Source organism: Haliotis cracherodii, unplaced genomic scaffold, assembly GCF_022045235.1.
Source record: "Haliotis cracherodii isolate W230 unplaced genomic scaffold, xgHalCrac1.p SCAF_27, whole genome shotgun sequence".
NCBI classification, from domain to species: Eukaryota; Metazoa; Mollusca; class Gastropoda; order Lepetellida; family Haliotidae; genus Haliotis; species Haliotis cracherodii.
Window position 1 is genome coordinate 1,402,933 of NW_027266283.1, and position 64,289 is coordinate 1,467,221.

At 42.2% G+C, this 64,289-nt stretch overlaps 5 protein-coding genes across 6 annotated transcripts in view; 2 read left to right on the plus strand and 3 right to left on the minus strand.

Annotated features, from left to right (window-relative positions):
* Window positions 1–1,786: 1,786 nt before the first annotated feature.
* On the minus strand, window positions 1,787–13,365 carry LOC139473254 (3'-5' ssDNA/RNA exonuclease TatD-like). The gene is made up of 7 exons (XM_071255791.1): window positions 12,966–13,365; window positions 11,002–11,167; window positions 9,230–9,480; window positions 5,484–5,582; window positions 4,286–4,437; window positions 3,302–3,485; window positions 1,787–2,393 (listed from the first exon to the last, which is right to left on the minus strand). The coding sequence occupies exons 1-7, from the start codon at window positions 13,084–13,086 to the stop codon at window positions 1,855–1,857; spliced, it is 1,512 nt and encodes a 503-aa protein (XP_071111892.1). The 5' UTR covers window positions 13,087–13,365; the 3' UTR covers window positions 1,787–1,854.
* A 219-nt stretch (window positions 13,366–13,584) lies between these two features.
* LOC139473240 (3'-5' ssDNA/RNA exonuclease TatD-like) lies at window positions 13,585–25,774 on the plus strand. 2 transcript variants are annotated; one of them, XM_071255771.1, is made up of 7 exons: window positions 13,585–13,766; window positions 16,021–16,204; window positions 17,452–17,678; window positions 18,727–18,825; window positions 20,918–21,084; window positions 24,036–24,219; window positions 25,270–25,774. In XM_071255771.1, exons 1-7 carry the CDS (start codon window positions 13,697–13,699, stop codon window positions 25,641–25,643), a joined length of 1,305 nt encoding a protein of 434 aa, XP_071111872.1. In that variant the 5' UTR covers window positions 13,585–13,696; the 3' UTR covers window positions 25,644–25,774. The 2 variants fall into 2 exon arrangements, with proteins under 2 accessions (XP_071111872.1, XP_071111873.1); XM_071255772.1 differs by having other exon boundaries at window positions 13,585–13,744.
* A 1,679-nt stretch (window positions 25,775–27,453) lies between these two features.
* On the minus strand, window positions 27,454–35,230 carry LOC139473265 (uncharacterized). Its single transcript, XM_071255801.1, has 3 exons — window positions 35,085–35,230; window positions 30,291–30,458; window positions 27,454–28,938 (listed from the first exon to the last, which is right to left on the minus strand). The coding sequence occupies exons 1-3, from the start codon at window positions 35,149–35,151 to the stop codon at window positions 28,670–28,672; spliced, it is 504 nt and encodes a 167-aa protein (XP_071111902.1). The 5' UTR covers window positions 35,152–35,230; the 3' UTR covers window positions 27,454–28,669.
* Window positions 35,231–43,006: 7,776 nt separating this feature from the next.
* On the minus strand, window positions 43,007–50,123 carry LOC139473133 (prostamide/prostaglandin F synthase-like; the record flags this gene model as incomplete). The annotated part of the gene is made up of 6 exons (XM_071255651.1): window positions 43,007–43,218; window positions 43,718–43,986; window positions 44,329–44,404; window positions 48,011–48,074; window positions 49,074–49,125; window positions 49,988–50,123. Coding segments are annotated over 5 exons (588 nt in total), but the record flags the coding sequence as incomplete, so codon positions are not given.
* Window positions 50,124–60,624: 10,501 nt separating this feature from the next.
* Window positions 60,625–64,289, plus strand: part of LOC139473239 (pantetheinase-like) — a 12,751-nt gene continuing 9,086 nt past the window's right edge. The window contains exon 1 of the mRNA XM_071255770.1: window positions 60,625–60,884. Coding sequence (XP_071111871.1) covers window positions 60,645–60,884 — 240 coding nt within the window. The 5' untranslated portion in view covers window positions 60,625–60,644. The remainder of the gene's footprint in view (window positions 60,885–64,289) is intronic.

Sequence of the window (64,289 nt, forward strand, 5' to 3'; positions counted from 1 at the left end):
TTGAAATTTTAACTTAGTTTCTTGAAATTTCAACTTAGTATCTTGAAACTTCAAGATAGTATCGAAAATCTTTTAAAAATACAAATGGCCCTAAAAGGCTTCCTTAAGTAACCACCGTGTTGTGACATTTATTGGACGGGTCTCGAGAGGAGGATCTGAGTGTAGGACCCAAAAATATTTGTTAAAATCTTTCCACACATTTTATACACCTTCTAAGTTGATGTTAAGTGTATGTGTGTGATTCCTAGTTCACACTATCTGTTTTCACCTAGTAAAAACGCCCGGGGGCGTCCGGAAACGTATGGAAGCGTACATACAGGAGCGTCCGGGGGCGTCCGGGCAACGCAAGGGAGCGTCAGGGCAACGTCAGGGAGAATGATAATAAAGTGTATTCTATATAATGGTGTTCTTTTATTAATAATAAAATATAACATATACCTAGAAAAAAACCATACACCACTATTCTTTTTAAATGGCGAATCAGCAAAGCAAATACGATATTAATTTATTCGAACTGACTTGGTGGTCGTAACTTATAGTCTTTGAAGGATACACTGTAAAGTATGGAACAAAAATAATGTACATTTATAGTGCCATATTCTGTATATTATTTCATAAGTAATATTGAAAGACGGACGTTTTCAAAAGTTCATGCGTGGCCCCAGATGGTTCACTGAGTGTAAAACGTTCCGGACGTTAAATAGTAGGACCCTGAACTGAAGCATTTTCTGGAAACAGTCCTATGCTAAGGGAAGCCAACTGATATCTTGACCATCTTGAAGTTACACTTCTGTCAAAAAACATCAAATTTGTATACTGAATAACATTGTATATATTTCAAACATATCTCACAAGTCATCATCACAATTGTCGAAGGACGAGCATCACGTGACTACCAAAAACCATCTGTAACCATATTAATAAATAAACACATGTATGTAAGTTTATATTGATTCTAAATTCGGTTTTGTATCAAATACTCTGTATGTATGCTGATGTTGGACAATGGGTGGTGGGATTGAGCAAAATATGTTGAAATACCTTTCAACCTGGCGACTTCCATTTCAGACTGCTACGCTTGAAAAATATGTTGACACAGTTCTCGATTAAAATTTTGAAAACTTAACAAACATACATTCCGGAAACTCTAATATATGGTTAAGATTGTCTGGCAGTGCCTCCGACGTACTGTGCAACGCCTCCTCCGTTCAAATGTTTATCCCACAGACGAGAGAGATGGACGATAATTTTGACGGAATCAGTCGGCCGTAGCTTTCGTTCGGAATACGCCATGTTAAAGTTTTCGAGGTTTCATGATTAGAAATCACATTCCGACTGTCTGGTAAGCGACGCCTTGATTGGTTGGATGAAAGGTCGTTCTGACGTGACGGTAATTGGATGTCCTCAGATCTTTGTTTAGCGATAGTGAGAACTAAGATCTGATTTTAATGAGATTGCACCTGAGGCTTCCCTGCCACAAGAGTGAGTGAGTATGCCTATTTAGCACCGCTTTTAACAGTATTCCAGTTAGGTCAGGGCGTGTCAGCTTAATGTGTGAGGAAAGCCCGAAGTGATGCAGGTCTCAGACGTTTACCACTTCGGGGAAACCCACGAGCACGGGTATGGTGCTGACAAACCAAAAACATAATCGGGCGAACCAGAATTCGAACCCACAATCATAGGTTTCTGGCGTGTCCAAGGGACGCAACTCTGAACAGCGAATCTGAACAGCGAATCGCGGCGCCTTAGACGACTGGGTTACCAGTGCTCCCCCCTCCCCCCCCCCTGTTACAAGAAGCTGTAAGATATGATATGACTGAAATCCTGTACACAGCAGCTTCAAACTCCACCAACTCACTCACTCATAGAATCAAGTTTCCAAACATGCTGGAAGGTTAACAAGATGACAACCAGTAGGACAGCGAGGGTGAGTGAGAGGCCCGTGGACACGTAGTTCCTCCTCTTGGCTGTCTGGAGGTCAACAACCTCCGAGGTCACTTCCTGTTTGGAACATTCTGACCACTTCCTCTCAGACTTTTCAGCAAAACTGTAAAATCTATATGCATTTTTTCTAACAATGGCTGCAAGTTTATGTGGAGTTCGTTGAACTCCACCGGATGCCAACTCCAGGATGCTGTGCACGCTGAATGGCTCGTTCCGCTTCGAACAGTACTTCACTGTCTGCTGTTGGCAGGCCTCTGTCATGTTCAAACAATCAACTTTGTAGAGTGCTGCGTGGTAAGATCTCGTTGCAGCAGTGAACTTGCTGAGGAAGTTGGGGAACTTTCCCGGAGAGTCACTGGCCAGTAGTAGTCGCGTGTTGTCTACGTCATGTGACACACTGCTCAGCCAATCTCTTGGACCTGCCTTATAAGGGGTCGTCCAGGCATATCCTTAAATACAAAAATATTAGAATTTCAAAATTAGACATTAATACATGAACTCGGTGGGTAGAAAAATGGAATAACATTTTAAATACAATTGCCATGGCAATAACTTCAGTATATGAAGTAGATGGAATAATTCTTTCAAAATTGGGATAAATGTGAGCTGAAAAGGCCTTCTGTAGCTGTTGGGATTATTTTGGCTTCCTTGTTACTTTGTGTGATGAACAGTAAACAAAGAATAAACAGTTATTCTTGTGCAGATCTGTGACGATCTGGGGTAGAATAGGTCTACAGCAACCCATGCTTGCCGTAAAAGACGACAATGCTTGTCGTAAAAAACAGCTTATGGGATCGGTAGACTGGCTCGCTGACTTGGTTTATTGTGCATCGTGATACTTAGTATCACCTTTTGCATCATTGCACTCCGTGGCAGATCATTTACAATACTTGTAAAGATGGTGGCGTAGCTCATGCTGCCGACCGTGATGACCTTCAGTACAGTTAACAGTAATATGTATTGACCAGATTTCTGTATATTGCTGTAAACTTCCACTCACTCACTCACTCACTCACTCACTCACTCACTCACAACGAGATGGGTTACCTGTCATCAAGACAGTAGTACCTGTTACAAGATGCGTTACCATTTCATCAAGACAGTGACACCTGTTAATGAGATATATCACCTGTCATCAAGACAGTGCTACCTGTTAACGAGATGTGTTACCTGTCATCAAGGAAGTGGTACCTGCTAATTAGATATATCACCTGTCATCAAGACAGTGGTACCTGTTACCTAGATGTGTTACCTGTTGACAAGACAGTGGTACCTGTTAACGAGATGTGTTACCTGTCATCAAGGAAGTGGTATCTACTAATGAGATATATATCACATGTCATCAAGACAATGGTACCTGTCAAGGAGATGTAGCACCCCATGTCGTGGAATGTCTGCAATGCTGAGGATGTGAGGCGGTCTCCTTTAACACAAACTGGCGGCAGTTGGTCCTTGAACTCTGTGAGGATGTTGTGTATTGTCTCTGACTTACCCCCATCACACAACACCAGGGGCATATCCATGTCACATGCCAACTTCACCTGCCAACATGACACACAACATCACCATGACACAACACCAGGGGCACATCCATTTCACACAACTCCAGGGGCATAACGATCACACACAACACCAGGGGCATATCCATGACACACTACACCAGGGGCATATCCATAGCACACAAAACCAGGAGCATATCCATGTCACACAACACCAGGGGCATATCCATGACACACAACACCAGGGGCATATCCATAACACACAAAAACCAGGGGCATATCCATCACACACAACACCAGGGGCATATCCATGTCACACAACACCAGGGGCATATCCATCACACACAACACCAGGGGCATATTCATGACACACAACACCAGGGGCATATCCATCACACACAACACCAGGGGCATATCCATCACACACAACACCAGGGGCATATCCATCACACACAACACCAGCGGCATATCCATCACATGCAACACCAGCGGCATATCCATGTCATGCAACACCAGGGGCATATCCATGTCACACAACACTAGGGGCATATCCATGTGACACAACAACAGGGGCATATCCATGACACACAACACCAGGGGCATATCCATGACACACAACACCAGGGGCATATCCATGACACACAACACCAGGGGCATATCCATGACACACAAACACCAGGGGCATATCCATGACACACAACACCAGAGGCATATCCATGTCACACAACACCAGGGGCATATCCATGTCACATGCCAACATCACCTGCAACATGACACACAACATCACCATCACACAACACAACATCACACTCTATCCTCATCACTTATCCCGAGAGTCTCACCTGTGATGAGAACATGTCTCGCTGTGTGACTGTCTCATCCTTGTCCAGCCCGATCTCACCCAGGGCAACACACCCAGGGTGTGCTAGAAGGCCACGCAGTCTCTGTAGAGTTGTCTCCCCCTTCCAGGTAATCTCATTCATTGGATGGACACCTTGTAACCATGTGATTTCAGACATTAGAATTAAACCATCCCCCAAAATCTCTCTCTTGTGTGATAAGTGAGTTACACTATTCATTTGATACAATCCTTTTTTCAAACCCAAAATGTCTGTAGATTTCTTTTAATCTGATTTTCTGAATTATATCATGTTTTGTGTGAATGTTTTCATGTATATAAAATCACAAAAGTAACTGTGATCAATTGAAAAATCATAATAATTTGGGTAATTTTTATCAGTTTCTGAAAGGAAGGTAAAACATATGGGTCTCCCTTTCACACAATTATATCAAAAAACATTTCACCATAACAGTAAATTGTAGGAACACAAAACCAGCTTTGCAAAATTTATTTTTTTTAAATTACAATTTTCAAAATGGTGCTCCAGCAGTATAGCTCACATAGAAATTCATGTCAACAAAGACAGTTGCCGTCAGCATTGATACCCAAACATTTTCTGCAAAAATCCTGAGAACTGGAAACTAATAATGGATTCAATGGATTTAACAAAACATGATGTCATCAAGAGAATAAACATACATCCTGAAGTTCAGCTTCTGTCGTGGCAGTGGGATAGCCTAGTGGCTAAAGCGTTCACCCGTCACCCTGAAGGCCTGAGTTCGATTCCTGACATAGGTACAATGTGTGAAGCCCATTTCTGGTGTCTCCCACCATGATATTGCTGGAATATTGCTAAAAGTGGCCAAACATCCAACTCACTCACTCAGCTTCTCAATGGCAATTTGAGAGCAGAAGATGTTTACAGAGACAAAACTTCATTTTGAGTATTTAAGGGCATGGTCAAAGAGCAAACATCAAATCACGGGCCCAAACTTTATTTTGACTATCAATCAAATGATTTGAGAAATAAACTCTGTAAACCAACCTATTAAAGTGATATTTTAATTTCCTTTTTCCAATTTTTTAAATTGTTTCCTGTTCCTTTCATGTGGCAATGATGATATTATTAGAATATTCCTGTTCAGGGCCTAAGGTGAATGCAGTGTGGCCCTAACTGCAGACAATGTGCCGACACTCACCTGCTGTGAAGTAGATGATCCCAGGGTAGGCGTCGGCCAGTGTCTGGGCCTTCATCGCCTGTCTCACTGTCAGCGCCTTCACCACGATCTTCTCTACCCCTGGAACACAATGTCCATCTGGTCAACACAGCACACAACAGACTCTCTTGGATTGAGTAGACATGTAACTATCTTTGATGGAGTAGACAAACAAGTGACAATCTTTGATGGAGAAGACAAACAAGTGACAATCTTTGATGGAGTAGACAAACAAGTGACAATCTTTGATGATGTAGACAAACAAGTGACAATCTTTGATGGAGTAGACAAACAAGTGACAATCTTTGATGGTGTAGACAAACAAGTGACAATCTTTGATGGAGTAGACAAACAAGTGACAATCTTTGATGGAGTAGACAAACAAGTGACAATCTTTGAAGGAGTAGACAAACAAGTGACGATCTTTGATGGAGTAGACAAACAAGTGACAATCTTTGAAGGAGTAGACAAACAAGCGACAATCTTTGATGGAGTAGACAAACAAGTGACAATCTTTGATGGTGTAGTCAAACAAGCGACAATCTTTGATGGAGTAGACAAACAAGCGACAATCTTTGATGGAGTAGACAAACAAGCGACAATCTTTGATAGTGTAGACAAACAAGTGACAATCTTTGATGGTGTAGACAAACAAGTGACAATCTTTGATGGAGTAGACAAACAAGTGACAATCTTTGAAGGAGTAGACAAACAAGCGACAATCTTTGAAGGAGTAGACAAACAAGCGACAATCTTTGATGGAGTAGACAAACAAGTGACAATCTTTGATGGTGTAGACAAACAAGTGACAATCTTTGATGGAGTAGACAAACAAGTGACAATCTTTGATGGAGTAGACAAACAAGTGACAATCTTTGAAGGAGTAGACAAACAAGTGACGATCTTTGATGGAGTAGACAAACAAGTGACAATCTTTGAAGGAGTAGACAAACAAACGACAATCTTTGATGGAGTAGACAAACAAGTGACAATCTTTGATGGTGTAGTCAAACAAGCGACAATCTTTGATGGAGTAGACAAACAAGCGACAATCTTTGATGGAGTAGACAAACAAGCGACAATCTTTGATAGTGTAGACAAACAAGTGACAATCTTTGATGGTGTAGACAAACAAGTGACAATCTTTGATGGAGTAGACAAACAAGTGACAATCTTTGAAGGAGTAGACAAACAAGCGACAATCTTTGAAGGAGTAGACAAACAAGCGACAATCTTTGATGGAGTAGACAAACAAGTGACAATCTTTGATGGTGTAGTCAAACAAGCGACAATCTTTGATGGAGTAGACAAACAAGCGACAATCTTTGATGGAGTAGACAAACAAGTGATAATCTTTGATGGTGTAGACAAACAAGTGACAATCTTTGATGGTGTAGACAAACAAGTGACAATCTTTGAAGGAGTAGACAAACAAGTGACAATCTTTGATGGTGTAGACAAACAAGTGACAATCTTTGAAGGAGTAGACAAACAAGTGACAATCTTTGATGGAGTAGACAAACAAGTGACAATCTTTGATGGAGTAGACAAATAATAAAACCACAAACATCAAACATCAAAGTTAATTTTGTTAACCTACCCATGGTAATTGGTGAGCAAAACTTCCGTCACCCATCAAAAATACAAACAACTGTGGCCTTATGATTAACCATCAGTACAACATGCTTTTTTTCATTAAACATTGTATTCATTATACCAAAATCATAAATAATTCGATTTCTGATCTTGTTGTTACCATAGTAACAAGATAAATGATAAACATGATAAATGTAAAGCATTGATATTATTTAACATGATAGAGCGTCGATGTTATTTAGCATATAAGAGTGTTCATGTTATTTAACATATCAAAGTGTTCATGTCATTTAACATATAAGAGTGTCCATGTCATTTAACATATAAGTGTGTACATGTTATTCAACATATAAGAGTGTTCATGTCATTTAACATATAAGAGTGTCCATGTCATTTAACATATAAGTGTGTACATGTTATTCAACATATAAGAGTGTTCATGTTATTTAACATATAAGAGTGTTCATGTCATTTAACATATAAGAGTGTCCATGTTATTTAACATATAAGAGATTCCATCTTATTTAACATATAAGAGTGTTCATGTTATTTAACATATAAATGTGTACATGTCATTTAACATATAAGAGTGTTCATGTCATTTAACATATAAGAGTATTCATGTTATTTAACATATCAGAGTGTCCATGTCATTTAACATATCAGAGTGTACATGTTATTTAACATATAAGAGTGTTCATGTTATTCAACATATAAGAGTGTCCATGTTATTTAACATATAAGAGTGTCCATGTTATTTAACATATAAGAGTGTTCATGTCATTTAACATATAAGTGTGTACATGTCATTTAACATATAAGTGTGTCCATGTTATTTAACATATAAGAGTGTCCATGTTATTTAACATATAAGAGTGTTCATGTTATTTAACATATCAGAGTGTTCATGTCATTTAACATATAAGTGTGTACATGTTATTCAACATATAAGAGTGTCCATGTTATTTAACATATAAGAGTGTTCATGTTATTTAACATATCAGAGTGTCCATGTTATTCAACATATAAGAGTGTTCACGTCATTTAACATATAAGAGTGTGCATGTTATTCAACATATAAGAGTGTTCATGTCATTTAACATATAAGAGTATCCATGTTATTTAACATATAAGAGTGTCCATGTTATTTAACATATAAGAGTGTTCATGTTATTTAACATATCAGAGTGTCCATGTTATTCAACATATAAGAGTGTTCATGTTATTCAACATATAAGAGTGTTCATTTTTTTTAACATATAAGAGTGTTCATGTTATTTAACATATAAGTGTGTCCATGTTATTCAACATATAAGAGTGTTCATGTTATTCAACATATCAGAGTGTTCATGTCATTTAACATATAAGTGTGTACATGTTATTTAACATATAAGAGTGTCCATGTTATTTAACATATAAGAGTGTTCATGTCATTTAACATATAAGTGTGTACATGTCATTTAACATATAAGTGTGTACATGTTATTTAACATATAAGAGTGTCCATGTTATTTAACATATAAGAGTGTTCATGTTATTTAACATATCAGAGTGTTCATGTCATTTAACATATAAGTGTGTACATGTTATTCAACATATAAGAGTGTCCATGTTATTTAACATATAAGAGTGTTCATGTTATTTAACATATCAGAGTGTCCATGTTATTCAACATATAAGAGTGTTCACGTCATTTAACATATAAGAGTGTGCATGTTATTCAACATATAAGAGTGTTCATGTCATTTAACATATAAGAGTATCCATGTTATTTAACATATAAGAGTGTCCATGTTATTTAACATATAAGAGTGTTCATGTTATTTAACATATCAGAGTGTCCATGTTATTCAACATATAAGAGTGTTCATGTTATTCAACATATAAGAGTGTTCATTTTTTTTAACATATAAGAGTGTTCATGTTATTTAACATATAAGTGTGTCCATGTTATTCAACATATAAGAGTGTTCATGTTATTCAACATATCAGAGTGTTCATGTCATTTAACATATAAGTGTGTACATGTTATTTAACATATAAGGGTGTCCATGTTATTTAACATATAAGAGTGTTCATGTTATTCAACATATAACATGTATAAGAGTGTTCATGTTATTTAACCTACATACCAGATAGGAAAGCTCGGTTGATGACCTCATCGACATCCTTCTTTGCTGTGAAATTTTGATCTGTGAGATAAGCACCAGCATCAGTCATGTGATACAGCAGCTTCATCTCCGCCTTTGCCATTCTCTCCACAGACTCAGAATACTGGGAGCCACAAAACACGACCCCTTCCTCATTCTTTTTCCATCTTGACAAGATAGCTTTGTGCATCGTCTCTGGCTTCTTGACTGATAACGTCTTTCCTTTCAGAAGCCTGAAGAATTTTGAGATAAGATAGTTCTAGCAACCATTCATGCTTATGTGAAATCACATCCGTCATCAGTTTATCACAAGCCCTAAACAGTTTGTTATAAGAAAATAAAATATGACAAATGAAACATAACAAAAAAATCTTGGTTGAATATTAAATAAATAATTTGTAAATTACTGGAGAATTTTTTTGGTGAGGGAGTGTTGAAAGTCTCAGATTACAGTGTCAGACTGTCAACACTTTGATGAGCATGTAGCCTTAAAGGGGAAGTGTACACGCAAAAATCACTTTCTTTCTTTTTCTAAACAAAACGCAATTTTAGAATTAGTTAGTATCTGTGTTTGAAAATATACACTCATTTTTTTTCACAGTGAAAGTAGGAAGCTCACAATAGTACGAAAGTGATATGCCGTTATGAGGCCTTCGTTTTACGAGCAAAATAGGCCTGAGTTATCCCCCTTAGATTATGACGTAATTGGTGCCAAGTCAACTGGGTCCCTGTCTATTCTCAACGCAAAAGATATCAAGGACCAGTTTGCGGTAAAACAACATGGTCTACGACACACTCCGGGCAAGTGGTGACTCAGCATAACACAATTCTGGCTGGCATCTGAGATGTTAGAATCACAAAACTGTACCTACACCACGTGAAGCGGCTCTAACAAAGCATGATGACGTCATAATGTTTATCAATTGGCACCAATGACGTCATATTGCAAGGGGCATAAGCCATGGTGTTTTTGTTATGGAAATAGAACACTTGGTAAATGTGAAAAATATAAATCGTTTTAGTGCAAAACATATGTTAATTAAATATGATGTTTTCATATTTTTGTCTATGACACTTCTATGTTAACACTTTTAATGTGGAAAAAGTACAAGAAAAAATGGTTCATTTCCGTGTGAACTTGCCCTTTAAGGAGAACCCTTCTTGTTTCTTGGTTTACACAAGTAAGTGGGAAAAACTGAAGTAAAAGTACTGTCCAGAATATCTGAATATGTTGCCATGTAAACAGTCATAGTTCTGCTTGCCTTTATTGTTGCAGCTCAAACAATTACCGTATTCAACGTAATAAGCGCCCAGGGCGCTCTCAAAATTATAAATAGGGGGAATATTATTTTGGTGCAAAAAAAACCAACAGAGTTGAAAGATAAATTTCATGGTTTATGCTGACAGCCTGAAATGTTTATGTTCCAGAATTTAATTGCCCATAATTAAGGGTGCATATAACACACGAGTGCGTATTATATGCAAATAAATGTCCTGTGTACATTGATCAATCAGAAGGGGTGATAATTTGGATTGTTCCCTAGCCAATATCTTAGCAAGTGTCGCCGTGGGCGCTTATTAAGTCGAATATGGTATATACATATTTCATGTTGAACATTTAGAAGAATAAACACCAAAAAAAACTTTTTCAGATTTCCCCCCTACTTTACATTATGTAAGTGTCAGTGGAATATGTAAATTGATGAAAAGAAAGAGAACAACCCTGAGTGGGAAGTGCTGGGACATCCCCTTACATGCCATCCATCTGTAACACCTCTTTTATGAGGGTCTTGGGCACCAGCACCTCTGCACATTCCAAGGACCTGCCCTGCCTGTCCACATGTATGTGCACCTGAAGACTGGGGTCCAGACACATGCAGCCCTTCAGATACTGGGCGCCCACTGACTTGTCAACATTCACTGTGGTCAGAAGAACATACAGTCCCCAACAGTCATTATAAAAGGATTAATCACTAAAGCAGAGCTCCAGATAACTTTTTGAGCAATTGAGTTTTTACTCTAGGGTTTCTATTTTAATTGGGTTATTACATTTTTCATTGGGTAACCAATATTTTTTCAGTCATCTATTCATCACTCTATTGGGTTTTTCCCAAAATTAGTGAACATTTTAAGATTTAAAAAAATGATTAACTGTTCTAAAAAAATAGGCTTGACTTGGAAAGTAAATTAGCTCGTATTTGTGTTACGGAAATTAGCTTCTTTGTACCATACTGAAAAATGCTTCATTGGGTATTTACATGTGCTGTTTTCATACATTTGAGTTTTTCATTTAATGAATGCTTTTCTGTACGCAAGTTAATTGAAAGTAATTGGGTTTTTGAATATTTTGGGGGGGTATTTTACGCAAATACGCTGCTTATCCATAGCTCTGCTAAAGTAATATATCATGTGTAATCACAATGATTCATTGTTCATATGCAGCTTCTGAGTCTGTGATGGGATTCAAACCAGACCTTGTAAAACCAAGGAAGGAAACCTGTCCACATGACCAAAGAATGAGTGAGTAAGTGAGTGAGTTTGGTATAACGCTGCTCTTAACAGTATTACAGTTAGATCACAGCGTGTCAGCTTAATGTGGGAGGAAAGCCAGAAGTGATGCAGGTCTAAGACGTTTACCACTTCGGTGAAACATACGTGCACGGGTATGGTGCTGACACACCTAGAAAAATAATCGGGGCAAACCGGGATTCGAACCCACATATCATAGGTTTCTGGCGTGCACAAGGGACACAATTCTGCACATCGTGGCGCCTTAGACGACGGGGCCACCAGTGCCCCCCATGACCAAAGAAATCGACCCCGTCAGAATGCTGAGAAGGTGAGGACATCATCTGTGGGGCTGCTCCCTTCCCTGCTTCCTATTTTCCTAACCTTCGGTACATATGGTACAGGTGTCAGGTGTTTGATACGTAGGTGATACAATGACAAAAAAAATTTCGTAATGTTATTGTATAGAGCCCTACACATTTGACCATAAAGCAAAAGTGAGTGAGTGTGTTGGGTTTAACGTCGCTTTTAACAGTATTCCAGTTATATCACGGCGTGTCAGCTTAATGTGGGAGGAAAGCCCGAAGTGATGCAGGTCTCAGACGGTGAAAGCCACAAGCCCAGGTATGGTGCTGACAAACCTTTAAACATAATCGGGCGAACTGAGATTCGAACGCCATTGGTTCCTGGCGTGCCCAAGGGACACAACTCTGTACAGCAAACCGTGGCGCCTCAGACAACTGGGCCACCCCTGCCCCCCATAATGCAAAAATGTGAGGTGAAATTGGGTTTAACATTGTGTCCAAGCTTATTGCACTTATATAGTGACGTGCATGCACGTGTGTGCGTGGCTGCTTGTACTAGTCCGGACTGATGCCGATTTATAGTGCTGACACAGTATACTGACTCCGAGCCGACCAGTCCTTGTTTTAGTCCCTTAATGCCGAGCAACAGACAGGGTAACAACAACCATCTTTTAACATCTTTTAGTATGACGTGGCCGGGGATAGAACCCCGGACCTTCCGCTCTCCAGGCGGACGCTCTACCACAAGACCACAGAGGCGGCCCATAATGCAAAGAACATTAATTTACGTGAATAACTTGCTATCACAGATGCCTGATTTTCGTTATTATCAGAGGAGAATGTGTATAGACAGGCATGATGACATTGCTTAATCTGTAAGGCCATTACAAACTTGGATAACTTACTGATAAAAAACTTCTGATGAGAGGTGAAAGCGTCTGCTGTTGAGGACGTCAGTCCATCACTCATGGTGTCCGTCATTATGAGATGAAACAATTTGTTGAGGACAGTCGTGTACTTTGTCATCAGCCAGTGATGCTGGAGTGATCAGTCTGGACTGTCGGTCACATTTCAGTAACACCTGTGGTGAAATATCAATAATCAGCTTCACTTCCGCATTCTTGATCGAGACGACAGTTACCTGAGTAAATTATCCGTAAAAAAACAAAACAATGAAATCTTCCTATTCACGATAACACATCTCTTCAAAATGTGCAATTCCGTACAATCTTTATAACGTGACACGTCACTCAATACTTCAAAACCAAAGCCGCAAACAATATCCAGGTGAGCAATATTTGTTTAGAGAAACCAAGGGCAGGTAACTCTAAAATACATCACATGTACGGCGCTTCTTGTGATGTAATTTTTTTATTTTGAGGTGGTACGTCAATCGAAATTGTTTGATATTACTATGAATATGTCATTCACACTGTTTCATTATTAAAATGTCGACATATTCATATGCTCGGAAGAATCTTCATTTCAGGGGCGACAACTCTGTCAGTACTTGTGGACCCGGAAGCGATCGACGGATTGCACAATTTATTGGAAATCATATATATGTAGTCGTCGAAGCTGGAGCCTCGTGTAATGAATGCACTGATTGAAGATTGAAGAGTTGTTTCAGAAGGCAATGGATAACGAAGAAGGCTCATCATCGTCATCAGCTGTAAAGCAAGTCGTGCGTAAAACACTTATCATTGGTAGGTTAAAAAATTGGTCGTGTATACATCATACGAGGTTTATTGTAAATATAAGAGAAAAATGAAAGTAACAGTAGTAACTAGATAACATTTAAAAGTTACGGTTTGTTAATACCTCACTTCAAACCTGGATTTAGTTTGAATAATTACCCCAGACACAATAAATGCCAAATGGGAACCTTTGTCAGGTATTCTGAGTGGTGCTACCACTAATTATAATTGTAATAATTTCATTAACTGAGCATCAAATGAATGACGACAAATACATAAGTGTAGGATTATACCAGAAAACGTGGATGACAACAAGGGAGTAGTAATCGTGTTATCGACACAATCCGAAATCCGAAAATGCTTTCACTGCATGGATGCTTTTTTATGATTAAACTATAACCATCTGGGGTATTTCCAAATGACGACATCTGATAATCTCTGCCGTTCTTTCGTCTGTTTGTTTAGGCTGAAGAAATTAATTAACATGCGTCCTTTTTTAAAATCTTTATAGATCACGGTTAACCAATCAGTTGCGTAAAACAAATATTGCCTCTAAGTTTATGTTGCTGTCCTTGCAGACGGTAGCCAAGTCTCTTGTCACACTCAGTTGCGTTGCGTATCATCCGGGTACTCACGGGGAAAAAAACAATAACAAAGGCAACAACCAGTCCCTGGGAATTTCTTTAGATAAGTGCCCCTTTAATGAATGTTCACAATTCGATGTTGATGGTGTAGAATATTTCGATCATTAAATTATATAACTATTTTCAGCATGTCGGGACATGTTGGTGTGGTATGATTTAGTCTGGCCATGGCCTGTGAAATTGTGTTAATATGTCCCCACTAAATAATGAGTGAGTGAGTATGTTTTGGTGCCTCGTGAAGCAATAGTCCAGCCAAAGACGTGTATAGACGTGCGTGGTCCAGCCATATCTTGATCGGACACCAATAAGGGGCTTCACATATTTTAGAAACTTCATAATGAAATTGCAAAAGAACAAATTTTATTGAAATAGTACATTTTGAGTTTTTACAATTACAAAACTTATGACATCACTATATATAATTAGGGTTACATGTTATGAAAACCAACATCATACAAACGTCTCAAACGTAACTCAGTGTCACTTGGTTAATTGACATCTCACGAATCAAAGGATTACCACCAGGGGAAGGATTACCACCAGCGGATGTGTATTGTCCGGATAAGTGAGACAATTTTGTGTGCATTTCTGTGTTTTGTGTATGAAAATGACCGTCCGGTTCCGGAAACTGAATTTCCGGATGGACAGGTAAATTTATATAGTAATTATTTCGTTTTGAATGAAAATCATCCGGGAACCGAGGTTTCCGGATATCTGAAGTCCGTATAAGCGGGGCATGACTGTACTGTTATTATCAAATCAGGTTTCACACAAGAGAAGCTAATTTCCCAACTGTTATTGCAATGTTACCATATTGTTACCATATTGCTATTATCACATCACAATATTGTTATAACCATATTACCATATTGTTACCATATTGCTGTTATCATATTACCATATTGCTATTATCATATTTCCATATTGTTATGAAATCATGCCTCTCACAAGAGAAACTTATTTGTAATATTGTCTCATTTATTTTGCTGTTACATGCGAATGATGTTGGTCATTTGAAGGGAATACAATAACATTGATTCAAGTTTGTCCTGGAAATAAAAGAACATACTAAAGAAGGGGTTTGTGTTTTTTCGGATATACTTAGACATTTTGAATGAACATAATGAAGATGGGAAACATTAATCACCTGATATGTTGAAGATTTATACTATGCCCAAGGATATGAACAATGAATTCAGGATTAGAGTGAGTGAGTTGGGTTTAACGCCGCTTTTAACAGTATTCCAGTTATATCGCGGCGTGTCAGCTTAATGTGGGAGGAAAGCCCGAAGTGATGCAGGTCTCAGACGTTTACCACTTCGGTGAAACCCACGAGCACGGGTATGGTGCTGACAAACCTAGAAACATAATCGGGGCGAACCGGGATTCGAAGCCACAATCATAGCAAATCGCGGCGCCTTAGACGACTGGGCTACCCGTGCCCCCATCAGGTTTAGAATTGCTCCCTAGAACCTATACTTTTTCAAACAAACTGAATCAGGTGGTCAGGCCTGGTGACTTAGTTGATAGCTGAAATATTGCTGAGTTCACCAAAGACAAATAAGCCACTTAAGTACTCCCAGGAAAACACAATTCATATGGGCTTATGTTTGTTGTAGAGAACATCGGCATGGGAACAACAGCTGATGATGTGACTCGGTGCTTCGCCCCGGCACTACAGAAGTGTGGTAAGGACCGCCCCGTTATACAACTAGCTATTGACAAGAAGGGGCGGTCCCTGGGGTACGCAACCGTCACAGTCCCCCTCAGCACGGTGGAGCTGTTCCTGGACTTCAACGACAGGTGAGTGAGTGAGTGAGTGAGTAGCTTCATCAGTTGAAGGAGTGGGTAGGTCAGTGAGTGAGTGGATAGGTTGATGGGTGAGCGATTGTGTAGTTTGATGGGTAAGTGAGTGGGTAAAGGTCAGTGGGTGAGTGAGTGAGTGGGTGAGTGGGTGAGTGGGTGAGTGAGTGGGTAGGTCAATGGGTGAGTGAGTGGGTAGGTCAGTGGGTGAGTGAGTGGGTAGGTCAATGGGTAAGTGTGTGGGTAGGTCAATGGGTAAGTGTGTGGTTAGGTCAGTGGGTGAGTGAGTGGGTAGGTCAATGGGTGAGTGTGTGGGTAGGTCAATGGGTAAGTGTGTGGTTAGGTCAGTGGGTGAGTGAGTGGGTAGGTCAATGGGTGAGTGTGTGGGTAGGTCAATGGGTAAGTGTGTGGTTAGGTCAGTGGGGTGAGTGAGTGGGTAGGTCAATGGGTGAGTGAGTGGGTAGGTCAATGGGTAAGTGTGTGGGTAGGTCAATGGGTAAGTGTGTGGGTAGGTCAGTGGGTGAGTGAGTGGGTAGGTCAATGGGTAAGTGTGTGGTTAGGTCAGTGGGTGAGTGAGTGGGTAGGTCAATGGGTAAGTGTGTGGGTAGGTCAATGGGTAAGTGTGTGGTTAGGTCAGTGGGTGAGTGAGTGGGTAGGTCAATGGGTGAGTGAGTGGGTAGGTCAATGGGTAAGTGTGTGGGTAGGTCAATGGGTAAGTGTGTGGGTAGGTCAGTGGGTGAGTGAGTGGGTAGGTCAATGGGTAAGTGTGTGGGTAGGTCAATGGGTAAGTGTGTGGGTAGGTCAGTGGGTGAGTGAGTGGGTAGGTCAATGGGTGAGTGAGTGGGTAGGTCAATGGGTGAGTGAGTGGGTAGGTCAGAAGGTCCGGGGTTCGGAAGGTCCAGGGTTCGATCCCCGGCCGCATCATACCAAAAGACGTTAAAGATGGTACTTGTTGTTACCCTGTCTGGCGCTCGGCATTAAGGGGCTAAAACAACGACTGGTCGGCTCGGAGTCAGTATACTGTGTCTGAGTGGGGTATTCATGTTAAACTGTGGCATGGTATATCAGTGAGCTAGCACTATAAATTGGCATCAGTCCGGACTAGTACAAGCAGCCACACAAACACGCACACATACATGCACATCGCTATATAAGTTCAATAATCTTGGATGCGACGTTAAAACCCCATTTCACCTCACCTCACCTCAAGTACAGTGTTGTAGAACTACAGATCATTATGGCCGTAGGTACATCAACAACAACAAGGTCCGAGTGATGATGGGTGATAAGCGGGTTGGCACTTGGCAGTCACGGGGGAATGGCGTGTTCATGTCATCACCGGCGAGAAGGTCAACAGCCGACACAGTCACCTGCAACACCACCTTCGTCCACAGCCTCATCGATGGTGGAATGTATCTCAGACACAAGAAGTTTAAGGTTCCCGATCATGTTATTGCAGCAGCGCTCACAGATGGTAAGCTGAGTCTACTGGGAGATCTCAAAGTGTTTTATTTGCATGTACCGTATTCAACGTAATAAGGGCCCAGGGCGCTCTCAAAATTAGAAATAGGGGAGTTAAAGGATAAATTTTGTGGTTTATGCTGACAGCCTGAAATGTTTATATATGACAGATGTATTTTTCCAGAATTTAACTGCCCATAATTTAGGGTGCATATAACACAAGTGTGCATATTATACGCGAATAAATAAGTCTTGTGTACATTGATCAATCCGAAGGGGTGCTAATTGGGATTGTTCACTAGCCAATACATTAGCAAATATCGCTGTTGGCGCATATTAGAGCGGGGCGCTTATTACGTCAAATACGGTAATTGAAAATAGCCTAATTAGCATTCAGTTACACAGGTCATAGTGCTAACATGATGTTGAGGAAAGTTGGTTACTATTGTACTACCTTCTACACAGGGTCATTGATGTGTTCCATAAGGTGTGCCAGAAACCTATGGTCATGGGTTCGAATCCTGGGTTTGTCTGCACCATACCTGTGCTTACAGGTTTCACCAAAGTGATCAACATCAGCATCACTTCAGGCTTTCCTCCCACACTAAGCAGACACGCTGTGATATAGAACAACTTAAATGCTGTAAAAAGCTGTGTTGAACCAATTGCATAGTGGTGTATGTTAGATCATTACGTAATTTTTACCACTTTCTAAGCAAAGTGGGGGCATGGGTGGCCCAGTCGTCTAAGGCACCGCGATTCGCTGTGCAGTTTTGCATCCCTTGCGTCCCGCCAGAAACCTATGATTGTGGGTTCGAATCCTGGTTCACCACAATTATGTTTCTAGGTTTGTCAGCACCATACCCGTGCTCGTGGGTTTCACTGAAGTGGTAAATGTCTCAGACCTGCATCACTTCGGGCTTTCCTCCCACATTAAGCTGACACGCCATGATATAACTGGAATACTGTTAAAAGCAGCGTTAAACCCAACTCACTCACTCACTCTAAGCAAAGTCTATGTTGTTCATGGTGTGTTCATATGTTGGCTTCATTCTTGTCAGGTACAGACAAACTGGTGTCCCTTGGAAAGTCTGTCTTCGAGAGCCAGGAGGCCCTTAAACTCAGCCGACTATTCTCTGGGGCAGTCTATTGTACAGCAGGTAGGTCAATTCTAACCAGGAACAGTCTACTGTTCAGCAGGTAGGTCATTTCTAACCAGGAACAGTCTCCTGCACAGCAGGTAGGTCATATCAAACCAAAAACAGTCTACTGTACAGCATGTAGTTCAGTTCTAACCAGGAACAGTCTACTGTAAAGCAGGTAGGTCATATCTAACCAGGAACAGTCTACTGTACAGCAGGTAGGTCAGTTCTAACCAGGAACAGTCTACTGTACAGCAGGTAGGTCAGTTCTAACCAGGAACAGTCTACCGTACAGCAGGTAGTTCAGTTCTAACCAGGAACAGTCTACTGTACAGCAGGTAGGTCAGTTCTAACCAGGAACAGTCTACTGTACAGCAGGGAGGTCAGTTCTAACCAGGAACAGTCTACTGTACAGCAGGTAGGTCATATGTTACCAGGAACAGTCTACTGTACAGCAGGTAGGTCAGTTCTAACCAGGAACAGTCTACTGTACAGCAGGTAGGTCAGTTCTAACCAGGAACAGTCTACTGTACAGCAGGTAGGTCAGTTCTAACCAGGAACAGTCTACTGTACAGCATGCACGTCAGTTCTAACCAGGAACAGTCTACTGTACAGCAGGTAGGTCAGTTCTAACCAGGAACAGTCTACTGCACAGCAGGTAGGTCATATCGAACCAAAAACAGTCTACTGTAAAGCAGGTAGGTCATATCTAACCAGGAACAGTCTACTGTACAGCAGGTAGGTCAGTTCTAACCAGGAACAGTCTACTGTACAGCATGTAGTTCAGTTCTAACCAGGAACAGTCTACTGTAAAGCAGGTAGGTCATATCTAACCAGGAACAGTCTACTGTACAGCAAGTAGGTCAGTTCTAACCAGGAACAGTCTACTGTACAGCAGGTAGGTCAGTTCTAACCAGGAACAGTCTACCGTACAGCAGGTAGGTCAGTTCTAACCAGGAACAGTCTACTGTACAGCAGGTAGGTCAGTTCTAACCAGGAACAGTCTACTGTACAGCAGGGAGGTCAGTTCTAACCAGGAACAGTCTACTGTACAGCAGGTAGGTCATATGTTACCAGGAACAGTCTACTGTACAGCAGGTAGGTCAGTTCCAACCAGGAACAGTCTACTGTACAGCAGGTAGGTCAGTTCTAACCAGGAACAGTCTACTGTACAGCAGGCACGTCAGTTCTAACCAGGAACAGTCTACTCTACAGTAAGTAGGTCAGTTCTAACCAGGAACAGTCTACTGTACAGCAGGTAGGTCAGTTCTAACCAGGAACAGTCTACCGTACAGCAGGTAGGTCAGTTCTAACAAGGAACAGTCTACTCTACAGGAGGTAGGACAGTTCCAACCAGGAACGTCATCAGTGTATGTGGATGACGCCATCGTCCGGATATGATTGGACCGCTGTGATAGGTTTTCGTTGTTATCTGCCCCAAATATACAACATTATATACCGTAGCTACACGATAAATTGCAAAGAACAATGAAGAACGAAGTGTGGTTTATTTCACGATAGGTTGATCTATCATGATGTCATTTCTGGAGATTCAAATATTAGCTTGCAACTTGATGATGTCATGCATTGGACGACAGAGTTTTGGGATGGAAGTGTCTAGGGAGATGTTCTCCATAGATTTAGCTGGGGTACGCAGATATAAACGAGATGGCCGAACAATCGCATACACAAGTGAGAAAGATATGACCATCGGCATTTGGAGAAAAGGTACAGATAATCAACGTGTGGACTTTGAGAATATGCGGGAAATACCAAACCTTATCCATCTGTTTATAGACTGGACAGAGGTTGAATTCTATTCAGGGAGTCATCATTAGAATTAAGGTCACTATTTTGAAAGCTTGTACATTAGATTAACATCCTTAAAGAGGCTGTACATAATGTTGATATCTCATAGAAACAATATATGACTTGTGATCATTGTTTATCGTAATAAAACACAGCAGGGAGAATAAACCCATGTGCCCTTTATTCTCCCTGAAGTGTTTTATTTAAGATAAACAACTCCCACTCGTCGTATATTTCTTAAATATACGATGGAGAGAGACAGGTCACTGATCCAGCCATGCACCTGTACTTGGTGTTGCAGGTGTCAGCCCACGGAATGCTGTGTACTGGACCGATGAAACCTCACGCCAACTGGAGGAGATCGCCAAGAGCCCTGGCTGCGTTGCCATTGGTCAGTGCGGGTATGACCTGAGTACAGACAAGCTGGTGGACACAGCTGTACCCCAGCTGCAGGCATTTGAAGCACAGGTAAACAACTGCAGCATTCAGAGACCACTTTGGATGTCCTGGTCATGTTCATAGACATCTTCCTGAGGCAAGGGAGTTAACTGACAGCATAAGTCCAGTTTCCACCCTTGCCCAACTAGGGGCGGTTGGGTAGCCTAGTGGTTAAAGCGTTCGCTCATCACGCCAAAGACCCAGATTCGATTCCCGACATAGGTACAATGTGTGAAGCCCATTTCTGGTGTCCCCAGCCGTGATATTGCTGGAATATTGCTAAAAGCGGCGTAAAACCATACTCACTCACTCACTCACTCACTTGCCAAACTATGCTGGAAATAAGGAGTTATGTCTTGGCTGGACTAACGAGTCTATGCATAGTCCAATCAAAATGGCAGAACGAAATCGACATCCGGCTTGGAAACTGCCTTGTAGATGTCGGTCGATTGCATGATTGTACTGACAACTTATTTTCCAAATCATTTCATGTTTTCAATTAAGGTGCTAACATGATTTGATGCATTTCATGTTGTAAGACCCGTTTTATTACATTATAGATCTTGATTATCTATTGGATCGTCTTTACTGGGCAATGTCAGAAGTGGAATCTGATTGGTCAATAGGAGGGACATAGAAGGGACATGCTAGGATCGAGCCCAGAAATTCCAGCCTAATTCGGCAAGAGTGGAAACTAGACTGTCACAGTCAGTGAACTCCCTTGCCTCGGGCAGATGGTTCATAGACAGTTGTTGAGAGAGCTGAATTAGAATCGAGAAGCAGCATGTGTGACCTGTCTGATTGCGTCTGTCACACCTTGATAGTGTAGCAGGGTGTGGAGTCATCCCACAGATGACATCCTTACCTTGTCAGCTTGCTGACGGGGTTAACCTCTTTGGTCATGTGGATAAGGCGTCCGACCTCGGTCAGAAGGTCCGTGGTTCGAATCCCATCACGGGACTTGGAAATTTTATGGCGCTCAACTTGGGGCTGAGTAAGTTCATATTAGATTTGAGCAAAATAAGCCTCAGTACCCTACTATGTGGCCCTGGACGTGCCCTCTGTCAACGGGGGAGTATGTAGCACGGCCAGGAGTCATCCCACAGATTGCATAGAATGTTGCTCATACTATCAATCACCAGTTTTCCTCGCCTAGATTCATTGTTCACAGACTGCTTGGACATGGCTGAAATATTGCTAGATGAGGCATTGAACAAGTTTACTCACTGAGAGATGTTCTGTGAATGGCTGCAAGAGCTCATACAATGATGTGTTAGTTTGCATGATACAAAATATTTTTTGATAATACCAGTTCATGTTTTCATGATGGGCATGTCTGGCTGCATGCCACAAGTTGCCTCCCTTGTTTGAATTTGTAAATGTTAGTTACCTCCCTTATGTTACTACTATTTCATATCAAGCATGAGTGAGTGAGTGAGTTTGGCTTAACTCATTATTACAGTCATATCACGACATTTCAGCTTAATGTGGGAGGAAAGCTGAAGTGATGCAGGTCTCAGACGTTTATCACCTTGGTGAAACCCACAAGCACGGGCATGGTACTGACAAACTTAGAAACATAATCGGGGCGAACTGGGATTCGAATCCACAATCATAGGCTTCTGGCATGTGACACAACTCTGCACAGCACATCGCGGGGCCTTAGACGACTGGGCCACCCGTGCCCCCACCAAGCATGACACGAGCTCACCAGTCCAATATTGTATTTGTTATACATTACAAAGTTGCCTTCTCCTACAGGAGATGTCAGCCATTAGTGTAAATTTTGCAGGCATCAGGTATACTGAAAGACTTGAAAACATGCCATGAGATTTAAATTCCAAACGTATGGCTAGCTCGCCATCAACTTTGGGACTGATGGCAGTGTTTGTCAGCGAAATTTACCAGGTGGCAGTGACAGCCTAACTGCTACCATTCCCGTTACAAGCAGGGTGTGAACAACTGGAACATGACTTGAACTGTTGCACTTTGAAGAGAAAAGAAAAGATCTGAAACCTGAAATACATCGGATGACTTAGCAGTATATTGCATCGGCCGATCATGTTACTCACAACCGACAGTCTCTTTCGGAAGGCCAAGGTCAACAAGATGGCGGCACCTGTCCTAGATAAACAAGGCGATTATCTGAACTTTATTTGGATTGACTTGATACACAAAGAGAGTATGTGGAAAAAAGCAAGGGAGTGTTAAAAGACCTTGACAAGAAGAAAAAACCTTTGTCAAAAGTATCTCCAGAGATGTGGGTGTATGCTAACTTAGGGATGTTGTGGGACATGAAGACTGTTGAAGCAAATGTGGGCGTTGCAGACGACTACTTGAATTACATTGTAGATTGTAGATTTTCAGCAAAGTACATTTGGACAAGTCTACTACTGTATGATCAAGAATATCTCAATAAGATGACAGAAGAAGGTTTAAGCTGGAGAACCGCCTTTCAGGACCATAGAGATTACAAGCTAGTGCCATAACCTAATGTCCCGAGATCCTGTGGGATCACCAGCACAGGTACCATTTGAGCGTTCACAAGGTGGATCAGAGCCAAAAAGGTGTTTGCTATACCAACTGTATCCATCATGTACCAGGTGCTATATCGACTGTATCTACCATGTACCAGGTGCTATACCGACTCATGTAACATGTACCAGGTGCTATACTGACTAATGTAATATGTACCAGGTGCTATACCAACTGTATCTACCATGTACCAGGTGCTATACTGACTGTATCTAACATGTACCAGGTGCTATACCAACTGTATCTACCATGTACCAGGTGCCATACTGACTGTATCTAACATGTACCAGATACTATACCAGCTGTATCTAACATGTACCAAGTGCTATACCGACTGTATCTAACATGCACCAGGGGCTATACCAGCTGTATCTAACATGTACCAGGTGCTATACCAACTGTATCTACCATGTACCAGGTACTATACTGACTGTATCTATCCCCAGATTCAGCTGGCTATCCGGCTCAGCATGCCACTTGTTGTGTGTGAGAACAAGGCCAAGTCGGAGGTGATGGCGCTGCTCACTTCCTACAAGGACAAGTTGCCTCGGGTCGCAATCCTCACCACCCCAGCCAGCCAAGACGTCATCACAGAGTATCTGGATCATGGCTTTTACTTCTTCATAACTGGTCAGTTCTCACTTTGTCATCATACTGAATCTCTGATTGGTTAATCAGAGTCAAATATTCTTGTAAGAAAAATATGCATATTTAGATTCAAAGAAATGGAAACAAATTACCATTCACTACGTCCATAGCACATGAACTCAGAGTTGAAGGATATTCTGTTCGATGTGTGTTGAGGATGTATCACATGATCTCACCCATGTGATATATCCTGTGAAAGCCAGTTTCGGGTGATATATAGCCTAAATAATGCACACACTGTATGAAGATCCCAATCTTGTAGGTGACATGTGGAAGCCAGTTTCAGGTGATATATATTGTAAATAATGCACACACTGTATGAAGATCCCAATCTTGTAGGTGACATGTGGAAGCCAGTTTCAGGTGATATATATTGTAAATAATGCACACACTGTATGAAGATCCCAATCTTGTAGGTGACACGTGGAAGCCAGTTTCAGGTGATATATAGCATAAATAATGCACACACTGTATGAAGATCCCAATCTCGTAGGTGACACGTGGAAGCCAGTTTTGGCTGATATATAGTGTAAATAATGCACACACTGTATGAAGATCCCAATCTTGTAGGTGACATGTGGAAGCCAGTTTCGGGTGATATATAATGTAAATAATGCACACACTGTATGAAGATCCCAATCTTGTAGGTGACATGTGGAAGCCAGTTTCGGGTGATATATGGCATAAATAATGCACACATTGTATGAAGATCCCAATCTTGTAGGTGACATGTGGAAGCCAGTTTTGGCTGATATATAGTGTAAATAATGCACACACTGTATGAAGATCCCAATCTTGTAGGTGACATGTGGAAGCCAGTTTCGGGTGATATATGGCATAAATAATGCACACATTGTATGAAGATCCCAATCTTGTAGGTGACATGAGGAAGCCAGTTTTGGCTGATATATGGCATAAATAATGCACACACTGTATGAAGATCCCAATCTTGTAGGTGACATGTGGAAGCCAGTTTTGGGTGATATATAGCATCAATAATGCACACACTGTATGAAGATCCCAATCTTGTAGGTGACATGTGGAAGCCAGGGTCAAGCAGCCCTGTCTGGAGTTGGCTCCTTGACTGTACGGCAGAGCAGCTGACCAGAGTGATATTGTCCAGCCAGATGCCCATGACGGGATGCCAGACAAGCCTGTCCTTCCTGGCTGAGGCCGTCGCTACAAAGACGGGGAAAGAACTGGAAGATGTGCGGAGAATCCTGAGAGACAACACCATGAGGTTTTATGGTCTGTCTGAAGTGGAATCACAGGGAGAAGAGGGTGGCATAAATATCGGGTGTAGCGTTGATCAAACAGTGAATGTGGAAACCAACTGGACCTATAGGATTCTGTTGTGGTTGGCTTTTGTCAGTGGACTGGCAGCGATGTACTTCTATGGCAACTGAGCAGGTCTTGTATACAGGTTCCAAGGCTGGTTCCAGTATAGTGACCACTGAGCAGATCTTGTGTACAGGTTCCAGTATAGTGGCCACTGAGCAGGTCTCGTGTACAGGTTCCCGTATAGTGGCCACTGAGCAGGTCTCGTGTACAGGTTCCAGTATAGTGGCCACTGAGCAGGTCTTGTGTAACAGGTTCCAGTATGGTGTCACTGAGCAGGTCTTGTGTAACAGGTTCCAGTAGGGTGTCACTGAGCAGGTCTTGTGTAACAGGTTCCAGTATAGTGGCCACTGAGCAGGTCTTGTGTACAGGTTCCAGTAGGGTGTCACTGAGCAGGTCTTGTGTACAGGTTCCAGTATGGTGCCACTGAGCAGGTCTTGTGTACAGGTTCCAGTATAGTGGCCACTGAGCAGGTCTTGTGTACAGGTTCCAGTAGGGTGTCACTGAGCAGGTCTTGTGTACAGGTTCCAGTAGGGTGTCACTGAGCAGGTCTTGTGTACAGGTTCCAGTAGGGTGTCACTGAGCAGGTCTCGTGTACAGGTTCCAGTAGGGTGCCACTGAGCAGGTCTTGTGTACAGGTTCCAGTAGGGTGCCACTGAGCAGGTCTCGTGTACAGGTTCCAGTATGATGGCCACTGAGCAGGTCTTGTGTACAGGTTCCAGTATGGTGGCCACTGAGCAGGTCTCGTGTACAGGTTCCAGTAGGGAGCCACTGAGCAGGTCTCGTGTACAGGTTCCAGTAGGGAGCCACTGAGCTGGTCTCGTGTACAGGTTCCAGTATGATGGCCACTGAGCAGGTCTTGTGTACAGGTTCCAGTATGGTGGCCACTGAGCAGGTCTCGTGTACAGGTTCCAGTAGGGAGCCACTGAGCAGGTCTTGTGTACAGGTTCCAGTATGGTGGCCACTGAGCAGGTCTCGTGTACAGGTTCCAGTATGATGGCCACTGAGCAGGTCTTGTGTACAGGTTCCAGTATGGTGCTATGGAGCAGGTCTTGTGTACCAGGTTCAAAGGCTGGTTCCGGTGTGGTGGGCTTGGTGTGTGTGATTCCCGAAATCAGTTGACACTTCACAAAGAGACTTAAATAATTTGAGTACATGATCTTGATTCAATAAAGAAAAATAAACATTAAATCTGGAATGTTTTGCGGCAAGGGGAAAGGTGCTGAGAAAACTGCAAATGACACACATTCACAACAGTTGCATGACACAGTTATTTTTGCAGACCAACAGACTGAGTCGCTGTGTAATGTACACATACATGACAAAAGTCATTTGGGGTCCAATTCTTGCTCCTAGCTCCTCGATGTGGACCGGTCTCCTTCCACATAAATATTAGCCTTTCGACAGTAGTAAAACTCAAGACCTGCACAGCATAGAAGGACAACAGAAATAGTTCCAATAACTTCTCATCAAAATATTTTTTAAAATTCTGTAAATCTACAATCAATGAGGCCCAAATTACCCTTTTCTGTATTATGCACAGTCAGCAATATTCAATCAATGTCACTGCCGTCGTTAATTATCCAGTCTCGACCAGACAAATCAGTTTTTTCATAATTCCTTCTGTGGGGAAATTTAATTCTTCATTTTTCATTGCAGCAAAGATAATTTCCTGTTTTATTTCTGTACTGATGGATCTAACCAAGAAACATGAATATTTTCCATTAGTTGAATAAAGCAGATGAATTGCATGAAGCTACATACAAAAACGTTTCTTTGGCACATTTTCTCAAATAATGATGAGGATGATAACACTTGTTATATTATTTATTGAAAACAAAACCTATGAGAGGGCAACACGTTCTATTTTTCCCCAACAAGAAAACCAACAAACACAAGTGGGACACATAGAACCCTCTCGATAATACAATGTTAGTTGTCAAGCATGTCAGTAAACAGATAACAGTGAGTGAGTGAGTAATTTGGGGTTAACTCCGCTTTTAACAGTATTCCAGTTTTATCACGGCGTGTCAGCTTAATGTGGGAGAAAAGCCCCAAGTTATGCAGGTCTCAGACGTTTACCGCTTCGGTGAAACCCACGAGCACGGGTATGGTGCTGACAAACCTAGAAACATAACCGGAGCAAACCGAAACAGATAACAGAGTATGAATCGTATGATGCCAGTAAAATATAGTTTTTGACGGGATTTTTGGTGACGATCCGATGTTTTCTTTTGTTTTTTTTAACACCGCCCTCAGCAATATTCCAGCCATATAACGGTGGTCTGTAAATTTTGAGTCTGGACCAGAGAATCCAGTGATCGACATTATGAGCATCAATCTACGCAAGTGGGATACCATGACATGCATCAACCAAGTCAGCAAGCCTGACTACCCAATCCCGTTAGTCGTCTCTTACACGCATCGTCGCCTTTTATGACAAGCATGGGTTGCTGAAAACCTATTCTAACGGTGATCTTCACAGGTTGAAGGGCGGTCGGGTAGCCTAGTGGTTAAAGCGTTCGCTCGTCACACCGAAGACCCGGGTTCGATTCCCGACATGGGTACAATGTGTGAAGCCCATTTCTGGTGTCCCCCGCCGTGATATTGCTGGAATATTGCTAAAAGGGGTGTAAACCCATATTCACTCACTCACTCACAGTTTGAAATTATGTACAGGTATAAACAGATTCAATGTCATATGCTTAAACATGGTCACAATTCCAAAACAGGACTTTGGCTAGCACCGATGATCACCAACATCGTGATTTACAGACAGACCCAGGAAAAGATATCTGTAAACACACACTGGGAAACGTTCGTTAGTATGATACACCGAAAATACCCGGACACTAGTTTGTTGGCGAGTTGCCCAGTTTGACTGGCGTCAGAACAATGCGCAGGTGCTGGTCACGTCATGGATCACTTGACGTCTCGCGTCTGCCTCATCAGTGGTCAACATAAACCTGACTCGGATGCTGGTGCTGTGACGTTCCAGATAATACTGACCACCTCCACACGTAATCCCGAGATTTTGGATTCTCCGCCCCTTGGGGTATATATTGTGGATAACATATCGTGAATGTAGCCACACTTAGATAATGTAGATAATGTGAATACACACAATAATCACAACAATCCGCATCACGATGTCAGTAGTAGTTATGTCCGCCGTCGTTGAGGGCTCGAAGTGTTGAGGACCGTTGCAGTAGCTCTGTTGACACAGCGTCAAACACATGATCATCCCCATGTTGACGGCGCACGTAGTCTGGTTGGTGGGACTGAGGTGGGAGAACAACTTGATGTCCGTGAAGGAAAAGATGTAGCCGTTGCTGCATCCGCGGATAATAGTCTTCAATTTACCTGCAAATATACCCACCTTCTTAATATACCCAATTGTCCGAATATACCCCATCATATATTCTATATTCTGTATTAGCCTACTATCATTTCTTATAAAATATACCCCGTTATCTACATATACCCCATCATCTGAATATACATTGTCATCTACATATACCCGTATCATCTAAATATACCCCATCATCTAAATATACCCCATACCTCGTCATCTAAATATACCTCAACATCTTAATATACCCCATACCTCGTCATCTGAATATAAACCGTCATCTACATATACCCGTATCATCTAAACATACCCCATCATCTAAATATACCCCGTACCTCGTCATCTAAATATACCTCAACATCTAAATATACCCCATACCTCGTCATCTAAATATACCCCATCATCTAAATATACCCCATCATCTAAATATACCTCAACATCTAAATATACCCGTATCATCTAAATATACCCCATCATCTAAATATACCCCAACATCTAAATATACCCCATCAACTAAATATAGCCGTATCATCTAAATATACCTCATCATCTGAACATACCCCATCTGAATATACCTCGTCATCTAAATAAACCCCAACATCTAAATATACCCATATCATCTAAATATGCCTCGTCATCCAAATATACCTCAACATCTAAATATACCTCAACATCTAAATATTACTCAACATTTAAATATGCCCGTATCATTTAAATATACCCCATCATCTAAATATACCCCATTATCTAAATATACCCGTATCATCTGAATATACCCCATCATCTAAATATAGCCGTAACATCTGAATATACCCCATCATCTAAATATACCCGTATCATCTAAATATACCCCATCATCCAAATATACCAGTATCATCTAAATATACCCCATCATCGAAATATACCCGTATCATCTAAATATACCCCATAATCTAAATATACCCGTATCATCTAAATATACCCTATCATCCAAATATACCAGTATCATCTAAATATACCCCATCATCTAAATATACCCCGCCATCTCAATATCCCCCGCCATCTCAATATACCCCGCCATCTCAATATCCCCCGCCACCTGAACACCTGACTGGTGTAGGTACCTGACACCTGCACCGTATACACCTTGTCAGATTTATCCACACAGTTGTGGGGCGGTCGGGTAGCCTTGTGGTTAAAGCGTTCGCTCGTCACACTGAAGACCCGGGTTCGATTCCCGACATGGGTACAATGTGTTGACGTCACAGTAATCGTACTTCTTTCTATGTTCATACTTTCTGTGTGACATCTGTCTTCGCCTGAAGCGCCCATTAAATCAGTCAGTCTGCCTGTGACGTCATATTGACGCATGTGCCGAACTTACCATCTGTAGTCGTCGTCTCGAGGACGCACATGGTCTGGTTGATCTCAAGGTCACAGTCCTTGCTGTAGACGCCGCCGTAGTTGACCCTTGACGTCATCATCGCCTTCACATCATGTTCACACGACGTGTTTGGGCCGGAACCGGAACACGAGTAACAGCTGAGGCCGGCTGAAGGAGAAGGCGTTACACGTGATGTTTGTTTGTTTGTTTGTTTATTGTTTAAAGCCGCGCTCGGCAATATTTCAGATTTATAATATATATAATCGAGTCTGGACAAAATAATCCAGTAATTGATAGCATGAGCATCAATCCACGCAATTGGGATACGATGACATGCATCAACCAAGTCAGTAAGCCTGCCCACCCAATCCCGTTAGTCGCTCTTACGAAAAGCACAATCCCCTCTTAGGGCAAGGCTGGATTGCTGAAGACCTTACCTAACCTGGATTTTCTTGGATCTTCATTTACCTTGTCTTCAAGAAACACAAGCATCTGTTTTCATCAAACGAACGATAACAAAACGATAAATTAGGGATAATATATATTATAACTTAAGGCCACAAAAATTCAGCTACTAGATTTATATGCATCGTCTTTGAAAATGTCATTTCATCAAATATGGTGAGTGAGTGAGGTTGGTTTTACGCCGCTATTAACAACATTCCGGCAAAATGACGACGGGGGACACCAGAAATGGGTTTCACAATGTACCCGTGTGGAGAATCGAAACCGGGTCTTCGGCGTGACGTGCGGACGCTTTAAGCATGAGGCTACCCAACTACCCCGAATCATGTTTTATAGCTCACCCCCAGGTGAATGAGGTGAGGGGGGTGGGGGGCTATTTGGTAGTTGGGTGGGTAGTAATCTGGTAATACTTTTATAATGGTGAGGTGAGGTGAAATGGGGTTTAACGTCGCGTCCAAGATTATTGCACTTATATAGCGACGTACATGTGTGTGTGCGTTTGTGTGGCTGCTTGTACTAGTCCGGACTGATGCCGATTTATAGCGCTAGCTCACTGAGATACCATGCTGCAGTTTAACATGAATACCCCACTCAGACACAGTATACTGACACCTAGCCCTTAATGCCGAGCGCCAGACAGGGAAACAACAAGTACCATCTTTTAACGTCTTTTGACGCGGCCGGGGCTCGAACCCCGGACCTTCCGCTCTCCGGGCGGACGCTCTACCACTAGACCACGGAGGCGGTCCTTTTTTAATGGGCTACTCGAAACCTAAGATGTGTTTCCCCAATAAGCCATACATTCAATCAAGAGTTGCATGAGCGACTTTGTGTGTGTGTAAAAGCAAATTTTCTCTTCTTTGACAAAATAAAAAAGGTCTAAATTGAGACTTGGATGAAACCCACGAGCATGGTACAGACAAACCATGAAACACAATCAGGGCGAAACTGGGATTCGAACCAACCACCGTCGACCCGGCACTGACAACGAGTCGTGATTGTATTGGGAAACAGAGTGACGACACTCGGTCACGTCCTCACCGAGCGCGGGCACAGCTGGTGGAAAAAGAAGGGGTGTGTTTTGTGATTTGCCAATTCGTATTCAGTAACCGTGTTGAAACTTTATGAGTTAATCATTGTGCTTTAATACATCTTGTTTTAGAATACCCGATGGCCTGTAAAACTGCCGAATATTTGCTTCGAAAAGGGGGAAGGGCTCAGTCCTCACACCGACCTCGATCCGCTTGTGGGTGCACTCGTTCACACAAACTTTGAGTGACTGTAGCCATACAAAAGGATAATATTTTACTCGCATGTACTCTGCATCTTCCCGGATGCTGATTACCCAACACCCGGGTCTTATCGTCTTTGTGTCAAGTGACATCCGACGTAACTAAGCAGTATATATATAACTGTTTTTTACATACACGCATCTATCTTGAACTTAACGAGACGAATTCTCCATCGCTACGATACCCGAACATCTACAGGCGTCACACACGACACCGACATACGTACAACGGGAAACTTAGTCATATATCCGTGTTTAGCTTGAACTAAAACAAAGATTGAAGGTATTTGGATCTCTGTACCCTGTATTTAGACATGCTGATGACGTTGAAGGTGTGTTTTGGTTGACTGTTGAGTGAGAGACGGTGGAAGTGTGTTGGCGTCGAGCGCTATGATGTGAACCAAGATTCTTCATCTTGACGAATGTGGAATTTTAACATTGTTTTTGTTAAATAGTTGGATGTTTATAAGCAACGTAAGTATGTCGTCACACACTGAATATCGTAACGCCACGTTTGATTCCTCACATAGGCATAGTGTGTGAAGACCATTCTGGCGTCTCCCAGCGTGATATTTGCTAACAGCGGTACAAAATAACTCACTCACTCACTCACCTAGGCCGAATACAGAACTTGAAGGGACTCGTAAAGATTCCGGGGTAGAATAGGTCTTCAGCAACCCAGGCTTGCCGTAAAAGGCGACTAGGCTTGTCGTAAGAGCGGCTAACGGGATCGGGTGGTCAGGTTCGCTGACTTGGTTCATACATGTCATCGATCCCAATTGCGTGGATCGATGAGCATGATGTCAGTCACTGGACTGTCAGGTCCAGACTCGATTAGTTACGGACCGCCGTCATATAGCTGAGATATTTCTCAGTGCGGCGTTAAACAACAAACAAACAAAACAAACAAACAAACAAAAACAGAATACAGAAGGTCCGAACAACTGGACAATATAACTTTGTAAAACAATTTGTCAGGGGATCACGGGTGGCCCAGTCGTCTAAGGCGCCGCGATTCGCTGTGCAGAGTTGCGTCCCTTGGGCACGGCAGAAACCTATGATCGTGGGTTCGAATCCCGGTTCGCCCCGATTATGTTTCTAGGTTTGTCAGCACCATACCCGTGGGTTTCACAGAAGTGGTAAACGTCTGAGACCTGTATCACTTCGGGCTTTCCTCCCACATTAAGCTGACACGCCGTGATATAACTGGAATACTGTTAAAAGCGGCGTTAAACCTCACTCACTCAATTTGTCAGCTGTGACATTATGACTGAAATACCTTTCGTGAGTTTGCATTACCTTGTCATTGAGTGCTACTATTTCAAAGTACACTTCTTTTGTTTAACTAACCATCATAACGTTTTTTTCAGAAAGACAAATATATTTCCATTTATACAAACCCATGGCGACCCATCCCACAAAAACAACACACCACCCACGCCATTGATCAAAGTGTGAAATTAATCTCTATATTTATTGAAAAACCTTTCCTTCATTTGAAACAAGCTCATCATAATATCTTCCTTCCTGGGGACACAGCCACGTCTCCTTCCCCCCTGGCGCGTGTTGCTAGGGGTGGGAACAACGGTCGTGGTTGCTGGCAATCTCATGCGTCAAGTGTATGCTATTCACTTCCATGTCGGTCAACACAGATCTGATAGGAAGTATATTCACAGAGTATTCATAGCTCGGCAAAGGTTTGAGTGAGTAAGTATGGTTTTGCGCCGCTTTTAGCAATATTCCAGCAATATCACGGAGGGGAACACCAGAAATGGCCTTCACACATTGTACCCGTGTGTGGAATCGAACACGGACCTTCAGCGTGACGAGCGAGCGCTTTAATCACTAGGCTGCCCAACCGCCCCTGTAAATGTTCGAGCACGAGCAGCCGGTGTCTAATAATTGAAATGTTTCGTAAAAGGTCCAGATTTAACAAGCCACCGAAGAGTGACTGAGTGTGGTTTTACGCCGCTTTTAGCAATATTCCAGCAACATCACGGCGGAGAGCACCAGAAATGGACTCCACACACTGTACCCCAAACCACCAATATTGACACCTGGGGCCTGTCATATTCTCAACGTGATGCACCTGAAATATATTCTCTGAACCTTCCGCAGGTGCACTCAGGTGATTAAATGCATGTCCAGGGCAAGTACACAATTCATACAGGACCAACTCGAGCACGTTTATCAATTATCTATTCTTTACATATTCATGTTGAACGGCCTGTCATGAGCAAACTCGGTTCTTAACCAGCCTGTCGCTTCTTCCCCAGCGACAAGCTTCACGTCACACGTGCTGTGAATAACATACGGAATAAAACACAAATATTCCTATTCATAAACAGAATAAGCAACAGTATTGATATCAGTAAGTACGTCATTAAATTGTTAATTCCACGGTATTTTTCCGTGGCAGCTTATTACATTCGTCAGCGTTCTGTACGCGTCGAATTCAATGCTATATGGAAGAGTACATGTGCATGAATGACACAAACATTCGACAGCATTGTTTATGGTCAGGAGTATTTGCTGAACAGGTATGTTATGAGTCCTGACTTGAAACAGTCCCGCTCTTCATGCTGAAGACCCGGGTTCGAATCCCCACATGGGTACAATATGTGAAGCCCATTCCTGGTGTCCCCGCCGTGATATTGCTGGAATATTGCTAAAAGCGGCGTAAAACCAAACTCACTCAGTGAAACAGTCCAGTGCAGAGAACTTGAATGAAACGCAAGAGAGTTCTAGACGGCAGTACTTGCATATATATCTCTTGGCTCTGGCCAAAATATTTCAGTTTTGATCTGGGGATTTTTAAGAGCTTCAACAAAATTAGAACTCTTGTATGTCAATATAAGCATCTGCCTTTATCGCGATTGAGCTTTGTTAATAAGCAATGCCGTTGACCATCGATTGTTAGCTGATGAAACTAGAATTAATCGCAAGGCGTGTACAGTCATGCTTAACAGACATGTTCAGGCGCACCTGTAGGAAACGCAAACCCGACAATACATTGTTGAGTTTAATGCAAGACTTACTAGTCCTTCCCAGTCCATACAGCCACAGGAGCAGCAGACCGTATCCTCCGTCCTTCGACCCCCACATCGTTCCCCTGCGTCCGTCAGTGGTCAGCACGGCGATACATTGTCCCACTGAACCGCGTCCTGCATGTTATAGTGCCAGACTCCCACCATCAGACGCAGGGTGAGGTGATGCAGGAGATGCCTCGGTTGCTCACTGAACGTGGGAGTGTTGCCTGGACAGTCATTGATTGCTACACACGACGCTCCTCCTCCTTCTGTGTCATTGGGATGTGATCCACGCCTCCTCAATAGAGGGAAGTAGGGCCCGGGGTACTTGCGTACACCATTTGTTTGTGTCTCATGTTGACTGTCTCAAAATGTTCTTGTGTTCCCCGTGTCTTAAGTTGATTGTCTCTATGTTCTTGTTTTCCCCGTGCCTCCTGTTGATTGTGTCTCTATATGTTCTTGTTTTCCCCGTGTCTCATGTTGATTGTGTCTCTATATGTTCTTGTTTTCCTCGTGTCTCCTACTGATTGTGTCTCTATATGTTCTTGTTTTCCCCGTGTCTCCTGTTGATTGTGTCTCCATATGTTCTTGTGTTCCCCGTGTCTCATGTTGACTGTGTCTCTATATGTTCTTGTGTTCCTGGTGTCTCATGTTGATTGTGTCTCTATATGTTCTTGTGTTGCCCGTGTCTCATGTTGGTTGTCTCTATGTTTTCTTGTGTTTCCCCGTGTCTCATGTTGATTGTCTCTATATGTTCTTGTGTTCCCCGTGTCTCATGTTGATTGTGTTGTCTCTATATGTTCTTGTGTTCCCCGTGTCTCATGTTGATTGTCTCTATATGTTCTTTTGTTCCCCGTGTCTCATGTTGATTGTCTCTATATGTTCTTGTGTTCCCCGTGTCTCCTGTTGATTGTCTCTATATGTTCTTTTGTTCCCCGTGTCTCCTGTTGATTGTCTCTATATGTTCTTGTGTTCCCCGTGTCTCATGTTGATTGTCTCTATATGTTCTTGTGTTCCCCGTGTCTCCTGTTAATTGTCTCTATATGTTCTTGCGTTTCCCCATGTCTCATGTTGATTGTGTCTCTATATGTTCCTGTGTTCCCCGTGTCTCCTGTTGATTGTGTCTCTATATGATCTTTTGTTCCCCGTGTCTCCTGTTGATTGTCTCTATATGTTCTTGTGTTCCCCGTGTCTCATGTTGATTGTGTCTCCATATGTTCTTGTGTTCCCCGTGTCTCCTGTTGATTGTCTCTATATGATCTTTTGTTCCCCGTGTCTCATGTTGATTGTGTCTCTATGTTCTTGTGTTCCCCGTGTCTCATGTTGATTGTGTCTCTATATGTTCTGGTGTTCCCCGTGTCTCATGTTGATTGTGTCTCTGTGTTCTTGTGTTTCCCCGTGTCTCATGTTGATTGTGTCTCTATGTTCTTGTGTTCCCCGTGTCTCATGTTGATTGTGTCTCTATATGTTCTGGTGTTCCCCGTGCCCCGTGTTGATTGTGCCTCTTGTGTTCCTCGTGTGCTTGTGTCTCTTCTGTTCCTCGTGTGCTTGTGTCACGTCTCAGTTTCCTTGTGTGCTTATGTCTCACCTGTTTACCGTGTGCTTGTGTCTTCTGTTCCTTGTGTCTCTTCTGTTATCGGTCCTGTAACGAAAACGTTCCCATAGACGATGAATCACAGATACAGATGGCGACCTCTGAAGGCGTCTTGCGACCTCTGTCATGGCTACACCATACTGAAGCCATGCAATCGCCCGTCCACATTCAACAGCACTTCGGGTTCACCGCACCACGACGTCTCCAAACTGACCATGCACACATTTCTGCTGCCTCCGATGGCTGCACATGAATCATGTCTCGCTTGTGGATGGTTTTGTTTGGGCGGCAGACACCATCGTGTGACAATAGACACGTTTACATTCGATGACATAACCACATGTTTTCTATCATTTTAACTGTCACCAAAACGCAACCAACATGAGTTATCCAAGGGTTTCAACTATATGTCTGCTTACCTTACCCAGAGACCATATACCGGCATATGGTCTCTGCCTTACCTCTGTACCATTAGGGGGCGGTCGGGTAGCCTAGTGGTTAAAGCGTACGCTCGTCACGCCGAAGACACGGGTAATTTTAGTTCGTTATAACCGTAGTTCGTTATAAGTACATATACAGCATAACTACAGCAAGTAGTCGGGGCCAAAAAGTAAGTTCGTTATATCCGTCAGTTCGTTATAGGCGTGTTCGTTATAACCGTAGTTTACTGTACATTCATTTCGCTGACTTAGAGAAATTGTCAACGATGGTTTAATTTGTCGTTACTGTCGAAACTGTCGTAAATTTGCATTTGGCCAAACTTGTGTTGCAGAAGTTAGTAAATAACCGATAGAATTGCTAATTTTGTAATCAGGTTTTAGTATTTCGTTGGATAAATGTACTTCTATTATACGGGTGGACATGACGAAAAGAGACGTATTGTGTTAGGTTACAATATACCAAGTCACATGTCTCTGAACTATCACGTGATCGGACAACAGCGCCAATTTTGCACCAGATTTCGAGATCTCTTTCGTAACATGCGGGACATTTCACAACAATATGCAATATCGTGTTGATGATCTGCTTTCGTTGACAGCAAAATATAGTTTTTACATGTGCACACGACCCGTGAAGATCCAGGGTAGAATTGGTCTTCAGCAACCCATGCTTGTCCTAAGAGGCGACTGAGGGGATAGGGTGGTCAGGCTCTCTGATTTGGTTGATGCATGTCATCGTATCCCAATTGGAGTATTGCCGAGTGCGTCCTTAAACAAGAAACCAACATGTGCTCACACCTTTAGTGAGACAGGGATGAGCAGAAGATCGAAACAGACAGTACCAGGTAATGTTTGTTTGTTTTGTTTGTCTGTTGTTTAATGCCGCACTCAGCAATATTCCAGCTATATGACGGCGGTCTGTAAATAATCGAGTCTGGACCAGACAATCCAGTGATTGCTATCATGAGCATCGATCCACGCAATTGGAATACGATGACATGCATCAACCAAGTCAGCGAGCCTGACTACCCGATCCCGTTAGTCGCCTTTGACGACAAGCATAGTCGCCTTTTACGGCAAGAATGGGTTGCTGAAGACCTATTCTACACAGGAATCTTCACGGGCCACCAGGTAATGAGTAAGCGTGACAGAAGTGTGCTGATGTTACACTTGTGCATGTCATGTACAGAGCATACAGTGTTCAATTACAATATCCTCTGATCAAATAGTATAGATTGATTAGAGCCCAACAGGGAGAGATTTTAGCCTTGAGTGACTGTTTTGGGCCTTGCAGAAGGAAGCGGCCTGAGACGAGGCTCACAGCACTCGAGTGATTGTTCAAGGGATTGATTTGCGCCAGTCACACCGGTTACTTCATCCTCGATGGTCCAGTGTATTACATATCCATGTTATAAAGTTAAATACCCTGGATCCTTTTGACACACCTTAGCCTCGTTTTCATTTCGGTTCGAATGACACGACGATTAAAATAGACGCACGTCTCAGACTTGGAACGCTGGACAGAACATTTCCCTTCCACTAGCCAAAAAACACGAGAGCATCTTGATTCAATTAAAAATATCTGTTTCGTCTTACGAAAAAGTTTAAACTTAGACCTACGCCGAACTCTCGTTAAGAAGAGTTGCTTTGATTGGCTGTTGATTTCAAGTTCAAGGTCAAGTAGGTTGTGTTCAGTGGGTATTCAGAGACGTGGAAATGGTGACGTCACTCCCGAAACGAAGCTATGGTGGCGAATGTGTCCACGTATTTATCAATAGAATAGTACAGCTGTGATGTCCAACGTGGAGGATGCGTTTTGTCAAGTTGAAACCTGGGTACACAGTGATGTTTCGGTTTGTCAAGACACGGTGTTTGATACCTACCAGGACTGCACGCTCTTAACACCCCTCGTTATTTAGCCCATGGTCTTAAAACGGTAAAATAAAATGCCTTTAAGGCCAAGGGTCTGAATTAAATTGACAAACTGATTGATCGCCCTTACCGGGTTTTCTTCAACATGTGCAATAGCACGCTTCCATATGGCCAATTTGCAAAATTATTGCATCTGAAGCGCTGTCAGAGACTTCCAAATTTAAAAGACACATAGGGCCCTAATGTTCGTACTATTATGGATACTCCGTGTGAGATTTTAAACGCATATGACAGGCACGCAAAATTGCGATATTGGTTTACTGTAACTTTTTTGACAGCTGTCGTTTCAATTTTGAACGGACCGCCTCGCCTCCGTGGTCTAGTGGAGAGCGGAAGGTCGGGGGTTCGATGCCCAGCCGCGTCATACTAAAAGATTGTACTTGTTGTTACCCGTCTGGCGCTCGGCATTAAGGGGCTAAAACAAGGACTGGTAGGCTCGGAGTCAGTATACTGTGTCTGAATGGGGTATTCATGTTAAATTGCGGGATGGTATTTCAGTGTGCCAGCACTATAAATCGGTATCAGTCCGGACTGGTACAAGCAAACACACACACACACACACACAAACACACACACACACACACACACACACACACACACACGTCGCTATATAAGTGCAATAATCTTGGACGAGACGTTAAACCCCATTTCACCTCACCTCACCTCAATTTTGAACGGGTTCTTGATTCTCAAGAGTTACTGAAGACCTATTCTAACCCCGATCTTGAAGGGTTTGCTAGAAAGTTGTCTGTTTGTTGTTTAACGTCGCACCCGGCATTAATCGAACTGCATCACGTCGGTCCGTAAATGTCTCAACCAGACAATCCAGTGATAAACATCACGTTACTAACTGAAGGCAATCAATCTTTCCTACACGTCCCCCGTGCGCAGAGACTGCGGGATGGAGACTTAACGCTGACACGCCACGAGCTTCAGGACAATTTGCTCAACACGCCTCAACACACAATGGCGGAAATATATGCAGTTCTGATTCTTTAAATTCTAGGCGGAAAGAAAAATATAATCACGTCAAATGAAATATAAGTATTTGTTGTTACATTATCTTACATCAAAAAGTGGTTTGTTTTTTCCTCCAGCACAACGCTTGTCTGGCAACAAGGAAATGCGTGCCACGTGTCTCTGGCTACTGAGACACGACGCCAGTGACGCAGACCACATATTGTCACGATTTGTTTGTTTACATATTACACATAAGCATACGTCGATTGAGCAGCTCTTTTGAACGACTGTGGGGTAATACATGATCACACACACTCCTGATCCATGTAATCGCCTCGTACGAAAGGCATAGGTTGCTGGGGACCAAGGATCCCTTGGGTTTGTGTCAAATAGTCGTCCCTTGAGTCCAGGCTGAAATGCCCTGTCGCATTCACAGGTTTGCATAGCCATACATTTTGTTTGTTTGTTTGTTTGTTGTTTAACGCCGCACTCAGCAGTATTCCAGCTATATGACGGCGGTCTGTAAATAATCGAGTCTGGACCAGGCAATCCAGTGATTAATATCATGAGCATCGATCCACGCATTTGGGATCGATGACATGTATCAGCCAAGTCAGCGAGCCTGACCACCCGATCCCGTTAGTCGCCTTTTACGACAAGCATAGTCGCCTTTTACGGCAAGTATGGGTTGATGAAGACCTATTCTACTCCGGAATCTTCACGGTCTCAGATGCAGTGAGTGTAAAGCGAGCGAGTTGGATTCAACGCTGCTTTGAACAGCGTTCCAGTTGTATCACGGCGTTTCAGCTTTAATAAAAAAAATATAGCAGGAATGCCCAAAGTAATGCAGTTATCAGACGTTTACCAGTTTGGTTAAATCAACGAACAGGAGTATGGTGCTGAGAAATTTAGAAACATGATCGTGTCACTTAGTAGATGCTTAAATTGGTGAACCGTCAGCGCTATGGCCAACACGTCGACCTGTCACTCAAACGAGTGGCGTGTGGGTGTTGTTTTACACCGCAATCAACACTATTCCATTACGTCATGGCCCGTAAACAAATAGTCTGGTCAAATAGGTTATTAAACACCATTTGTTTCCAACCCCTGATAAACGCAGTGAAGAAAATAGAAGTGTGGTTGGAACATGTTGTTTGCTAATGTCTGCCATCAACATGATCGACAACTGTTTAAACAACTGATAGGGGCAATCGTTTTCTCGTTTTAGAAGTCCGTGAGTGAGTATGGGTTTTCACGCCGCTCTGAAGAATACATAAGGCATATAATTATCATGTGTCATCCTCGTTAACCAGTGTATCATATCCTCACCCAAGGGCGGATCCAGCATTTTCAAAAGGGTAATTTTCTCAGATAAAATGAATCCGGATCCGTCTATGCCATTTTATTACGGCAAATACCCTGATCCCATTTACCGCCTCAGCTTCGTTCCGGAAGTGACGTCACTGTCTCAATCATTCGTCACCACTCGCCCCTTTCCGTAACCTGCAAGAAGACTCGTCCCCCTATCGATGAATGTTATGTGCGAAAATACGACAAACCAATCAGAATGCGCGTATGATTTCAAATTCTTCGTCAAAGAATCCCTCAGAAATAATTTTTGATTTTACATATGTCTTGCATCTAAAAATATACCAAAGACACAGTTAAATGTGTTCAATCATACTGTATAATTCCGCACGTCCCGATGTGCTTTAAATTGCATCTGAAATATATATAATATATTTTCGGAAAACGTGTGAACGATTACGCAACGAGTTGACAGTTGTTTTAGGTATGCCCGTTTGCGCTAAGACGGAACCCGGTCGCAAAAATGGCCACGAAAGGGGCACGAGTCGCTATTCGGCTTGTCCCGGAATAACACGAGTTGGTCACGAATGTGTCTCAATCCCTCCATCACTAACAGCACAGACGCTATGGACTTGATGGCTATTTTCTGTGCAGTGACATTCGATCAGACCAAAACGAAGCTGTGGTAGCCAATGGGTCCTGGGTATTTATCATAATAGAAAGGAGATTTGATACTCTATATAATCTAGGATGCGTAAATCAAAATTTTCACTCAGACATACAATGCTGCAGCGACTGAGGTATATGTTATCCACTTCCCGCCAGAAATAAATACACATAGAAGCGCCTTAAAATCATACCTTCCCGGCCAGCATCATTGAAAAATGAGTGAGTTAAAATTTAATGTCGCATCGGCATTATTCCAGCCATATAGCGACTTGAAAAACACACACACTACACTTCTGGTTAAATTAAATAACTTAAGCAACAATTGCCACACCAGCAGGCTGTGGGATATGTGTCATGGGTCTCTCAGAGTGACACCCAAACTCCCAACTTTTTTTTGTTCTAAATTAACCAAAAATAGAAGCAAATATCTAGGAGAGTGTGTGAATCAGATTGTATGATGCAGTCAGCATTATTGCAGTCATAACATGAAACCTGACTGACAGCACACACAGAAGGCAAACCTGTAACTGATAACACGATCAGCCAGGTGGACGAGTGGTCGATAGCATGAACATCCATGTGAACCAGTCGTTGATCACATGAACAACCATATGAACCAGTGGTTGATAGCATGAACATCCAGGTGAACAAATCAATGGTGGCATGAACACCCTGGTGAACCAGTGATTGATAGCATGAACAGCTATATGAACCAGTTGTTGATAGCATGAACAACCATGTGAACCAGTGGTTGATAGCATGAACAGCCACATGAACCAGTGGTTGATAGCATGGACAACCATGTGAACCAGTGGTTGATAGAATGAACAACCATGTGAACCAGTGGTAGATAGAATGAACAGCCACATGAACCAGTGGTTGATAGAATGAACAGCCAGGCAATGAGAAAGAGACATTTACATATATAAGAATGCCTTTATTACAAAGGTCACCATCTAAATGACACAATGATAAGCTTCTGCAAGAAATAATGAAAACCATAAAAATATAAAAGTTTGAGGTATTATGATAATAATAATAAGCCACCAGCTGAATGCCCTTAAACATACATAGTAGTTCCCAGAAGTGCCACCAGATGGGCGGGTCACATGACCAAGGTCGGTATACTCAGGTCCTGAGATTCATCAAGTACACGTCATGGTGCCCAGTCTGTGGCAGATCTCGGATCACTAACGTGGTTCTGTGGAAACAGTGGCAGTGGCCAGAGTAGCAGCTGCAGCTGAAAGTAGAGGCCTCACTTTGACATCATACTTCATTTTATTTCATGCCTCAAAATAATTTCTGATCAACTAAATTGTTCTTAAGTCTTTGAATGGCATTAAGAAGTGATACACACAAGGAAGAGAATTTCATAGATGTCAGCTTCTTTATTATAAGGAACATTGCGTTGCTCATAATAAAGAAGTTGACATCCATAAATTCTCTTGTAAATTGTTCTTTAATATGAAAAAAGATGAAAAATAAAAAGGCAATACAGATCCATTTTATTAATATAAAGTAAGCATTGATCCATGCAAATGGGATACAATGACATGCATGATCAACCAAGTCAGCAAGCCTTATCAGCAAGGCGATCCATTAGTTGCCTCTTACAACAAGCTTTGTCACCTTTTACGGCAAGCATGAGTTGCTGAAGATCTATTCTACCCCAGATCTTCATGAGTCTTGTAACGTAAGTAGCACAGAACCATTGTTCACTCAGTAACACAGGACCCTACCTGTTACTGTTACTTCATCTGGCAGACATCATCCTCACACTGTACTTGTGGCTTGGGTTTGTCCTTCTTAGGCATCTCACACACATCATCCTTGCATGTCACTCCACTTGCTCCCTCCCCGTCCGCAGTCACCATGGTCCCCTCCCCTTCTGTCGACACCAGTTTCTCTACATCAACCGTGCCCTCGATTCCTAAAGCTTTCAACACTTCGTTGGGGTCTACGTGATCAGCTGGGTTTTCTTGCTTGAAATTGAGCAGAACCTTGCCTCCTGAAATGCATTATCCAAGAAATCCTAAAACATTCCTTCTAATTCCACAAACAATCCTAAAATCAGAAATTCTGAGATTTCAAGCACCTGTCATTGTGGACCTTCATGACGATTCATATCTAGTTTCATTAGAAAAAGTAGAACAAAATATATTTGATTTTTCTTGAAATCTTATTCCCTTAACATTTATTTTCCTCCATCAACCCTGACTTTTACTGCCTTTAGCATCTTGGCCCAATTTATCCCAAACAGGCCTGGCCTTACTTAGGATGGTTAAAATGGTAATATATTTTTAAAACATGGTTATAAGAAAGATAAATTGAGAAGAAACAAACACAATACCTTTAGCAACAACCATGGTGCCACCATTCTGCATGCCATCTCCCTTGAAGTTGCCCTCAATCTTGTCCGTCTTGGCCTAAAATGAGGTGAGTTTTACATCACTAGGAATGGTATTTCAGTTGTATCACTGTTTGTCGGCTTAACCCAAAGAGAGACAAAACCCCACAGTAACATTGCATGGTCACACACTGGTGAAATGTTAGCCCATTGGTACTGTGCTGACAAGAACCATAAAAGGAGCAATTCTGGGACATCAACCAACAATTAGCAGATACTGACAAGTCTAAGGGAAGCAACTGTCCAAAGAGTGAGTGAGTGAGTATGGTTTTACGCCGCTTTAAGCAATATTCCACCAATATCACGGCGGGGGACACCAGAAATGGGCTTCACACATTGTACCCATGTCGGGAATCGAACCTGGGTCTTCAGCGTGGTGTGCGAATGCTTTAACCACTAGGCTACCCGACTGCCCACTGTGCAAAGAAATAGATGCAGTTTCTAGGCTGAAGTCAATATTTTCAAAGTGGTTGTCCTACATGTAAAGGTTGATTTCAATTTTCGATTCCAATTTGTGGTTACACATTCCTCAAATCATCCACGCAAAGTTACGATAGTTACAGGGAAAAAACTTTCCAAACAAATGTCATACATGGAACAAGTTACACTACGGGCAAGAAATGACAGGCAAGATACATTTAGTTCAGGTGAGCTACAGAATTCATCTCTTAAATCCAATATGACAGTCATAACCAGGATAATGCTGACCCACTGCCTGTACTTAACTGCATATACTTTGGTAACACATGCTTTTGTACAGGTTAATATTGGCCACACAATATACCACAGCTGATATATAATACCGACAAAAAATATGGGAACTGATGAATTAAATGCGTCATGACAACAAATGTCTGAAAAATTCATTTAGGGAGCGTAGATCAATATCTGGTGTGTCCACCATGTTAGGCGATGCATGCATGTCAACGGGATGGCATGGTGTTGATTAACTTGTGTATTGTGGCCCTTGATATGGCTCGTCATTCCGCATGAAGAGGTAACCCAAGCTGGGCCACGTTGGCGGTGCTTGGTCTCTGGTGTATACTCTCCGCCCACATCATCCCATAGATGCCTTATTGGGGACATGGAAGGAGACTCAACAGGCCTGTCCAGTTGATGTCTGTATACCTTCTCAATGGAGCAAATAGGTCTACACTCTCCGCCCGCAACATCCCATAGATGCCTTATTGGGGACATGGAAGGAGACATGGAAAGAGACTTAACAGGCCTGTCCAGTTGATGTCTGTATACCTTCTCGATGGAGCAAATAGGTGTACACTCTCCGCCTGCATCATCACATAGATGCCTTATTGTGGACATGGAAGCAGACTCAACAGGCCTGTCCAGTTGATGTCTGTAAAGGGGGCACGGGTGGCCCAATCGTCTAAGGCGCCGCGATTCGCTCTGCAGAGTTGCGTCCCTTGGGCATGCCAGAAACATATGATTGTGGGTTCGAATACCGGTTCGCCCCGATTATGTTTCTAGGTTTGTCAGCACCATTCCCGTGCTCGTGGGTTTCACCGAAGTGGTAAACGTCTGAGACCTGCATCACTTTGGGCTTTCCTCCCACATTAAGCTGACACGCCGCGATATAACTGGAACACTGTTAAAAGCGGCGTTAAACCCAACTCACTCACTCACTCACTGATGTCTGTATACCTTCTTGATGGAGCCAAAAGGTGTACACTCTCCGCCCACATCATCCCATAGATGCCTAATTGGGGACATAGAAGGAGACTCAACACGCCTGTCCAGTTGATGTCTGTATACCTTCTTGATGGAGCCAATAGGTGTACACTCTCCGCCCACATCATCCCATAGATGCCTTATTGGGGACATGGAAGGGGACTCAACAGGCCTGTCCAGTTGACGTCTGTATACCTTCTCGATGGAGCCAATAGGTGTACACTCTCTGCCCGCATCATCCCATAGATGCCTTATTGGGGACATGGAAGGGGACCCAACAGGCCTGTCCAGTTGATGTCTGTATACCTTCTTGATGGAGCCAATAGGTGTACACTCTCTGCCCACATCATCACATAGATGCCTTATTGGGGACATGGAAGGAGTCTCAACAGGCCTTTCCAGTTGACGTCTGTATACCTTCTCGATGGAGCCAATAGGTGTACACTCTCCGCCCACATCATCCCATAGATGCCTTATTGGGGACATGGAAGGGGACTCAACAGGCCTGTCCAGTTGATGTCTGTATAGCTTCTCCATGGAGCCAATAGGTGACAACCTGAGCACCAGGTTGGTTGGTTTATTGTTTACCGCCGCACTCAGCAATATTCCAGCTATATGACGACGGTCTGTAAATAATCGAGTCTGGACCAGACAATCCAGTGATTAATATCATGAGCATCGATCCACGCAATTGGGATTAATGACATGCATCAACCAAGTCAGTGAGTCTGACCACCCGATCCCGTTAGTCGCCTTTTACGACAAGCATAATCACCTTTTACGGCAAGCATGGGTTGCTGAAGACCTATTCTACCCGGAATCTTCACGGGTTCTGAGCACCAGGTCTGGCATTGTTATCTTGCAGTCCCTTGTGATAATGACGTCTCCCCCATCATGCCCATTTATCGAACAGACAATTCACCATTTTGTCTGTTCATTGAGACACTGTCTCAGAGGGATTTTTAAGCATGCGCTTAGCTCAGTTGTACACTGGTGATTGTGAGTTTCCTGTAAGCACGCACACACTTCGGCTTCTGTGTGCAAGAGCATCACATGCTGTTCAACCATGATGTGAAATTTCAGTGCAATTAGATGTTGCATTCAAATGCATCATTGTTAATGTACACCTCAGTGATGGCTATCTTCAAATCATTAGCGCCCATATTTTTTTGTCAGTAGTATTGATCAATCAGCGTATAACAGAGCATACTGTAGGTGAGAGTAGGTGAAATTGGGTTTAACGTCGCGTCCAAGATTATTGCACTTATATAGCGACGTGCATGCACGTGTATGTGTGTGTGTGGCTGCTTGTACTAGTCCGGACTGATGCCGATTTATAGTGCTAGCTCACTGAGATACCATGCCGCAGTTTAACATGAATACCCCACTCAGACACAGTATACTGACTCCGAGCCTACCAGTCCTTGTTTTAGCCCCTTAATGCCGAGCGCCAGACAGGGTAACAACAAGTACAAACTTTTAACATCTTTTTGTATGAGGCGGTTGGGCATCGAACCCCGGACATTCCGCTCTCCGGGCGGGCGCTCTACCAATAGACCACGGAGGCGGTCAGTGCATACTGTAGACACCAGTATTCAGCAGACCAGTTACTGGGATCTACAGCCATCCTCATTGCTCACTGACGAAGCACAGGCCCAGTACTGATAAAACATTTCACCACTGATGATATAGCAGTTAAATTTGTTGTTTAATGCCACACTCAACAAAAGTTGTTAGGGAGCAACTCTGACTCTAGGTTCATCTTCCTTATGACAAACCAAGAATCACAATCAGGGACAAATGAGAACCCATGATCATTCTGACAGCAACTCTGCACAGCTGATTGTGGCGCCGTGACGACTGGGCCACACATGCCAGACACACTGCTCAGAAATGAGGGTTATATCAGGAGCGGCCACTGTCCGAACAATGGACTCACCTGTGACATCGCATCTCTTGCTTTTTTGGCAAAGATGGCAGGAAACAGACTGAAAAAGTTGAGTCTGAAAACACAGAAAGATAAAACTATATTTAGATGATGTTAATGTTCATCAGAAACCAAGTTACATACAAATTCAAATAGATTGATTAAAGCCATGACATTAATAATTTTCATACATAATTGATATACATACATGATAGACATTTAGGATATAGACATACATGTACTATGTTTTCAATGTACGGTAAACTAGGTTACCTGCAGATTTAACTGCACTAAACTTAACTTGGGAGATGATTTGAAACCTCTGATTGACCAATCAGAATCAGGCATTATGGCACCACAAAGAAATACATCAGGGTTCAGTGTATACAAGGTGTATTCCCTTCTCTGCTACATTTGAGGTGGTTTGATACTTATACTTGATTATCCACTTTTAGCAAATTTCTTAAGCATGTCAAGCATGGCTCAAATTAACCTCACCGTCACTTCACTTGTGAACAATAATTCTGTTAATGCTTCCACTCTTAAACTATTTCAATCATTGTCTGTAAATAATTGAGTCTGGACCAGACAATCCAGTGATTGATATCATAAGCATCAATCTACGCAATTGGTATACAATGACATTTATCAACCAAGTCAGAGAGTCTGACCACCCAATCTGATCAGTTGCCTCTTGCTACAATCATAGTCGCCTTATACAGCAAGCATGGAATGCTGAAGACCTATTCTACCCCGGATCTTCACAGGTCACAAAGTGTTTGAGAATGGTAGGTTATCATGATTGATACAACGTTTCCTTTGTGCTCCACCCTGTATTTGGCAAGACACTGGGGGAGCATACAGTTCAAGATCACAGAACCCCTATCAAACAAGGCTGAAGTCACTCTGTGATTTTAGCAACTTGTCCGAAGCCCGAGTCTACTCTGTTTGGTCTTGTGAGATTATGTTCTAATAGTCCAAATGATAACACTAAACTCAACTGAAAATGATACCTAGAGCCATATTCGGGCTGGGAGACTCAAAAGTGTTTTGGCACAGACAGCAAAGTCCCTACCTTCGGAAGCCCAGATCCTTGTAACACTGCTTCTTCAGGTCGATATACAGTTCTGAGAGAAAAACATAAACAACTCATGGTCTCCATTCTACACAAGGTGAAACTGTGGTGTTGACGAAGCTAATGGATGATGTGGGCTGACAAACAGAATAATCACTGTAGTTGCTGTATAACAAACTTACATCTACCTGCTGGAATGAATGAGAGGTATTCAGGCCACCAGGATTATGAAGAGTTAGTTAATTAGTAAGATATTTACGCCACTTTAAGCAATATTACAGCAATATCATGGCAGGGGACACCAGAAATGGGCTTCACACATTGTGCCCATGTCGAGAATCGAACTCGGGTCTTCTGCGTGACGAAGAAGGTGTTGAAACCGTAAAAGTTAACGACAGATGGACAGAAAACGTGCAACGAGTTTCAGTCAGGTGTCCTAAGGAGTGATTTTTTAAGGTTTATTTCTAAATCACTAATATCTTGATGATCAACTGAAATATACTGATGGAAAGAAATAAGGGAACACTAAATATATAGGGAAATAAGCTTTACTGACAGTACAATTGAAATAGCGCGCATACAAATTCAACAAGTCAGAATCAAATGTTGAGATGTGTTTGTGAGCATTGTTTCCAATGTGTATTTGGTAGACAAGGCTGGGAGCCCATGACAGCATATCATTTTACTCTCTCTAAAACTAAATGTCCCCTTATTAATTTCCATCAGTATATTAGCATTTTGAAGAACATGTTACTGAGATGTTCTCCTGTAATCTGTAAAACCCTGAAGCACTTACATCTCACTATCACTTTACAGCCCAGACGAGCAGTCAAAAGTTTCACTATGTGCTTCATGCAATTCAAGAACTGATGTTGATTTTATATAGAGAAAGAAATGAGTAAATAAAACCTCACCCCCATTGAAAAACTTCCCTTCCACAAACTCCTCCACCCCTATCTCCTCCAAGCCGATTGCGATCAACCTGACGTTGTTTGCATCCAGCTGAGGTTTCAGGACGGAGAGCTGCCTCGCTCCGAGGCGACAGAAGGGTCATCCAAACCGCCGCATGAACGTCACCACACAGGAGCCTTTCTGCCAGAATGTCTCCATCGCCACCATCTGACAACAGTAAATCAGGTTTAAACATAAGGCCACACATTTTTTACTTTTTGTTTCACTGGCTCACTGCACTCAGCAATATCCCAGCTATATGACGGCGGTCTGTAAATAATCGAGTCTGGACCAGATAGTCAAGTGATTGACATCATGAGCATTGATCAATGCAATTGGGATAAAATGACATGCATCAACCAAGTCAGTGAACCTGATCACCCATTCATGCCCTTTTAGGACAATCATGGGATGCTGGAGACCTATTATAACCCGGACCTTTACGGGTTGTGTGTGATAATGGAATTGTGTGTGTGTGTGTGTGTGTGTGTGTGTGTGTGTGTGTGTGTGTGTGTGTGTGTGTACAAGGATATACACAGAGGTTATCACACAAGTTTTGGGGGATGGAAATTATCCTGTATTAGGACATGGTATTTTGTGTGATAACTTCTTTATCACATAATGTTTGCTGTAAGAACCAACACAACTATCAGGACTCGATTTAAGGAACTTGATTTAACTTGCACCAGATGCATGGTTGACATGAAAACCCAGTTTGAAACCAAATTTGAAACATTTGTACATAATCTTGAAGCTCCCACATTTCGACAATGTCAACGCCCCTAAAAGTAAGGGTTAGACCCAAATCTGAATTTTTTACATACACTTGGTGCATGTAGACACAAATATAAGGTTGCATTTTCAATAAAACGTTGCACTGGTGCATGTTTTGTATAGCTATATCGAGCCCTTAATATACAGGGACTGATCTAGGATTCTTAATTCAGTGCCTGTGGCAGGCAAATTGGGAAAAATCATTCAATTGTTCAAAATGTGATTTTATAAAAGTACATGTTTTCTTAAATTCAGAGTTACTTTGAGATTGCATTTAATGCAATAATATAACAGAAGCATTAAAACCTGTTCCTATTTTTTTATCTAGTAAAAAGTGAATAAGGTTACTTCTACAAAGTCATAAAATTATTTATGAGTTATATATATTAAATTATTAATACATTTTAACGTGAACTGGGACCCAGATATAATGTATAGTTACCATGGTTACTCTTTTAGTTGCTATTGTGCTAACAAACCAAAGATTGTAATTTGGGAATGTGGTATTCAAACCCACAATTATAGGATCCTGGCGTGCCCAAGGGACACAACTCCTAACATCAGGAACATTCAGGATATCCATGTCTATCATCACGAGAGTGCACAGCAAATCAAATCAAACAGGACAAATAAAGTATTAGATTTTCATCACAGCCCTCTGTACTGCCCTCTATGGTTTTCTAGTTCCCAAGTACCATGCTGACTGAGACGGAGAAAATCCTCAGTGTCTTTCTTGTTGATAAAAGACACCATGAACGTTGTCCTCCCAAACATGTTTCAAACATCCATCAACAGTTATGTACTGCACAGATGCCACAGAAATATTTAATAATGTAATAATTAATTTATTGTGGCCTTAAAGAAGTATTACCGCATACCTCGACCAAGTTGATGTGAAATCAGCACTGTGCACAGAAAATAACAACATCCCAGTGTACAAGATTTTGAGAAACCCATTTCTTGTCCACCTTATCTTTTACTGCCAGACATCTGTGCGACATTGTTGCTTACATATATATGCTGAAATGGGGCACATTTCAAGCTATCTTCTTGCACATTTCTGTCCTTGATCTTTCCTTGCAAACAATTTCTTGAAACCCGATAACCGTGAACATCACTAATGTGGCAGAAAAGGCTGCTAGACTTACTCTCTTATTCTCTACTCAAATCTTCAAGGGGCAGTAAAGTATTATGCCGGCCTGTTGTCACTTGACTACCCAAACATTAACCCTAGTGAGGTCGTGACAGTCATGTCCAACATAGCTAAACGTTGGGAGCTGGGGGCTGTTATGAGTAATGTTTATTTGGTTAGGAGGATTTGTGGTTAACACTCCTGAATGTTAGGAGCAGATTCCCGTAAACTGAACAAAGAGGAAATGTCTGGCATTTCTGAGGGGACTCACACCAAATAATTGGCTGCTGCACCAGGACACTGCATCGTGCAGATAGTGGTGGTTGGTTTGAGGGAGAGGGAAGAGAGGGAAGATGATTCAGGCCGGATCAATGCAATTTCTGTGGCATACACTGTCATTGTTTTAAACATGTCAACTATATGCACATACGTTTAGATCAAATGTAATAAGTCATGTGTACCATGGAATAACAACAAACAAGCTACTACTATTTGTTGTTTACTGCGGTACTCACTACTTGGCAATATTCCAGCTATATGTCAGCAGTCTAAAAATAATTGAGTCTGGACCAGATAATCCAGTGATTGACATCATGAGCACCAATCTATCAATTGGTGGGGAGTGACTGAGTAAAGATTTACGCCATTTTAGCAATATTCCAGCAACATCACGGCAGGGATCACCAGAAATGGGCTCCACACATTGTACCCATGTGGGAATCGAACAAGCCTTCGGCGTGACGGGCGAACGCTTTAACCACTAGGCTACCCCACTGCCCTCAATCAATTGAGATCCCATGACATGCGCCAACCAAGTCAACATGACTGCATAAGCAGTAGCCTCTTACAACACGCATGGTTGCTGAAGAAGAACAATTCGAATTCGCATCTTCACGGGAATAATCACAATATCCACAACACAACCACCCGGACTTGCGGTTCGATTAATATACACCACAAACTAACAATAGACACCTGTTCAATCCAAAGTTATTCATATTAACCTGTATTTGATTATCAACTGCACCACCGTGACAATTAGATTCTAACACCTTACGTAAGATCGTAGTTCTAGTCTTATATTCACCTGTCGTCTGCAAAACTTACCTCCTTCGATTCAACGCTTTTGACAGCGTTCTTTGCAATCTTGGAGACGTCCATGGCGGACACCTCTACTGTTTCAGCGATATTCGAGAGGAAACTGTTTACAAATGTCAAACCCGCCTGTCCAGCTTTCCAGCACACCCACACAGTAACCACACAGATCTCCTTTACTGTGTCAAACATGTCACGTGTGCTCCAACACTTCCGGTAATATGTCAGGTGATGATCTAAATGTCGGAATGCGGAGAATTCTAAAACGGAAACTGACACATCCATTCGCACCTCCTTTATTTTATCCATGGATTTCGAGCCTCGCCCAATCGGCGAATAAATCGTGCTTTACAGTTGAGTACATTTATCAGATAGGGTTGAAAAATCGTGTTGTACAGTCGAGCCTAGACTTGCACAAGTCTCTAAGGCAATAAATATTAGTTTAAATAATATTTTCTAGATTATGTAAATTATAAGAACAAGTTGTCCCTATAAGAGACTGGAGTACTGTCCACATATCTAGACTTGCCTATTGGGAGGATAGAATTACTACACATCCATGGATTTATCTTTCAGTACAGCTTTGGGGCAAGGCTAAGTCGAGCCCATTTATCAGACAGCCGGGAGAGATAGTGCTTAATGGGAGAGAGACTATAAAATATTTATGGTCTCTGCTGTAACGTATTGACAATTTGAAGCTGTTTGTCCTGGTAGACAACGCACGAGATCAAAGCACCACTTTTAGTCCACAACAATTGGACTATTAACAGATAACGCGATAATGCGAATTGTTACAATTCATTGACATCATGTACGATAACTTGAATTGACCACTGAAAACAAAGCCCCAGTTAACCTTTTGTATCTGCAACGATAATGGATCGGGAATATCGGGCCATTGTAAGTGAGATATGATCTACTGGGTAATCAAGGATACCATTGTCACGGTGCTTAATCAACGACTATGTCTGGTACGTAGACGAGAGTACTGCCTCACCTAAAGAGGAGCCGACTTGTTGTTTGTTTGTTTGTTGTTTAAAGCTGCACTCAGCAATATCCCAGCTATATGACAGCGGTCTGTAAAAAATCAAGTCTGGACCAGACAATCCAGTGACTGACATCATGAGCATCGATCTACGCAGTTAGAATACTATGACGATGATCAATCAAGTCAGCGAGCTTGACCACCCAGTTCCGTTGGTCTCTTATATAATGTCCCCCTTTCACTACGACCACGAATATCCCGAATCACCCCGAATCGGAAACTTTCGAAATTCGTGATGATTCGGCCAATAATGCAAACTTTCGTGGAGATCGGGTTGAAAAATATGAAGAATGCCAGGAATGGGCTAAGAAACATGTAGGAAGATTCATGTACGGATCATGCACGAATTGTGAGAATCACTTACGCCAAATGTTGTTCTTACTTAATTCGTACATGATTCGTAGTTGACTTGGGACATTCGTGGCTGTTTCGGGATGTTTTCGGGTTGAGGACAAGAAATTTTGGGAGCCACGAATCGCTAAGAATAGCCAAGAATGCAAAAGAATCGATTACGAAGCTGTTACGGAACATAAGAATTAATTACGAATGGATTACGATACAGCCACGAGATTGCAATTCGGGGACCCTTCCACGAAAGTTTTTGACAAACAAAAACTTTCTCGCCGATTCGACGAACTCCCGCGAACTGTACGAATGTTTGGGAATCAAATAAAGTTCATTTAAGAACTTCAAGAAATGATTGAGATTTATCTACGAACGTGAAACATGTCCTATTCGGGGTGATTCGGATATTCGTAGTCGTAGTGAAATGGGGGCGTAAGGACAAACATAGCCGACTTGAATTTAAGAGCGGGCGTCAATACACTCAAGTGAATGCACTCAAGTGAACACACTCAAGTGAACACACTACGTTAATACACTCACGTGCATACACCCACGTTAATACACTCACGTGCATACACCCACGTTAATACACTCACGTGCATACACCCACGTTAATACACTCACGTGCATACACCCACGTTAATACACTCACGTGCATACACCAACGTTAATACACTCACGTGCATACACCCACGTTAATACACTTACGTGCATACACTCAAGTGAATGCACTCAAGTGAACACACTCAAGTGAACACACTCACGTTAATACACTCACGTGCATACACCCACTTTAATACACTCAAGTGAATACACCCACGTTAATACACTCAAGTGAATACACCCACGTTAATACACTCAAGTGAATACACTCACATGAATACACTCACGTGCATACACCCACGTTAATACACTCAAGTGAATACACTCACGTGAATACACTCAAGTGCATACACCCACGTTAATACACTCAAGTGAATACACTCACGTTAATACACTCAAGTGAATACACTCACGTGCATACACCAACGTTAATACACTCACGTGCATACACCCACGTTAATACACTCACGTGCATACACTCAAGTGAATACACTTACGTGCATACACCAACGTTAATACACTCACGTGCATACACCCACGTTAATACACTCACGTGCATACACTCAAGTGAATGCACTCAAGTGAACACACTCAAGTGAACACACTCACGTTAATACACTCACGTGCATACACCCACGTTAATACACTCAAGTGAATACACCCACGTTAATACACTCAAGTGAATACACTCACATGAATACACTCACGTGCATACACCCACGTTAATACACTCAAGTGAATACACTCACGTGAATACACTCAAGTGCATACACCCACGTTAATACACTCAAGTGAATACACTCACGTTAATACACTCAAGTGAATACACTCACGTGAATACACTCACGTGCATACACCCACGTTAATACACTCAAGTGAATACACCCACGTTAATACACTCAAGTGAATACACTCACGTGCATACACCCACGTTAATACACTCAAGTGAATACACCCACGTTAATACACTCAAGTGAATACACTCAAGTGAATACACTCACGTGAAGACACTCACGTGCAGACACTTACATAAATATGAAAAATAAATAAATAGACAGACCTTATGCAAAAGGACACATTGTCAAAGATAAACAATGGGATAGATAAAGGATTTATTAACACTAGGCAACAACAACCAATGCATTAATTGTTCAAGTATGCAATTCAAGGTAGAACTCACACAGTATGATTACATTTAACAGGCGAATATACACAAGTTAGCATCACTGAGAGTAACTTGTCAGTTCTAGTATACAGCTACCTGATCTTAATACACACAGACCGCTTCCGTGGTCTAATGGTAGAGCGTCCGCCCGGAGAGCGGAAGGTCCGGGGTTCGATCCCTAGCCGCGTCATACCAAAAGACGTTAAAAGATGGTACTTGTTGTTACTCTGTCTGGCGCTCGGCATTAAGGGGCTAAAACAAGGACTGGTCGGCTCGGAGTCAGTATACTGTGTCTGAGTGGGATATTCATGTTAAACTGCGGCATGGTATCTCAGTGGGCTAGCACTATAAATCGGCATCAGTCCGGACTAGTACAAGCATGTTTCATACCCTGCCTGTACACGTCATAAAGTTAACACATTGATTTTTGAAGCACTACTTCTATTTCAGGCAGAAAAACTAACCTCGACCAATACCTACCATATGTGATTCGGATGGACACGAGCCCATGTTAAACTTGGATGTTCTCCTCCCTGTTAAATCTCTCAGAAAAGCCCGAAGTGATACAGGTCTCAGACGTTTACCACTTCGGTGAAACCCACGAGCACGGGTATGGTACTGAAAAACCTAGAAACATAATTGGGACGAACCGGGATTCGAACCCACCACCATAGGTTTCTGGCGTGCCCAAGGGACGCAACTCTGCAGAGCGAATCGCGGCGCCTTAGATGACTGTGCCACCCGTGCCCCCGTTCAGAAGGAAACCAATGACCGCAACCAATGTGCGTATTGCCTATATATGAATCTGACTATATATTATCCAACACTATATTATAGGTAGGTTGAAGTTTGTTGTAATGAGATGGTGGTAGCTGATATGTACTGATACACATTGTAGCTGGTTGTAGGACCGAAATTGTTTCAGATTGGTAAAAAAATAACTTTGCATTAAATCTTATTCAATGTCACAGGAACTTTTGTTGTACAGTATATAATACATCGACCAAAGACGTATATAGATCTTTGAATCGACGATGGGGATACTAGTATATTGATGATGAATGTTTCCTGAAAGTCTTAACCGGATATAAGCAGTTAGCAGGAGATGAAGGTAGATACGTGTTGACTAAAATAGCAGCTTGGAACACGTTGGTTTGAAGACATATGAAGCATGTAAATATCGCTTGAATGCGACTTGCTTCGCGGAGAAAACAGAAACTTGACCTGGCAATCAGAGCCAACGATATGTGGTGTACTTACTAGAATTTGAAATATCCGCTGTCTAAGATTGTCACTATGTATCAGAGAGAGTTTTGGAGACATGATTTCAACCAGGAAGATGGTATAAAACTCTGTGATATCCAAACATAGGAAATACCTGATTCATCCAAACTAGTTTGAATAAAGAAAAACATTGATAAGTCCGTTGATTAACAATTGAGTCTCTATACTATATATCATTTGAAAAGTACAACGGTAACGGGACTTCCACTGCAACACTGCAATCACTATGGTTATTGTGCGGCAATGGGTCGGGTGATTTTATGACACTTCGCTCATTACTGTGGCCTCGGCTTGTCTGTAGCCCTTCTCTTTGTTGCGCCGGACTCTCTATCAGGTCCTCTTTACCCCTAGCATGTCGCGTACATGCCCAGTAGAAGTACATGTCATCGTGCCCCGATGGCTCAGATCAAAGGTTGCTCAGATTGCTGCACACGTTTTAAGAGTAGCTACGGTAACACTCGTAAAAATGTCAGACACGATTCTTATACAGCTGACAACATAGACACTGAAAGGCCCTAACAAACCTGTACCAGTGTTCGAAATACCTGCCTGCCCGACCGTCCGAGACGGGCTGATTTCAACACGGGCTGCCAGATTCTCAAATCCCCCTGCCCGACGGTCAGGTTATATTTCATATTCTCAATATTTCCCGATGATAAGCATTAATTCACATGTAAAGATGAATGATAAAATGTAACCAAAAAGAAACCCCGTTAGCTTATCCTGAGAAATATATGATTATAGTGGGCAGGCAGGTTTTGGTCAGGGCTGGCAAGTATTTCAGCTAGCCAGTCCTGTGGTCTGGCTGAATTTTTTGGTAGTTTCATACCCTGCCTGTACACGTCATAAAGTTAACACATTGATTTTTGAAGCACTGCTTCTATTTCAGGCAGAAAAACTAACCTCGACCAATACCTACCATATGTGATTCGGATGGACACGAGCCCATGTTAAACTTGGATGTTCTCCTCCCTGTTAAATCTCTCAGAAAAGCTCGAAGTGATGCAGGTCTCAGACGTTTACCACTTCGGTAAAACCCACGAGCACGGGTATGGTGCTGAAAAACCTAGAAACATAATTGGGACGAACCGGGATTCGAACCCACAATCATAGGTTTCTGGCGTGCCCAAGGGACGCAACTCTGCAGAGCGAATCGCGGCGCCTTAGATGACTGTGCCACCCGTGCCCCCGTTCAGAAGGAAACCAATGACCGCAACCAATGTGCGTTTTGCCTATATATGAACCTGACTATATATTATCAAACACTATATTATAGATAGGCTGAAGTTTGTTGTAATGGGAGGGTGGTAGCTGATATGTACTGATACACATTGTAGCTGGTTGTAGGACTCGTGTGCCACTGACATCCAATCACATCCTGGTTGAATATCAACGGGTACCTTTGTCGTGTGACAAATGCTGTTATGATCTATTATCATACTGTGCCCCTGTTCTCCTGGAGGGACGCTGAGAAACTGCCACACCTTCTAAACTACATTGAACGCAGGCTGATTTAGACACTAGGTCTATACAGAGTACCCACGAGAGAGGGTATTTCAGGACAATTTCACACAAATACTGTTTAATGTTTATTGATTGGAAGGTGTGTCCCTCCCAACTCCCAAGAATGTCCCCTTGTTATATGTTTAGTGATAGGAAGGTGTGTCCCTCTCAACTCCCAAGAATGTCCCCTTGTTATATGTTTAGTGATAGGAAGGTGTGTCCCTCCCAACTCCCAAGCATGTCCCCTTGTTATATGTTTAGTGATAGGAAGGTGTGTCCCTCCCAACTCCCAAGAATGTCCCCTTGTTATATGTTTAGTGATAGGAAGGTGTGTCCCTCCCAACTCCCAAGCATGTCCCCTTGTTATATGTTTAGTGATAGGAAGGTGTGTCCCTCCCAACTCCCAAGAATGTCCCCTTGTTATATGTTTAGTGATAGGAAGGTGTGTCCCTCCCAACTCCCAAGAATGTCCCCTTGTTATATGTTTAGTGATAGGAAGGTGTGTCCCTCCCAACTCCCAAGCATGTCCCCTTGTTATATGTTTAGTGATAGGAAGGTGTGTCCCTCCCAACTCCCAAGAATGTCCCCTTGTTATATGTTTAGTGATAGGAAGGTGTGTCCCTCCCAACTCCCAAGAATGTCCCCTTGTTATATGTTTAGTGATAGGAAGGTGTGTCCCTCCCAACTCCCAAGAATGTCCCCTTGTTATATGTTTAGTGATAGGAAGGTGTGTCCCTCCCAACTCCCAAGAATGTCCCCTTGTTATATGTTTAGTGATAGGAAGGTGTGTCCCTCCCAACTCCCAAGAATGTCCCCTTGTTATATGTTTAGTGATAGGAAGGTGTGTCCCTCCCAACTCTACATGATGTAACCCTGTTGAATGTTTAGTGGTAGGAAGGTGTGTCCCTCCCAACTCCCAAGAATGTAACCCTGTTGAATATTTAATGATAGGAAGGTGTGTCCCTCCCAGTTCCAATGAATGTAACCCTGTTGAATGTTTAATGATAGGAAGGTGTGTCCCTCCCAGTTCCAAAGAATATAACCGTGCTGAATGTTTAGTGATAGGAAGGTGTGTCCCTCCCAACTCCCAAGAATGTAACCATGTTGAATGTTTAGTTACAGGAAGGTGTGACCCTCCCAACTCTCCAGAATGTAACCCTGTTGAATGCTTAGTGATTGGAAGGTGTGACCCTCCCAATTCTACATGATGTAACCCTGCTGAATGTTTAGTGGTAGGAAGGTGTGTCCCTCCCAACTCCCAAGAATGTAACCCTGCTGAATGTTTAGTAATAGGAAGTTGTGACCCATAAACACGCACACCACACACACGTATTACATTGGAAAACTTAAAAATTGACAAGTAATAAACCAAGTCACGGAGCCTGACACCCCGACCTGAGGTAAATAAGCAATCAGTCCATTTAAATCCAAATAGTCGCCCCTTAAAACAAACATAGGCTGTCGCTATTCTCACCCAGAATCCTACGGGTATGTACCAAATACAGTAGTAGTGACGTCCGCGGTGAGGGTTAAGACCCCCTTGGACTTTGAACATTAACAGTGCGCTCAGGAGACGCTTGATCAACCGCCACCTCGATTACCCAGCTGTCACTCATTCCTCAGGCTTCAACCTGAACAGTACCTTACAACATCCACAGCAGCAACATCGTGAACATGGACCGGGAGCTCGGCTGCTGCCTCGTGACGCTAATAGTGGGATGGGTGTGCATGGCCCAGGCTACCCCGCTAACTTACCCCCCGGGCCGGGGCGGGTACAAGGCGGCTGTGTATGAGCACGCGGTCCACATACCCTGGGGCTGTCTGCTGGTGCCCGTGTCGAGGGGAGAGGCTGTGCGACAGATGATGAAGAATATACAGGTCTACAAGACACAGGCTGCTGCAGCTTCTAGAGAGGTATGCCCATCCATGTATAAGAACACAACGCATAAGACGTGAGCTGGTGAGGCTCCACGTGGGGTGCGTGTGGTCTGATGTTTTGAATTGAAGTACAAAATCACTATAGTACAGTCGCAATATATAAGGGGTATCGTATTCGACGTAATAAGCGCCCCGCTCTAATAAGCGCCCACGGCGATATTTGCTAATATATTGGCTAATGAACAATCCCAATTAGCACCCTTTCCGATTGATCAATGTACAAATGACTTACTTATTCGCATACAATACGCACTCGTGTGTTATATGCACACATAAATTATGGGGAATTAAATTCTGGAAAAATGTTTCCGTCTATATAAACATTTCAGGCTGTCAGCATAAACCACGGAATTTACCTTTCAACTCTGTTTTTTCCCCATCAAAATACTATCCTAATAAGAGCCCCCTATTTCTAATTTTGAGAGCGCCCTGGCGCTTATTGCGTCGAATACGAATACGGTATATATATTTTAAACGTTGATTCATATTATGAGGGATTTGATGTCTTTTGAGCTAGTGAGTGTATCTATCACTGTGTTATTGTTAAAGTAAAATATATTAAACTACACTCCTACGTGGCTTGTCTTCATAAATATACTATGTTACTCAAATAATGCTAGAAATACCGATATTGTTATCGCTATTTACATATTGACATTATACGCTCTCGTTCTGGTCCATAATAGAATGTGTATATATTCATATATTCGAATCTCATGGTCACCTCTATTATGATAATTGATATAATCATATTCGTGTCTCTTGGCTTCAACGGGCGCTGGGATAGCCTAGTGGTTAAAGCGATCGCTCGTCACGCCGAAGACCCGGGTTTGAATCCCACATGTGTACAATGTGTAAAGCCCATTTCTGGTGCCCCCCGTCGGAATATCGCTGGAATATTGTTAAATGCGGCCTAAAATCATAATCACTCCCTCTTGGCTTCATTAAAGTTTTAGGTTCGTTGCGGTCAGCATATTTTTGGTTAAGGCGTTCTCTCGTCATCGCGTGTGTCCCCCGCCGTGATATTGTTGAATAATTCTAACAGCCGCGTAAAACCGAACTCATTCATCAACGTTTTGAGTAAGTGGGGTAAAGTTAAACGTCAGATCGACAATATCTCAGCCATCATTTTAAGCGGCGAAACATTTTGATAAAATCATGTAAACGTTACGTTTTAACTCACTCACTCACACTTCACAACTCCGTCATGTCACAGACGTGGTGGGGGCACGGGTGGCCCAGTCGTCTAAGGCGCCGCGATTCGCTCTGCAGAGTTGCGTCCCTTGGGCACGCCAGAAACCTATGATTGTGGGTTCGAATCCCGGTTCGCCCCGATTATGTTTCTAGGTTTGTCAGCACCATACCCGTGCTCGTGGGTTTCACCGAAGTGGTAAACGTCTGAGACCTGCATCACTTCGGGCTTTCCTCCCATATTAAGCTGTCACGCCGCGATATAACTGGAATACTGTTAAACCCCACTCACTCACTCACTCACAGACGTGGTAGTATATTTCCTGGCGCTGGTTCGTTTCGGTCAACGGTCCGTGATTCAGTTATTGTACTGACACTTTTAATCAATCTAAAAGTTAACATACATATTCATGCAACGTATATTGTAGTCATGTATTGAGAGAATGATTTGAAAAAAAAACTGGCACATAAATATTACCTAATTCATGAAATATGTATGCAATAAACTCTTGGTGCACAACGAAAAAAGCTAGTGGACTCTTGTTGTGTGCTAAACAATATGCTGTGAAATCTGTTATTGTATTTATTTTCCGCTTGAGCTGTATGCGTCATACAGTACAAGTGATGCATGATGCACATCTCATGTAGATCATCCTCGATTATCTAGGGAACAATATATTAATTCTATTGTAATATATACCCTCGACATATTCGCCACCGTAGTTTCGTGTGGAAAGTGACGGCGCCATCCCCATCTATAATTAACTTAGCAGTGAAATCTTCCCCCTTACAAATGTGTTTTGGTTGCACGGCAACCCCAAAGGATCAATCTATAGCGGCCATGGATCCAGGGTATTTATCATGATAGAATGGAGACATAATACCCTATATCATCGAGGATGCATGTAGATATACCTGATAGAAAATGTAAATGATTTTATTGATAAATGGAAATTAATGATAATAATGATATGGATTCTTGGCTTTACGAACTGAACAAACTCCCTTTTACAAACACACAAACCAGAGAAACACGATGCCGCTTAATGTATGTTGAGATATCAACGAAAGCCGAACACCTTCCATTTGCCTTTTTAACTCTCGAATGAAAATGTGGAACAATCCCTTGAGTAATATTATGAAGTTTGCAAGGTACAGATCCGATTGGAAATTTTGAATTTTTGAAGCCATCTCCACCAGGCATGGCATCACAATACTCTTTAAATATTCAAAGCATTATAGAAAAGTTGAGAAATGTCTGTTTAACACGTCCCATTTTAATTCTGGAAACCCAGTAGTCCAGAAACTCTAAGGTCTTTGCCGACTCTCGGTCAATGGTATTTACAAAAATAAACATGCTGTTTTCATGGGAACTCAAAACTCATGTTTTTGTTTCGCAAATATATTAAATGTATTTATTCAAGTATGATGACACAAAATTCAACTTATTTTAACTTAAGTCAACGAGTTTATAGCGATATATTTCGCCCATGGGCGAGAAAAAGGTTTGGCCCATGGCGAGAATATTTTCCTTTACTTAACAGTTTTAGTTTCGCAAATAAATTAAGGTGTTCTTAGAAGATTCATGTCACATAATTTAACACATTTTAACTTAATTCGACTATTTTACGTCGTTATTGAAATATTTCGCCCTGGACGAGAAAGTTTGGCCCATGGGCGAGAATATTTTCCTTTGCTTAACAGTTTTAGTTTCGCAAATACATAAAGGTGTGTCTCCAAGCATGACACATGATTCAACTTTTTTACGGCGTTATTAAAATATTTCGCCCATGTTTTCGTCAGTCCCTTGAAAGCATCAACTAACTGTGTGCAAAATATATTGTATCATGTGAAATATACTTTATATTATATCATTACATTACTATTTAAAAAGGCCTTTGGTTGGATGTTTCCTTTATAGAAGTTTTACAAACTTCACCTGTTTTACATATTGTTGTCTGTCTTACAGACCCTGATACATTTATATCAACTACAGCCCATGCAAGTCTATAATGTTTGGCAAGTCTAGATTCCTGCAGTATCAGGCTGAAAATGAAGAGAATCACTGGGCTCCCTTTTTATTAGATTTTTATTTTCTGTATGATATGTTCATTTCAGAGACTATATGTTAGTCTATACATATTGTAGCGATCTTTATTGAACCCGGCCTTACCTCTCAAAACGTTTTGA

Bases quoted from the DNA above. Each gene is read 5' to 3' on its own strand.
- LOC139473254 (XM_071255791.1), bottom strand. From the start codon at position 13,086: ATGACAAAGTACACGACTGTCCTCAACAAATTGTTTCATCTCATAATG. The intron at 11,168-12,965 runs GTAAGTTATCCA...TTCTGACCACAG, and splicing joins TCATCAGAAGTTTTTTATCA to TGAATGTTGACAAGTCAGTG. The intron at 3,486-4,285 runs GTGAGACTCTCG...TCATGTTGGCAG, and splicing joins GAGACATGTTCTCATCACAG to GTGAAGTTGGCATGTGACAT.
- LOC139473240 (XM_071255771.1), top strand. From the start codon at position 13,697: ATGGATAACGAAGAAGGCTCATCATCGTCATCAGCTGTAAAGCAAGTC. The intron at 18,826-20,917 runs GTAGGTCAATTC...TTGGTGTTGCAG, and splicing joins GGCAGTCTATTGTACAGCAG to GTGTCAGCCCACGGAATGCT. The intron at 24,220-25,269 runs GTCAGTTCTCAC...CCAATCTTGTAG, and splicing joins CTTTTACTTCTTCATAACTG to GTGACATGTGGAAGCCAGGG.
- LOC139473265 (XM_071255801.1), bottom strand. From the start codon at position 35,151: ATGTGGGGGTCGAAGGACGGAGGATACGGTCTGCTGCTCCTGTGGCTG. The intron at 30,459-35,084 runs GTAAGTCTTGCA...CTTCTCCTTCAG, and splicing joins GTATGGACTGGGAAGGACTA to CCGGCCTCAGCTGTTACTCG. The intron at 28,939-30,290 runs GTAAGTTCGGCA...GTATATTTGCAG, and splicing joins CGAGACGACGACTACAGATG to GTAAATTGAAGACTATTATC.